Source organism: Colossoma macropomum, unplaced genomic scaffold (genome assembly GCF_904425465.1).
Source record: "Colossoma macropomum unplaced genomic scaffold, Colossoma_macropomum, whole genome shotgun sequence".
Taxonomy (NCBI): Eukaryota; Metazoa; Chordata; class Actinopteri; order Characiformes; family Serrasalmidae; genus Colossoma; species Colossoma macropomum.
This window is the reverse complement of record NW_023494785.1, coordinates 33637132-33708789: the sequence shown is the minus strand read 5'-3', so window position 1 is coordinate 33708789 and position 71658 is coordinate 33637132. Positions and strand designations below refer to the sequence as shown.

At 39.1% G+C, this 71658-nt stretch overlaps 4 protein-coding genes across 10 annotated transcripts in view; 3 read left to right on the top strand and 1 right to left on the bottom strand.

Annotated features, from left to right (window-relative positions):
• The window catches only part of LOC118822605 (myosin light chain kinase, smooth muscle-like), a 15354-nt gene extending 4874 nt beyond the window's left edge, over positions 1–10480 (bottom strand). Inside the window, exons 1-9 of the mRNA XM_036591765.1 lie at positions 10087–10480; positions 9114–9230; positions 5730–5765; positions 4565–4692; positions 4011–4167; positions 3565–3876; positions 2236–2332; positions 1674–1877; positions 1–170 (exon numbers count right to left, since the gene is read on the bottom strand). The exon at positions 1–170 is cut by the window's left edge and continues 48 nt beyond it. Of these exons, the coding sequence (XP_036447658.1) occupies positions 1–170; positions 1674–1877; positions 2236–2332; positions 3565–3876; positions 4011–4167; positions 4565–4692; positions 5730–5765; positions 9114–9230; positions 10087–10249 (1384 nt within the window). The 5' untranslated portion in view covers positions 10250–10480. The remainder of the gene's footprint in view (positions 171–1673; positions 1878–2235; positions 2333–3564; positions 3877–4010; positions 4168–4564; positions 4693–5729; positions 5766–9113; positions 9231–10086) is intronic.
• Positions 10481–22526: 12046 nt separating this feature from the next.
• Positions 22527–31193, top strand: pus3 (pseudouridylate synthase 3). The gene is given in 8 exon segments (XM_036591752.1): positions 22527–22666; positions 23275–23710; positions 25101–25369; positions 25476–25659; positions 26702–26811; positions 27457–27635; positions 28926–29008; positions 29010–31193. Coding segments are annotated over 7 exon segments (1440 nt in total). The 5' UTR covers positions 22527–22666; positions 23275–23293; the 3' UTR covers positions 29208–31193.
• Positions 31194–31819: 626 nt separating this feature from the next.
• grnb (granulin b) lies at positions 31820–49924 on the top strand. Of its 3 annotated transcripts, none has more exons than XM_036591712.1 (15): positions 31820–31938; positions 33349–33417; positions 36161–36301; positions 36450–36587; positions 37089–37184; positions 37629–37779; positions 38733–38824; positions 38906–39044; positions 39436–39533; positions 40439–40681; positions 42054–42296; positions 44453–44740; positions 46082–46330; positions 47515–47739; positions 48431–49924. In XM_036591712.1, the coding sequence occupies exons 3-15, from the start codon at positions 36161–36163 to the stop codon at positions 48542–48544; spliced, it is 2217 nt and encodes a 738-aa protein (XP_036447605.1). In that variant the 5' UTR covers positions 31820–31938; positions 33349–33417; the 3' UTR covers positions 48545–49924. The 3 variants fall into 3 exon arrangements, with proteins under 3 accessions (XP_036447605.1, XP_036447596.1, XP_036447614.1); XM_036591703.1 differs by having other exon boundaries at positions 33344–33417; XM_036591721.1 differs by lacking the exon at positions 36450–36587 and having other exon boundaries at positions 33344–33417.
• Positions 49925–50323: 399 nt separating this feature from the next.
• Positions 50324–71223, top strand: LOC118822540. 5 transcript variants are annotated; one of them, XM_036591673.1, is made up of 16 exons: positions 50324–50816; positions 50921–50929; positions 52139–52344; positions 53479–53548; positions 57145–58453; positions 58575–58709; positions 62955–63084; positions 63901–64029; positions 64287–64391; positions 65375–65538; positions 65979–66129; positions 67427–68248; positions 68906–68997; positions 69581–69707; positions 69812–69918; positions 70687–71223. In XM_036591673.1, exons 3-16 carry the CDS (start codon positions 52152–52154, stop codon positions 70891–70893), a joined length of 3741 nt encoding a protein of 1246 aa, XP_036447566.1. In that variant the 5' UTR covers positions 50324–50816; positions 50921–50929; positions 52139–52151; the 3' UTR covers positions 70894–71223. The 5 variants fall into 5 exon arrangements, with proteins under 5 accessions (XP_036447566.1, XP_036447558.1, XP_036447574.1 ...); XM_036591665.1 differs by having other exon boundaries at positions 50921–51298; XM_036591681.1 differs by lacking the exon at positions 50921–50929 and having other exon boundaries at positions 50324–50741.
• The last annotated feature ends 435 nt before the right edge of the window (positions 71224–71658 follow it).

Genomic DNA, 71658 nt, shown 5'->3' with positions numbered 1-71658 from the left:
TAGAGTTGACACAGACTATGTTCTCTGGTTTGAGATCGAGGTGGACAATGCTTTTGCGATGAATGTACTGGACGCCCTCCAGTATCTGACGCATGTACTGCATGCTGTTGGGCTCTGTGTGCTCAAAATTTTCATCCACGATGCGCTCAAACAGCTCACCACCAGCAACACTGCAGCACAGAGACCACGGTATGTCAAGTAAGCGAGCTCATGTAATTTCAAACCTGACAAAGTGCTGCTGTATGAGAACATGAACTTTATTTTTAAGAGCTTGTGGTTTCCTGAAGTTTCCTTTAGTGATGAAGGGATTCAACATACAGTTTCTGTCATAGTTCCATTAATCTATGCTCCAAGACTTTTAACCTGTATCTATGAGAATCACTGGAGCTGGAATCCTCAGGCATGACATTGGTCCATCAAGATCAGCACTTAGAGCTCACTAGAGTTGGGCAAAATACCCTGAAAAAGTAGTGATGGCTGACTACTGAACACACTAGCATAAATGTATTCAGTAACATATTAGTCCAGTATAATACTGATGCTAAGCTTATCACTTTCTAACATGTCCACTACTGAGACTGTTAGTTTGATCATCTCTCAGAAGAGCTCAGTAATGCTGAGATTAATAACTGATCATCACATTGATTTATCAGTCTACTCAGGCTTTAGCTGGAAATTCAGTGTTTGTAAAGAAGCCATTAAATGAGGTCCTCTTTAGAGCTGGTCTAACAGGCATGTTTGCTACATGCTGTGCACTCATTTCAAAAATAGTATTTTAAAAAAGTTCAAAAAAGTTATTTTTTTGTTTAGTTGGAAGTATTCTAAAAGTTATCTCCTAAAAATGTGAAAAGTAACTGTATTCCCCATATAGCCTTTATAAAATGTAACTTGGACTGAAACTTAATTTCTATATTCTGAATACATATTCAATACTTGTATTGTTACATTCCAGCCATGTAGCTCACTCATTCAACAAAAAAGCAAAAATAGCAAATTTGACTTTGCAGTTGGGTTCCCTTGAATGTAAGCTGTACCACAGAGTTTGCAAAGATTAAAGGGAGAGAGAGGAAGAGAGGGGAGGAAAAAAAGAAAAGGCCAGCTTTCCAAGCCAGAAAATGCTGGTCGAGCCAAATTCATCATGCACTCAGATTACAACCAGGACACAGATGGATCATTTGACATGTAATTATAAATTTCGAGTGGGCCAATAAATCCTAACTTCCTTACCCAGGAAATCTGCTCAGCATAGTTTTCAAGCAAGCCTAGCATGAACAGATGTTACGTTGTGAACTTAAACTGGCAATTCTTTGCTGAAGCTTTGTCTGTCATTTTATTTATTTTTCTTTGGTAGCTGGTTCAGTAATGGTTGCTTTGATTTGTTCTGTGATTATTACAGCTAGTTATTCAGTGAGAAAACACAGATGATTTTGTGAATACGAACAATGGGAAGGCAAAAGCAAAGGAAATGCAATTATAGTGCCTCTTCCTGCTTAAAGCTGTGGTTCAATTATGTTCCTGCTATTGTTCAATTTTAAAGCATTTAGCTGTGAATGAAAGATAACCGAATGCCACACACTGCACCATTAAAAACATTTGCACTGAATTCCGTTAAACAAGCCCTCTCAAATCAATGCAACAAAAGATGACATTGAGAAAGACTTTAAAACACTTACTACTCCATGATCATGGTGATCTCGGAGCGGCTGTCATAAGCCCCCAGACACTGCACCAGCTTAGGGTGGTGCAATTGCTTCATCAGCTCAATCTCCTTCCGTGCAGCTTCTTTGTCTTTAGACACAACGGCACGGTAGAACTTCCCAGCACACACCCGACCAGTCTCCTTATGGGTCAGTCTGAACACCTGCCCAAACTTCCCTCTGTGCAGAGATGCAGATAATGACAACAGATGCTACTCACAGTCATGTCAAAATCTTGTAAATCTACATATGCTCTTTTTTTTAACTTTGAAAATGCTGGCTGCCCTTTAGTTTGTATAAACATGTCAAAAATGACAGACCAATGGAAATGGTCAGAAATGACTTGCAATAAAATCTTGTTCCACTAACATACATTAGAAGTTACAAATGTTTTCTCCTACAAAGTTACCAATGTTGAGATATGAAAGTGATGATACACACTTCACACCATCATCTCAGTATTATACTTGGTTTAGCTATGATCATGTTTTAAAGCCGGAACAGAAGTTGCCGAGTCAATGACAGATCAGGTACTCACACTCCTAATTTTTCATGGATGTTGTAGTGATCTTTGACTGTGTGTGTTGTGTCAATGACAACGTCGACAGATGACGGAGTCTCTTCTTGTGGCTCCCCTATGAAATACAATCATAGCTGGTGATAGCAATTTATCCATATCAAATCAATTTAAGTCAATGTAACTACGTTTATAGTCAACACTGTACATATACACTGAGTTGACAGTTAATTGGGTGTCTGTTGCTGCAGAATTTATCAGCCCCCTCTACCCTGTCCAACAATAGAAAGGGACCGCCATAGGACCACCACTGGCTAGAAATTATTAGGGTGTTTTTAAAACATTGTACTTTCAGTGGCACTTTTTAGACACTTCATCATTGTTGGTGATGGGCCTGTCACAATTCTTACATAATCGCCTGATCCCAATTATTTAAGCTCATTGCAATCATTTTTCACAGTCATTAGATTTTACAATCATATAATACTGCAACACGTAGATCACAAATTGGATGCGCTGGGCAAGTAAATAAAATAAAGCTGTAAATGCTTTCACACATGAGACAACTCATGAAAATATCTATTGGGGCTGTAACCTGTTTAGAGGGCAGTGCAAGTAATATAGGTTCATTTGTTAGCCGTGAAGCTAATTCTAATTCTGCTAGCATTATTTTTGTTTACATTTTCAATCTCAAGAAAAAATGCAGCTTTGCTTGGCCCCACACATGATTCTGTGTAACTGTAGACATTTGAGGAAATATATCTTGGAATCAAGATGGCTAATTAGTTAATTAATTAAGGCTTTAGCTAAGTACTTTATTAGCTGCATACAATGAACAACAAAATAAGACATTAAATCGTTAATCGCAATTATTTGACAATTAATCATTAGCTACAATTTCATGACTGTGACAGCCTTAGTAAATGAGATCTCTTTTCATTTACAGTTTTTGTTAGTCATATCAGTGGTCAGCTTCTGACCAGCACTGCTGGCTGAGTGTTTTCAGTTGGTGGACCGCTCTCAACAGTGACACTGACAAGTGTAAGAATTCCACAAACTGTGCCTGATACACTCATAGCAGCACCACATACACTACCATGTTAGTGTCACTTCTAGATGGTAGTCCACTCAAATATTATTTGGTTAGCCATGGTTCTCTGGTGGTCCTTTCCTACTGATGGATGGGGTAGAGGGTGACTGATGTAAAGCAACCGATGGGCTAGTCAGTAACTGTATATGGTAGGTGAATAAATCTCAGAAAATTGCCAATAACTGTAGGTACAGTGTAGATGTATGTAATAAACTTGCAACTCTGTAGTTCAATTTGGATCTGAAGCAGCCAAGCTCTACCTGCAGTGTCCATCTTGATGCAGTCTGACTCTTCGCTGGGGTCACTGATCCCTATGGCATTGCAGGCCCGTACACGGAACCGGTACTCGCCCTGAGGGTGAAGGCCTGAACAGACCCGATAGGTGGTGTCCTTACACTTGCTAGTGAGCTCTGTCCATTCTCCGGAGTCAGATGGACCTAGGCTTTGAATTTCTACCACATAGTTTGTGACAGCGGAGCCACCGTCGTAGCTTGGGCCACACCAAGACAGCACTAAAGAACTAGGGGTCAACTGAGACACGAATGGACATGAGGCAGGGCGCTCAGGCCGATCTACAAGGGAAAACAAGAAGAGGAAGTTATAAGACTTGATGTGACAATGCAGTTGACAAGTATTTTAACAACAGTATGACCAACATTAAAACTAGTGTGAGGTCTAAGAGCAGAATAGAACAGAGTTTTCTCACCTCTGATGTTGAGAATTATTGTGTGCTGAGCTGTGCCTCGTTGATTTCGCACGAACAGTGAATAGCTTCCTGCATCGGCAGGAAACACCTCAGAGATGGTCAAGATGCTGCCGTTACTGCTGCTCTCTATATGGGTGCGTTCTCCATCCACTACAAGCTAGATGAAGAGGCAAAGAGGCAGAGAAGAAACTGTCAAGCACTGTTGATGTGTCCTCCTCTAATAACTCTGTTGAAATGTCCTTTACTTAATAGCTTCATAGACGGGCTGTTTCTGTAAATATCTGTGAGACAGATGGAGTTTGGAGCAGCTTATCCAGAGGCCCTTACAATTGCAGAGGTAGGCAAACATAGCATTAGTAGTAATGCTGATTCTGAATCATATTAAACATCTGAGCAACATGAATCAATTGACCCAATCCAATACAAAGTTTTAAAAACCAGCATTTTAAAACTTAAATATCGTTATCAAACAATGCTATAGGGTTCAGTATCAGTATGGAAAATAAACATGGTATTGTGCCGTTAGTAAGCAGAACAAAAGTATTAATCCACACCTTTTTTCTGTTGTGGATCCAACAGGAAGCTGTAGGCCCTAAGCTTCTGAAGGAGCAGTGCAGTTGAACACATTCACCCACACAGACCTGGACCTTTTCCAGAGGATCCAAGAACTCCACCAGAGGTCCTGACAGAGGAAGACAGGCAGATGTCAGTTCATGCCAAATGACCAAAGCTTGGCACCACTTTGTACATGTTTAGAGGCTGATCCTGGACATGTACTTCTGTTTGTACAGCTGAGAAAATCCCATTGCTAATGGCTAAAGCTAAGGCTAATGCAGTCATATAATACCTTCATGCATCAAAAGATACAAAATGGTAACAAACACACCATTTTAGAACTGCTTTGGGAAATGGTATTTGTAAATTGTAAAAGCCATTTACTACCTATAAATAATTAGCTTCAGTTAGGACCAAACTTGTTTAGGAATATGAAAAGGTGGGAGGAATCAAGATCAACTTATGAAAATAAACCCAAATCCAACCCAAAAACAGTTATTGAACATTAAACTGCAGAGCTTGTGATCACCTCCCTGCCACCAAAATGTCAGTGAAAGTTGTAATCTTCACCATTTATATCTTCATAAGCAGTAACACCAAGAGGTACGATGGGTAGTTCAACCAAAGGACCCAAAACCAGGTTTCAAGATTTAAGGCAAAAAACAAAACTTTACTGCTGATTGAGATAATTGAGAACCTGCATTAACCCAGCAGCCGGAAACCAAAGTGCTATGGCCTCCCCACTTTCTGTTGCTAACCACAACCTTCTCACATGACTGTAAATACAAGGCTCCTTTTTTGCAAAGTCAGGTCAACACCAACTTTGAAACCTTAGTACAGACAAGCACGTCTACACCATCTTTTACCACCACCGAAAAGAATGAAAGAGATGAAAGAGTTCCTATTTACACGTTTACTTGAGATTTTGTGGAGATTTCCTGTCACAGCTAAATCTAAAGCTTCAGCTATGCAGCTTATCATCAAGCTTGGCTTGTTTGGTTTCACCATAGTGTTTTATTGGATAGCGGGTGATCAAAGAAGTGCATTCTTTGATCACCCGCTATCCAATAAAACACTATGGTGAAACCAAACAAGCCAAGCAGAATTTAAGCTGGCCAAAATATGTATTCATCATGGAGAACACTCAGTACCAAACACACTTACCTGAGCTACAGTAGACTCTTCTCCTAGGTGTGACTGCTGGAGTGAGACACAAACCAAACAAGTTAGAAAGACAAGGCAGGAACATATTGACAAATAGGACAGGCTCAAACAGTCATGTGACCACCTAGGAGGAGATAATCGCTAGGTATGGCCTAATTGCTAATCTGAAAGGCTAATTTTACTATTGGCCAGTCCTTCCAAATGCCAGTTCTGTGGTTCACAATTAAAAACACACCGGAAAGTCCTAAGAAAGACCTGGCAGCAGAGCAGATGGGCAGACATTTCATGTTGTGCTTGTTTTGGCCAATACGGGGCTGAATGCTGCTATTTACTAACTTCTACCACTTGCCTAGTTTTAGAGAATACTGCTGTGTAAAACCTGACCAGAAGCTAGCCATTGTCATGTGAGTCCACAACATCAACACAAACATCTTTTGAAGACACACGGTAACCCAGGGATTAAAAGCATGTGTGGGGTTACGGGACCAAATCGTGCTACCAGGTAATAAGTAGGGTGATTTGTATAGGCATACAATTTACTGGAATGTAGGCTACCATGCGATATACAAATAGTGCATCAGTTTTTAAAACTGTGTTCCTTTTTTTAGCCATTCATGACGTATGGCATATGTTGATTGCAGCCATGTCTGTCTCTCCAGAACTGGAGCTAGCCCAGGGGAATGTTTAAGGTCTGCTATAGTGGGTCTATAACAGGTCTCTTTTAACTGCATCAGTTTTTAATATGAATATGAATTATGAGCTCATAAAATCACTGAACGTTTTGTGGTAAACGCATCCCTGCCTCTCATGCCCTGGCCGGGCAACTGGGGTCCTTTCTGTGTGGAGATTGCATTGGTTTCCTCTGGGTGCTCTGCTTTCCTCCCACAGTAAAGACAATGTAGTCAGGCCCATTGGAGATGCTAAAATGCCCCTAGGTCTGAATGTGAATGTGTGTGTGTGTGTGTGTGTGTGTGTGTGTGTGTGTGTGAACATATATGTCTGTGTGTCTTCCCTGTGGTGAAGGATCCAGCACCCCCTGTGACCCAGGAGGATATTAGGCTTAGATATTGTGTGTGCGTTCCCTGTTTCATCCTTGCCAAAGCTGCTAGACTTAATGTCTTTTGAGACCCATTTAATATAGCGACTTTATTTCTAAAAAGTGACAAGCAACAAATCTTGCGAGGGGGGAAAGCAATAAATATAACTCATTTTCTTTATTGAGTGTTCCATAGTTTTAATTAGCTTAACTCACCATGGTTGTCTACTGTATGATTATATGATTTTCTGACATGGTGTGCAAAATTACTTAGTTAGTGCCCAATTTCATCAGTCAGCCTTCATCATAGTTTATTACAGTACAGCAGTGCTCATAATACATGAAACAGGAACTCTCCTCTGTTTTTATTACATGGATAACAATATATTGCTGGCCAAACTGGAATTGTGGTTTTCATTTTAGAAATCTGGCCACCTTAATTTTTCAAATTAAATGCAGAGTTTAAGGAGCAAAACCACATGAAATGGTTGCTAATTAGCAAGTATACTAGCTAGCTAGTGTAATAGCTAATCCATCTGAAGTTTTAATAAGTTTGAAAGTATTATGATTGTGATCTGCAACTTAATAAAACATCCAAATTGTCAACTTCAGTAAATTAGCTGTTGCACCAGCTAGCATTTGCTATGTGTAAGATTGGAAAAGTTTCATTGAAATGTTATTATGACTCCTGAATGCTGTACAAAATCAATAGGTTTGTCCTTAAAAACATTTTTGGTTTTCTTTTGGCTGTCCCTTGTAGGCCAGTTGCTTGCACATGAAGCCCACCCTCTGCAAGACCACATCAGGGTTCTGTTTAGGGAAGTCAGAATGCTTTCAGGATAAAAACAGAATTCAAATAAACATCCTTTTGTTAAGTGTGTTATTCTGGAGGCTGATGAACCTTCATGTCCTGTACAAGAGTTTTTAAATAACATACCATTCAAAACACTGCAAAGTGGAGATGCATCCTACATCTCAGACTGGAAGCACAGGAATCCGGGGGGAGCGGAAATGGCCTCTTTCCCAGGACAGGGAATGGAAAGGGTACATTTACCCAATATAAGCCTTGTTTTTAGTCATAATCACTTTTTCACTCATGAAATCTTACTATTTGGAACTTTTCTCTAGACTCTAAGCTGACTTGTTTTATACTACTATTACAGTAGTATTATGCTGCTGTACTGTTTGCATTGCGGCACTGTCTGTCTCTTTATTTGCACCACTTAGCTTAATTTCATGATACATTTTAGTTCTTAATAGTGCACACTATTTAAAGTTCTTAGTTAGTACATCGTACTTTCTGCCATTGTCCACTGCTGTTGTAGTGGTTCTACTATTGTATCTTCTATTGTTTGTTTTGTCTTGCCTACTGTTGAAATGTGCACTATGACACTAGTAGAAAAGTCTATTGTTACCCTGTACACTTGGGTATGTACAATAACAAACACAATCAAATGCAGTTGAATGCAGTCAGTGAATCTGCTGGGCGTGGAATAAGGGTTTATGAAAAGATGCACGCTTCAGTGCTGAGTTCTGTAGGATCTCAGGCTCTGGGATAGTAATGAATAAGAGTAGCTTGCAAAACTTTTCTGAAACTATCAAGCCAGTGTCATTGTTTTGCAAATAAAACTAGGAAGATACCAATGTAAAGGGGAAGTACATACAGGATTAATTGCATTGCACATTTGATCATCTTTTCTCGATGACTTGGAGATGTTAATTCATCAATGTTATAAAATTTCAGCATAGTGAAATGGTTACAATGTGAACAGAGTCATTCACACAGATTATGAAATGCGTCATTCTAGAGAATTGGTCACAGCAGTCGTGATAGGAAGCAGACATCCAAAACGTTTAATGCCTCTAAAAGCTGTATCACATAAAGTTGTTATAAGGAAAATTATAATTAATACATTGCCTAATGTCCAAGACATGTCTTGTAATAGTTTTGCAATAAAGTTTTGGCCTAGAATGTCATTTTAAAAATACATGTAGTCAGGGGAGGCACATACAGGGCAAAATACCCTAAGGTATCTTATTTTTCAGATTTGTCACTATTTTACTAATCAACATAACATATAAAACCTCAGAAGACACATGGTTGTTTTGGATAATAAATAAAATGAAAGTATTTGCATTGTAGATATCACAACTCCTGGGTCCTATCAGCATCACTGTGAAGAAACCCAAGTCTAAGTTTCTCTACAGTGCACAATTTCACATCAAACCTCTCGGAATTACTTTGTTTACATCTGAGCAATTGAATTATGCACAGTTTTTGACAAATCGGTGGTATTTCCCTTTAAGTGTAGCATTATGGTTATGTGTGGCTTGTGAGGTGCTCATACCTTTTCTCTCCTTTTCTCTGTTATCCACACTCTTCTGAAGCGGCTCACTCTGGGGTTTAGGAGTTGACACATTCTCCATGTTCCCTGAACCCTGTTGTTTTGTTGTCTGGTTTGTTTCTGTAAGAAACATAATGATGCAGACTGTAGCTCTACCTTGTGGGTGTACAGCTAGAGACTGTGACCCTTTTGTTGTTTGTGAGTCATCTTCTAGTCAGTGTCACTACCATGACACTACCATGTTAGTATTACTGCTGTGCTGAGAATGCTCCGCCACCCAAATAATACCTGTGATCAGTCCGGCTGATAAATTGTCCCACACATAGGCTATAGTCTGTAATTGTACACTTACATACTGGGCATAAAAGCTAGGTAGAGCTCAGTGAGTGGTAGGTGTTTCTAATTGGGTGTCCAGTCAGTGTTTAGTAGGGGCCATTCCATGCCAACTCACATACGGCCTTTTTGATCACATCATGGATTTTTCATGAAAATAATTCAAGAATTCAAGCAAAAACTACCCTCAAACAGAGAAAAATTTAAAATGGGCGCAAAAGTTAGGTTTTTAGTCATGAGTATTTGCCCCATTTGATTCTAAATGGCATCTTAAATACTGAGTTAAAATGCTTAAAATGATGAACCGAGCTGAAATATAAACTGGGTACAAACATTAAGATTGATATTTCACTCTATATCAACTGGTTTCATGTTAATAAATAGCAACAGGTTAAGACGGATGTACTTTTTATGTCAGATTAAGCAAAGTTCTATATTTGAAATGTAATCTTTCAGTCAGTTTTCAAAATTATTTTTACAAAATGTGTCTGATTTAGGACTCACTTCTGTCATGAATGATTCATTTCTGCATGCGGTGTGTAAAGTTACACCATGACTTTTAAATAGCTTAACAGCTAAACATCCATTTTATCAGACATTTGGACATAATGTATCCATAAAAGTAGCTTGGACAGATCTTTACCTTTGTCCAGACCTATCTTTTCTTTGTCCTGCAATGGTGTAATTGTCCCGTTCTCTGTCCACCTTCTACTTTCTGCTGCAGTGTGTGGTCCTGCTGATGGCTTCAGCTGCAGGCTAATCGTGGACACATAGGTCTCCTTCTGACCGCCTTTGTCACAAGCCATCACAAACAAGTCTGTCAAAGTTCAGCACCTTGAAAAGCAGGGATTATAAAGCCATTGTAAGGTTTTGGTAGCTGAAAATTCTGTGCTCGTCTCTCGCGTTTCCTCCTCAGGTCTGTTTCATTTTCACACTAGATGTTTTTAACGCAAGCTCTCATCGATGTGACCGCATTATTTCACACAGTCCTCTAGACTCAATGGCAGGAAACAGAGACTGCTATTAGAGCTGAGTGCAACAGAATGAGACAGAAAGAGAGAGAAAGAAAGAGGCATGTTCAAGTTCCTCAAACACACCCTCTGCTCTCATTAGGCAGGAAACTGAGGCTATTGGTCCATTACTAGAGTGCTGAGGAGCCGGTCTGACTGCATCACTTTAGTCTTGTACAATACAGGCTAAAAAATTGCCTCAGGAAGTCATGTTATCCTCTATTGTGTGATACTATCCTGGTCTGACTAGTCATCTTTAAATCCCATGAGTATCTACAGTCATGTCCATAAATATTTGGATGTTGGCAAAGTTAGTGAGCTCAAAGTGCAAACGTTCAGCCTTAATTTGAGTGTATTTACTCCAAATCGAGGGAACAGTGTAGTTTACAACCATTGTCATAGTCGCCCATTTTAAGTGCTCAAAAGTAACTGAACAAACTAACAGTCATAAATTTAATTAGCACTTTTAATACTTGGTGTCAAATCCTTTGCAGTCAATCACTGCCTAAAGTCTAGAATCCATAGACATCACCACACACTGGATTTCTTCTGTGATGATGGTCTGCGAGGTCTTTACTGCTGCTGTCTTCCATTCCTGCTTGTTCTTGAGGTGTTGCAGAGCATTCCACTTCTTTCCCTTAAAAACATCTTACATTGCTTTCATAGTATCTTTCAGGTCACTGCTCTAAGAAACGCTGTCCAATGAGTCTTGAAGCATTTGGCTGCATCTAGGCAGATAATATAGCTCTGTACACTTTGGATTCCATCCTTCTGCTTTTGCCCGGTGTCACCAATAAATACAAGAGAATCATGCTGTAACACTACCTCCACCATGCTTGACAGATTTGGTGGTATGCTTTGGCTCATGAGCAATTCCTTACCTACTCCATACTCTGCTCTTCCGATCATTTGGGGTCAGGTTGATCTTTGGCTAATTTGTCTTAATTTCAACTTGGACACTGCTCATGATCTAGATAACTATTGAGAAAGAGTTTTTCTTCACCAGGGAAAGACTTCTTCTGTCATCCACCACAGTTGTTTTCCATGGTCTTCTGGGCCTTTTTTGAGCTCATCAGTGTGTTCTTTCTTTTTAAGAATGTACCAAATAGTTGATCCGCCCACATATCATCTCTCTGATGGTTTGTTTAGATTTTTCAGCCTGATTATGATTGCCTCACTTTGTTCCTCATATTGAGAGTAACAACAGATTCCCAAGGGAAAAGCCCCACTTGAAATCAACTCTAGATCTTTTATCTGCTTATGGAAGCATGAAATAGCTGAGCAGCCAATTGTCCAATTACCAAATATTTATTGACATGACTGTACTGCATTTTGTGATTAAACAACCCAATATTAATGGGCATATTATGTTATCAGCTGAAATTATGCTCTAAAAATACTTTCATAAAAAGGTACAACCAATGTGGTAAATACGACATGCAGAGGTAGGTAGTGAATTGACACAGTTCCAAATACTTAATTTGACCCATTTGTCATGAAACGTGTTTAATTTTAAAGTTGGGAACAGCACCTGGACAGCTTTGCTATTTATCACACATCAAGGGTCCATCAATTACACTTTGTGTCCTTGTTAACAGTGTGTTGTTGTGATAGCGTTTGGTTGTTAAATTTGGCAAAAAAAGATTTATGTACACATTCATTTATTTTAAATTAGAACATTTTTAATGTGGCTTAAATCCATAGGCACTTTCCAGCCCATCTTTGTGTCCTTACACACAATGGATGCATGGGAAATGCAGTCTGTACATTTAGCAACATCTTTCCTATGCCTTTACTGTAGCAGACTGTGCATGCTCCACTTTTCCAATGTTGGAAAATGACAAGGATGTTTAAAAGTGAGGTAAACTGAGTCTCCATGATGATGTAAGACGCAACCAGCTCTAGCCATCCCTCAGAAAAAAGACAGTAGCTGTAGTGATAGCTAGCAAAAGAAGTTATAGCAGATTTCTTGTGTAACTTACTATACAGTATTATATTTATTACAGTTATGTGATACTATATAATTATATGATTTGTTTTCAAGGTTATATTGTATTTGCATGTATATAATCATAAAGACAGTCTTAGTGTAACATATTCTAACATTGATATTTTGCATTAAATACTAATCATATGATGGGGTGGTTGGTATGAGTAGTGTCCCCCCCTAAAGTTAAAATCTAATGGCACTGGGTAACCAGCATGAGAAGAGAGTCTAATTTTGTTGTTGCCTTCAGCTGCATGAGCCTTTCGTCCTACGGGAGGCACCAGTGACGTTATAAATGAGCACACACTAATGATGCTTAATAGAGGGGAAATTGCACACACATGCTCATGCTTATCTTGTAAAGCTATCTTTGTAGGGTATTTCCATAGACCCCTGAAAGTGTGTCATCATTTTGTAGTCACTGTCATTTTTAGCTCTAAACTGGTCTTCTCTATGAGAAAAATGAACAGCGTATTCGAAGGTCAATAATATCAGGACCTGTGGTAAACAAAAATGTTCCAAAGCAGATCTCCATTAGCGTATCAAAACCAGACAGTCAGACAGTTTCAGGGAACTGTTAGTCTACTTGTGCACAGGACAAATGAAACAGCCTGAATCCATCACATTTATTTTGTTTGCACCAAATAAAAAAAAGTGATTTTAAAAAAGTAGAGAAACGCACCCATGAATTACAGAAAATCTGCGCATGGGTAAAAGAAAATCTGAGAACGAATTGTTAATTGTGGGAACAAATTAAGAAATCGTGACCACAAATAAAAGAAAATGTGCATACAAATTGCAAAACCCCCCTCATGGGGTCCAGCCAAATGTCCCAACATCGTCGCACATGTTTATCATTATCATCATGGGGATATTTCCTCAAAGACCTAAATACAAACACACAGAAACACTCATAAACACACATGTACATACACATGAACACACTTCTGAGAAATTCTTGGGAAATGAAGTGGGAATTTGGGTGTGATGTTTTCATTCCTCATTGGCATTTCAACTAATTGTCCGACATCCTGTTCCCACGGATTTCAGTCCACAAACGATTTTTTTCTCAGAGAGGACAAGACAGAGACCTTCTGATACTAGTGCTGCACAGACTCAAACTGTTTAATCACAGACATTGTTTCAACTGCCTCACAATACACTGAGCTCTTCTGGTATTCATACTAACAGATCATAATGACAGGCTTCTCACAGTAGTCACTGAGGTTCATGGATTTAACTCTCATTTTCACTGTGATACACTCCACACAGTAGTCATCATTGTTATCATTGCTTACTATCATCTAAGTACTTCTGTCCAATGACAGACTAATCCTGTTATCACAAACAACAATATAAACTGTTGATGCAGCAGTATTCTTGGAACAAGTATGATAGATTACATGAGTTTATTCGATTTTTCATCAAAGAAAAGGGATGGAAGACAGCTGAACCTATGCTGAAAATATGAGGTAATCCTGCAGTGGTGGATAATGCAGAATTATTTACAATGTGACTGTTTTACAGGCTTTATACTGCTTTTTAATAATCGTTTTTTAATTAACCTCTAAAATGGCAGCTTAAAATTCTTCATGATTTCATGAAATAAAACGACATTCTTCACAAGGAATTCCAAATCAGGTTTACTGGGCATCTAGAATGTTAAAGTGCACACAAGTGAAGGCAGTCCATTAAAAAAAATCGTGCCAGCTGTGTAACATACACCGATCAGGCATAACATTATGACCACCTCCTTGTTTCTACGCTCATTGTCCATTTTATCAGCTCTACTTACTATATAGGTGCACTTTGTAGTTCTACAATTACAGACTGTAGTCCATCTGTTTCTCTGCATACTTTGTTAGCCCCCATGGTCCCTCACAGAGCAGGTGCTATTTGGGTGGTGGATCATTCTCAGCACTGCAGTAACACTGACGTGGTAGTGGTGTGTTAGAGTGTGTTGTGCTGGTACGAGTCACAGAGATACAGATGGACTACAGTCTGTAATTGTAGAAATACAAAGTGCACCTATAAAGTAAGTGGAGCTGATAAAATGGACAATGAGCATAGAAACAAGGAGGTGTCATAATTTTATGCCTGATCGGTGTAGGTACAGGGTATTTTCTCACTTCTCCAGCTGAGGTATTGTTAATGTATCCCTACATCTGCTCTAGCTTCAGTTGTAGGTGGTGAAGATAAAAAAAACAAGCTCCTGCAGCTATGAAGCCCACTGCAAGAGAAGCCCAAGAGTTCATTGTGTCTCGCTGCTTCAGAGTGGCCATGTACAAGTCCACAACCTCCTTAGCACTCCTTAGCCAGAGCTCAACGATAGGAGTCCATTAAGTTCTTAAAAGACCGTGAAGATCATGTTTACCACACAGAGTACTGCTCTCCTTACACTTTTCAAAAGGCTTATTCATAAACCAAATAAAGCACCTGTTACCACCTGTTATGCTGTTCACATGCTGATCACACGTTATATTATTGGTCAATATAGCCAGATTCTTCAATGGGTTAAGCACTATCTTCATGTGCATTTGTATAATGTCCACATCAGGCACATAAACAAACCACACATCTTATCAATTTTTAGAATTTGCAGTGTCATGCCTTTGCCACACTGTATAGCCAATTCATTTGCAGTTTAAAATATTCCCATTTCTGAGTTAAAAAGGTTTTGAACATACTAACTGAAATTTATTTATTACTTGGTGGAGAAGTATTTTACTACTCAGGCAGTCTTTAAGAGTCAAAACTAACCAGACGTCTCATGCTTTTAACACAAGGAATACCAGATAGAAGATTGTATTCTGTCATACATCAGTAACACTCCACTGAGCAGTTCAACCATTGTCTGCTCAGGAAATACTCTGTTTCTTATAGCTGTCTACCCGTTTTACCAGATATCTACTGGTAAAACGTTTGCCCATTCGTCTATGCAGAATTCTTTCACCTGGGCAATGTTTGAGGGGTTTCTTGCATGTACAGCCTGTTTCAAATCTCCCCACAGCATTTTAATGAAATTCAAACCTGGGCTTTGCCTACGCCAATCCATAACCCTCCATTTCTTGGCCTCAAAAGGCCTCGAATTCTCCTCAAGAACTATCTGGTATGAAAGAGAATTTATAATCGATTCTATGAGTGCAAGTTGACCAGGCCCTAGGCAGCAGAACAGCCATGGGCCATAACGTTTCCACCACCATACTTTTCAGCTGGCCTGGACAAGAGGGCAGTGGCTTGAAATCTTCTCTATTTGTAGCTGATTTTCCAGACAGTGGAATGATTGATTTCCAATACTTTCTTCTTAAACCCCATCTGAGATTCATAGGCATCTACAACTTTCATTCAGCCTCAGCTCTTTTGATATAGACATGATGATACCACACACTCTAATAACAAAGAGCAAACCAGACCAGATATCTGAGGTTTAAACAAGACAGGTTCCTCCAAGATATTCTCTAATGGCATTCTAATCGACCTGATCGGGTGCACCTAATTTCAGTTTGACACATTTGACACTTTTTCCACTTTTTGGTGTCCCTTGTTAAATGATATCACCTCTATCTGTCAACACTGTTTAAATGAAGACCAGATATCCGTATGTCCAAATGTGTTGAAAAAGTCTTTCATGGGGTGTGCATTGGGTGTGCTTAACTCTTCACAGATTTACTTTACTTCTGTAGATTGGGCCTGTAGTGACCACAGGGCTGAGAGAGATTGACGGTAAGACCACCATGCAAGTGACGTCTAGATGCAGCCTTGCAGACCAAGCCCCAGGCTGGACAAGGCCTCAGCTTGAGCAGAAGAAGCCCTACTTTGGATAGAGGTAAGCCAATTAGCTAGTCAGTTACCTAAGTTAGCTAGCTAATGTGCTGGTGATGTAGCTCTCATGAACTCTAGATAAAAGTTTTTCTTATCTATCTAACTAGCTGACATGTTTGAGAGTGTAGCTAACCTTATCTTATCCTTAACCTAACCTTATTTTGAAGGAATAAAACAATAGCTAACATGGTTAGTGGACTTAACTAACCATATCCCTAACCTGAACCATTTTACTTGACAGTAATATGAGCTACATTACCCACAGCCAGATAGCTAGTTGACTAACATTCCCCTGAGTTCGGGCTTCATCTGCCCAAGCTGCGTCCTTGGCTTAGTCTGTGAGGCGGCAACTGGACACTATGTGAGGAAATGTAGAGGATCAATTTTTTTCTTAAAAATGATCTGCAAAACAAAAACATAATGAAATGTAATTTCTCTGCTTATTTCAAAGAGTTATGAGTGAGAAATAGTTATAAAATTACAACAAATATAACTGCAAATTCTAAGAAGTGAAGATGTAGATATTAGTGGTGGACAGTAATGAAGTAAATGTAATTCGTTACTGTACTTAAGTAGTTTTTTTTCGTGTATCTGTACTTTACTGAAGTATTTCCATTTTGGGTGACTTTTTACTTTTACTCCACTACATTTTCTTAATTTTTGCTCCACTATATTATGCAAAATCTGTCATTCCTTTTGGCTTATGTGGACATACAAACGCAACATGTCAAAGACATCAAGGACGCGTGAAGCAAGCACACCAATCAGGGTACAGCGCGCACTTTGTTTTGAGCTTGTTTTTGACCTGTTGGACGTACCTACTCAGTGCAAGCATACGGTTCAATGTCAGTGCAGCAGTGTGAAAGTTTGGGAGTGCCTATTCCTACATAAATGATGGAACTAACCTAACTTTGTGTAAATAGACCACAATATAGAAATATGTACACGTATGTAGTTGGGACTGGCATGTGCCCTTTTTCAGAATTTATACAAACACTATTTCATTTTATAGTAAATTTGTTTTTGCTAGTTTATGTTTATGAACAGAGACCTACAGATGCAATATAGTAAAGGAAACACATTTGTGAGCCTGTGTTTAAAGCAAGTTTTTATTAAACTTGTAACTAAGTTGCAAATAAAACTTTGCTTGTTTTCAAAAAGTTATTTCATAGCCACTTGGTTCTATCTAATGGAAATTGTTTGCATTCAGTGTTTTGTGCTTATGATAATTTTAATAGACATCAGTGACAGAATAAATCATGACATTCTATTAAAAGATTGGTTTACCAAGGGTGACACGAGAGTATTTTCACCTAAAATTAGTTAATGAAGCAGGAGTCTTGTTACAAAAATGGTAATAGGACATTAGAGTCATAATTAATCTTTTAATACTTTTACTTTCAATACTTAAGTACATTTGAAGGCAAATACTTTTGTACTTTTACTCAAGTGGAGGTCAAATGGGAGGACTTCTGCTTTTACTGGAGTAATATTTTACCCTGGGTATCTCTACTTTAACTCAAGTACATGATTTGTGTACTTCAGCCACTATTGGTTAATATACATAGGGCTTAACATCAGTCAGCTTATTCCCACCAAACCTGTTTGGCTTGTAAAAAAATCCAGTCATATGCTGACTAGTATTATTCATGTTGTTGAAGGCAGCTTTATGACAAACTGTCTTTCATTCTGCTACACTCTTTTCTTTTGTGGCAATAAAGGGAAATGTCTTAACCTGTTGTTGTGACATGTTGTCACTGAAATGTTGGGCCAGTTAACTCTCAGGAAGTGCTGCTGTTGGTTTGGTAGAGGACAAGACAAGTATCAGCTGCTCACATGTAATGACGTTTCAATATCATGCTATTATTCTGCTTCATCTACACAATAGCTGAACAAACATTACAGTTGGTGTGGTAGTTTTTGTGTGCTGGAATGGTAATGTACTGTCTTTATGCTGTTGAATCTGCACTATTGTAAATACAGTATTGTATTGTGTATTATACTCTATTATGTTTTACTGCAAGCACTGGTTGCATCTAACTATAGCATTATATAGTGTATTCCACACAGGGCTGGTGTCCCAGAAATTGATTAAGCATGGTCTTTGACTAAATTGCAGTGCCAGTGGTGGAAATTATTTTCAGTCCAGATGTAGGATTAAATCAGGATCTGAAAAACTGCCCAATAATGTTTTATATGTATTGCAGTCTGTGGTTTGAAACTACGGAATATTTTGTATAGTCCCATTAGGAACTTTCTGTTGACAGGTTAAAAAGTTTTAATATAGCTTTGACTTTAATGTAGTTCTTCCCTTTTCATTGTTCTTTCTTGTTTTTTTCCAATAAAACCAGGACCACTTAAAAGCATCATAACTGTACTATGATCAAGATTATATGACGACTGCATATCTGATTATATGATGAGTGCATTCTGATTCTACACTGGAGACAAACTTTGTGACTCAGCGAATGCAACAACTTCGACTTCACTGCTGTAAGATTTATGGCCTAGTCTGTACACAGGTCATAGCCTAGTGGTCAGAGAACTTTGCCTCTAGGTGTTAATACCCAGGATGTCTGAGCCACTTTAAAGGAACAGTTTGGCAAAAAGTCAAATTCACACTTGCCCTTTATTCGAAAAGTAGTTGATGTTTGTTGCATGAAGCTTGCTTCCCTGTTTTTTTTTTGTGGAGCTATTGGTAAAATAAGCTGTGTTCCCAAAAGCTATACTGTAGTCTACTATGGGCTGCATTCCTAGTCTGCTATGTTATTCAAGACTGTTCCAATCAGAAGGATCCTTTGAATATATCTGCAAAATATGGCCTACGTTCTACAGGTTTTGAGAACACTGCTGGAGTATCCTTCATGGTCTTCTGTTGCCCATAATCCTTCAAGAATAATGCTGGAAGACCAAAAATTGCATCAGAATTTATGTTCAGATGTAAGTTATTCATTCCAAAAGCTTGTAAGTATTTAAATTAGTTTAGTTTGTGTCAGCTTTTTATAGTGTGTAATGATGGATTTGCAAAAATGTGTATTATGTAATACAAATGAGGAGCATCCATAAGGCAGTGCTACAGAGGATCCACCTGTCTTGGCTGCAGCCTAAGTTTAATTTGTTTATGAGGCCAAACAATTCAATTTGAAATTGCTTTTTTCACTCTAATGCCTTCCGTTTTTATTGAAAAACCTGAAAAGCAAGTATGTCTTCCCTGTCAGCAAGACTGCTGTTGTTTGTAGAATATTTTAACTCTTGTATAAAGGCAGCTTCACTTTATTACTTAACCTTAGCCTTCCACCATAAAAGCCTGCATGTAGGTCCACACTTTAGTTCTTCACTCTCAAAACTACATAACTTACATACAGCCTTATAGTCAGTGTGCGGAATACCCCCTGGTATTCAGGGGTCCCATGTTGGCTGACTAACTGCTAACATTGACTAACGTTGACTAACTGCTAACTCGCTTGCCATAGCACTGCTGATGCTGGCTTTAATGGCACCAAAATGTTTGGTTTAACAATTCTTCTTTTGGAAATGCTCTTTTCTAGTTTGGTAATGTGGTCCTCCTCTCATTAATTGGAATCTTAAACATCTACTCTGTTGTCTTCAGTTTGGGAAATAAACAACAATTCACTCTTTTCATCAGTCTCTTAAGAAATTGGGCAAATTTTTTTAGATTTGCAAATATGCTTTGGCATATTGTAAAGTTTTTCAGACCAACTGAGTGAACCAGTTTGCTACAGCGCCACCCTGAGACAGACCAGTGCTGCAGCTGTAATTAGTTAAGAATATTAAACACTGTTTCCTATCAACAGCTGAAGTGTCTATTTTTCACTAATGGACGGCATAACATCATAATAAGTTTATTTTCAGGGGCCTCCCAGGACTTTGATTTTGAGACCATGAGATCAATTAGGAGATCCCAGACCCGCCTGGACCCTTCGCACCTTGTTTATAGTAGTTGCTAAATAGAGCCTGGCCATCTCATTTTGTAGACATGTAGTACTTTGAATCTGACCTTGAGTGACAGAGAGTTTCAAAACAAGGCCTGAAGGGTAAAGTTAGGTAAAGATAAAGTGTCTTCTAAAAGTGCAGTTGAGTCTTGTTTTGAAACTGTTTCTCAAGGTCAGATCAGATGAAGTATCAGGAGCATCCTGGCATTCACAGAACACAGCTGCTGTTGTTAAAAACACATTCAGAGAAGCATTCAGCTGGAGCTGCTAAAGCTTTGCTGAAGAATGTATTACTTTGCCATGCTGTAACAAGCTGTACCCAAACAGCAACAAATAATATAATACACAGTGACATATTCTGAATCACACCTTGTTACATTCCACCAATCTCTGTTCATCACACGTTTAGTTAAAATACACTTTATTTCTAACTAGGATTATTGTGACATTTACCCATAACATACCGGCCACTTCATTAAGTACACCTCCTTGTGTCGACACTCATTGTCCATTTAATCCACTCCACTTAACATATAGGTGCACTTTGTAGTTTTACAATTGCAGATTTTGTCCATCTGTTTCTCTGGATACTTTGTTAGTCTCTTGTTCTTCAATGGTCAGGAGCCCCACAGGAGGCTAACAAAGTATGCAGAGAAACAGATGGACCACAGTCCATAATTGTAGAGCGACAAAGTGGAATTTAAAGTCAGAGACAGTAGCTCATCTGTTGCTACACAGTTTGTCTTGGTCATCCTCTAGTTCTTCATTAGTGGTCACAGGACACTGTTGGCTGGATGTTTTTGGTTGGTGGGCTATTCTCAGTCCAGCAGTGACACTGAGGTATTTAAAACTCTAGCAGCACTGCTGTGTCTGATCTACTGGCACCACTGCTAGACAAATTCTTCTTCTTCTTCTTCTTCTTCTTCTTATTATTATTATTAAAGTTATATAATTTATTAATAATATTAATTTCATCACTGTTTACAGCAAGATTAACAAAAATGACAATACTACTACTAATAATGTTGCTGTTTTGTTGTTTGTTTTTTGGTTTGTTTGTTTTTGAATATCGGAACACACTGTAATTAAGAAATAACTTGAATTCCTGATTCCAGCTGAGCAGCTCACCACTGACACCCACTGCACAGTTTATGTCCTGCAGTTCACTACATTGACTAGAACATTACATCACAGGCTGACTTCACTACGAAATAATAATGAAATAGTTAAAAAGATTCAGTTCTGGAGGTTTCAGTCATTGCAGTAACTAATCAGAATCATTTCTGAGCTTCCCATGATGCATTGTTGCCCTGGCTTTGAATCATAACCAGAATTTAGTCATGATTATTTTTTAATGACAGTTTAAAATGTCTTTTTTGTCTTTTATATTACATAAACAGATTAATACTTGGTGACAGTCTTTAACCAGATCCTTATGCTCTGAATGCAGTTCTTTCACTTATGCACTTTAAAACCTTAAAAAGGCAGAGGTCATTACAGTCATGCTTAACTGTGAACAGATATTAGAGTCACCCAGTAGCAGAATCAGAAACAGAATACTTTTATTGACCATATACATTTCTACGTTTTGTGTTTGGTCTCATAAACAACACATACACAGCTTACAATAACTCCATTCAAGTATAGCTAATACCTCTACATCAGTCCAAACACTATTTATTTATTTATTTATTGGATATTTATAATATAGAGTTTAACAGCTTGTTTAAAAGGATTAATAATGTCAAACAACAGATTAATAATGTCAGAATAATTACTGGTGGCTAAACAATTAAAGTATATAATGTTCAATATACAGAACCACAGTCTATTGTCAAAAACTAATTTCTTCAGTTATGAAAAATCATTAATTCTTTATTGGGTTATTTTTCAAACAAGAAGACACCTTTCTTCAAAATAGTTTTTCAAAATGTCTTTATTTGGTATATCCATTATTTGTTACTACTTACTAATCGCTAACTGAGTCAATATCAGGTGCCAGTTTAGGACTTGGCATGTGTTATTATTTAAATATGAATATTAAAATTTTTGATTGCTAGCAAAAAAGGTACATGAGCAGGACATTCAGATTTATTTTGTTTGTTCTATTATTTCCCCCCAAAATGACTTTTTTTTATACTGAGTATCAAATTGGTAATTTTGTATGTGATTGGTAATGGACGTCTTTTGCACCCTATTTATGCATTAAATAAATCGACGTATTTAGTACTTCTTAGGACTATTTACATGAAAATATAATTCACATTAATCATATAGTTCAAGAGGTACTTTTATTTTGGTGTTTGGCCAGGACGAGCATGCCGTCGTTTTCGGATTCACTTTAGTTTGTGTGTTCAGACAACGTGTTATTCTCTTCGGTTAAATGTTCTTATGATTTTACTAGTGGTACGAGATCGAAGATAGTCCAGTCCACTGTTTATGCGTTTTAAGGTAAGAACTTTTAATCGAGACAGAGTGAAGGGCAGAATAAAAGTTACCCTGGTCCGGCAGCAGCTGCATGCTTCTCTGTTAGCTTGGTAACTTGGTAACTGCAGTCTGTGGCGAAAGCTGCACGTTTGTAGAGCCTCGTTTCCTATAAAATTGTAGGTTAGCTAGTTACATGGTGTAGCTTTACTACAGAGACGACACATGAGCAGAGAGATTTCTGGAATTTCTGTTCTCAAGTCGCTCACTCACGGACTAATTTCGCCTTGAATTTTGACTGTACTGGAGTGAAATAAAGTCCGCTGCCATGTCATTATGTCTGTATAATTCAGTGATTTAAGATGTGAACAAAATCATTGAGTGGTTTAATGTAAAATGGTTAATTGTAGACAAACTTACCGACTTAGATTTCTTCACAGTGGTAGTGATAGGAGCCAGGAGTCACGTTGTCCACAGCTAAAATCACCAGTGAACTTACATGCGTCTTCTGAGTTTCTATATGTAATGTTGATGATGGTAAAATAGTGAAAAGATAGAAAATTCAGGGAAAATAGAAAAATGTAAGCTTTTTGTGATACGGGCCCTTTAAGACTGCACTGTACATTTCTGGACAGGTGTTTTTTCTGCTGTGCCATGAGCCTATCTGAGGAGGCTTTGCTGGCCCGTGTGAAGGCGCTGGAGGAAGAAGTGGAGAGACTGAAGGCTCACCTGAAGGAAAAGAGTGATGGAGCAGTGGAGGAGAGGACCACAGTGTCCCCTGATCCCATTGCTGCTGAAATAAAGAATCAGGAGAATGGAAGAGCCAGAAAGAAAGGAAAGAAAGCAGAGCGGGTGTTTGATTTCTCTGTACACCCTCGGCGGCATGTGGCGCTGCGTCTGGCCTACCTGGGATGGAATTACCAAGGCTTTGCTGTGCAGGAGAACACGGAGAACACAGTGGAGGCACGGCTGTTTGAGGCGCTCCTGAAGACCAGGCTGATCCAGGACAGACAGAGCTCTAACTACCATCGCTGCGGCCGCACAGACAAAGGAGTGAGCGCTTTCTCACAGGTATAGCAGGATGGATGTGTGGGTTGTGTTTAGTGGACTATACTCAGTCGCCAGTTTATTAGATGCCTTTTACCTACCTCCAGCCACTTTATTGGGTACATGTAATATATAGGTACTTTTTGTTGGTTTTCAAGTACTGACTGTAGCCCATCTGTCACTACAGAATTTATTAATTCTGCTCTTTCTGTCCAGCAAAAGAACCACTGCTGACCAGAAATGATGTGGGTGGTGGACCATTCTCAGCACAACACTGACACCACAACTGTAGTGAGATGATAGTACGCGTTGCACTGGTACAAATGTGTCAGGCCAGCCATTAATGGTCACTTTAATATATTTTAAACATCTACTTTGGTTATACCTAGCACATGTGTTAGTCAATCTCTAGCCCTTTGTCAGTTGTAAGTATTAGCTTAACACATAAATCTAACATTTATTTCTCCAGGGTTACAAATGTTAATGTTATGTTAGCTCATGCTAGCTGATGTTATTAGCCTAGCCACATTGTATTTTATGTCAAAACCAATGAGTTTGTGAAGAGTTAGTTAGCTGATACCAAACATGATAAATTCATTATATGATGCTGGAAGTCTTATTTCACTAAATCTATTGAGTCGCGTGTTAAATGAGCTCAAGCTTGTTTATGGGCACTTTTCAGCAATGCTTCCTATGTGCTATAGCTGTGTTCTGTACTATCTGCTACCTGGCACCAGAGACCCTGGTGGTGCGTGTCTTCTTGTCCAGCGTGCAGTACAGTTTAGACAGCTTTAATAGTCTTCATATACCTTCTTCTTTGGAGTAAACAGAAATGTAAGACGCATGCTCTGTTCTGCCTTCTGGACTTTTGTGGAGTATAGACTTCGGACATCTCATGATTCTTATGAGACTGTGTAACGTTGGAAACAAGCTCATTTGTGTATCTTAAACCCTAATTTAGTATTTCATTTTTTTCAAACTTTCATGACTGAATATTCAAACATTATGACTCATTCTCAATATTATCATGCATCCCCTTTTAATAACATGCATGCGGAATGTAATTCAGACAGCCAGTCAGCAGTCTAGATTTTGGCACAGGCATGGTTAAGACCATAAAAGTATGGAGTTTCGATACCCAACCAAGCACTGACACTGACTTTTTTGTCAGGTCCTCGCACCAGCACCACACGTACTACCATGTCACTGCAGTGCTGTGAATGGTCCACCGCTCAAATAATATCTGGTCAGTCATGGTCCCATGGTTGTCCCTTTGCATTGATGAATGGGGTGGAGGGTAAATTGTGAAGCAGCAGATAGACTACACTGAGTAAAAGTAAATGTGTGGTAAAATTATTACAATGATAATCTCTCTCTCTCTCTCTCTCTCTCTCTCTCTCTCTCTCTCTCTCAGGTAGTATCCATTGACCTCCGCTCGTGTCAGTACAGTGGTTTGGGTGTGACAGTTCCTGATGGTGTTGAGCCTAAAGGTAGTGCTCCCACAGCTGAGCTCCCGTACGTAAAGATGTTGAACAGGGTTCTGCCTCTGGATATCAGGGTGCTATGCTGGGCACCAGTGCAAACTGGTTTCAGTGCACGCTTTGATTGCCAGTACCGAACCTACCGGTACTACTTTCCCCGTGGAGACCTGGATGTGGAGCTCATGGCTGTGGCAGCCAGGCGGTCAGTAAAAGAATACATTGGGGGACAAAAATCATCTCAGTCAGTAATTGTTAGCCTCTCTTGACTACATTGTTTATTCATGCAGTTGTGAATGTGTGCTGTACAGGTATGAGGGAACTCATGACTTCAGGAACCTGTGTAAGATGGATGTGGGTAACGGAGTTCTGCAATTCCAGAGGACAATCCTGTCTGCGACCGTGAAGCCAGTTCAGCCCGGCCACCCCTCCCCTTCTGACCCCCAGCAGCTTTACCTGTTCGAGGTCAAAGGACTTGCTTTCCTCTACCACCAGGTCAGCTCGCAAACACACAGCCTTTACTGATTGCTGGTTTTAACAAGTGGCTTTACGACTGATGTAAGCCTGAGAACTCTAGAGTAATGAACGTTGTTACATTTGAACAGTATAGCAATTACATAACTACAATTACATTTGCATAATTTAATGATTACATATAGTACTGTGCAGTTTCTTTTCTTGAATTTCCAGTCACAACGGCAATTAATTAGATATTTCTGAGGAGGTTCGATCCACTTGTATAAGGTAGGAGAAAGTCAAAGGAAAATTGGTGAAAAAACTGGAGTTTTAACGAGGGTTAAAAAAGGTAGTAAAAGATACAGAGAATATGCAGGACCTTGTAGACAAAACTGTCACTGTCAGAGACAGTATGTAAAGCATCTTTGAGTAATAGGAAAAAAGCTCCTCTCTTTCTTCAGATCTGAAAAAAAATCAAGAAGCCATTACAGAGCAGTACATATTGGCTTGATACGTGTAGCTGTCAAGAAGCCATTACTGAGGAAAAACAAGAAAATTTGCAAACCAAGCAAAAAAAGCTGTTGTTGGTCTCAAAACAATGGACTGACCGTCCCAGAGTCCAGACTTCAACATCACTGAATGTGTTTGGGATTACTTGGATCATGAGAAGCAGAAAATTCAACCAGCCAAGACTGAACTTTAGAGCGAAGCAAAAATATCCCTGCAGTTTTCTGAAAAACTGAAAGCAAGTGTCAAAAACAGTTGAAAACTAATAAAGCAAATGGGTGGATACCCTAAATACTGAAAAAATTATATTATGTTTGGTTATTTAGAGGCTTCTGTATAATTTTCTGTCAAATATGTTTTCTGCTGTTTTCTTGAAGCTGAACTTGTACTTTATGGCAGTTTTGACTGGTTATTAAAGAATGAAAAGGTGGTCTCTGGCTTTTGTACAGTGCTGTAATTAATTACAAATAAACAGTAACTGTCCAGATAAACAGCTTTTTAAATCTGATTTTCTCAGTTGCCTAAGACTTTTACGCAGTACTGTAATGTGGTGGTGCTGAATCATTGTGTGCAGGTTCGCTGTATGATGGCTGTACTGCTTCTGATTGGCCAGAAGCTGGAAGCTCCAGAGATCATTGATAAGCTGGTGGATGTTGAGAACAATCCTAGGAAGCCTCAGTACAGGTGGGCTGCACTACTGATTTGATAAGTAGTACAGTATGCTTAGTGCCACTGAGACCTTATTGGCTGAACAGTGTCCTGTGTCTTTGATATGTTGTACTTTCAGCAAGCGGCATGATAGTGAGATTTTTGACTAGATTATTGAAGTGTGCGGTCTGAGTGAAGTAGACAATCTTCTGGTACTATCTTACCCCCTGGTGCTATCGTATGGCTTGTTGATTGTACTGGTCAGTTTGTCAATAATAATAGTGGCCAGGAAACAATGAGCAACCACAGAGTCTGGTGTGAAAAACAGCATTAGTGTTTATGTACATTTTCAAAGCTTGCTTTTTGCTTTTTTTTCAGTCTGTAGTTAAAAAAAGAATTTTAGGCTTTGTCGCCCTCCTCTGGTACATATGGTAACTGTTTCAGATATGTTGAATGTTCCTTTAAATACGTGTGGTTTTAAACAATAAAAATATCATTATCAGTAATTTTGTCTTGATTTATTGATTTCTTTAAATCACTTATTGTCCCTAAATACATTTCAATTGAATTGATTTGAACTGAATGTATTGTAAGTGTAGCAGCGCTGGGCCAGGGGGTGCTGTGTGATTATGTGATGAATATATATCAGTATTATTAATTCATTGTGTGGTGTTTGTGCAGTATGGCAGTGGACTACCCGCTGGTGTTGTATGAGTGCCATTTTGAAGGCTTGAGCTGGAACAATGAAGATGAAGAGGGGAGTCATGTGCTCAGTTCCCTCAACCAGCACTGGACTCAGACTGCAGTCAAGGCCCAGGTTCTACACGGCATGATCCAAGGCCTGCAAAGCTCAGCTACAGGTGTGTTTGTATGTGTGAATATGTGCTGCCTTGTTGTATGGCACCCACTGAGATCATTTTAACATTACTGTATTTTTATCAGACGTGATAGTTATATATCCAGTGTCGAGCCCTCAGGTCCTTCTAGGCCTTTCGACAAAGCCCTAATGACTTATGTGGGAAAAAGAAGTAATTTTTGTTTAAAATAACCATCATGCTTGTTTTTGAACTAAAGAAGTAGTTTAAAGCTGTAGTTTTTCTCTTATTTCATTGTTAAGTTTAATTTGAAACAAAAGGCTTTAACACTCAACACATCATCATATCAGGATAAGGATGCAGAAAGTAGCATTATCATAGAGGTCTTGTTTTTGACTGTGTTTTGGCATTTATGGCCTGCACTATAGGCCTAGCTCTAATAGTCATGATTGGCCCCTGTATGGGATATGGGAACTTTGTCCTGATGTCAATGTCTAATATTTTTTAGGTACCATTTAAAAGTTTGGAATCTCTTGTCATATTAGCAGTTGTTATTCAAAAATAACTTGACATAGATTGAAATGTTATAAACTACTGTTGGTTTATTCACAAATTAATGATTCACAAATGATTTTAGTTATTAACAGCTATTTGATCAGCGAGATTTGGTCTCTACTTTTCAAATATGAGGAACTCTAGATATTACTTTCATTCTACTGTAATTCTGGAAGCAGCTTTGGATTGACAGCATTCTCCATTATTATAGAAGAATCAACAACTTTGTCTTCCTATAAACTGTTTGAAACGTTTAGATTGTTAGCATCCTTTTAGAATCATTTTATTAAAATTGTTTTTATGTTATTAAAAAAACAATGATTTTAAACTTTTGAATGCTAGTGTACATGTCTGCCATCACATACATATTTATAAAATGTAGAAACAGGGACCACATCTGCCTGGATTAGCAATATAGACAAATATGTTTATTTCTGCAGGGGTAACAAATGTAAAATGAATTAAATGCTAACATTTTAGTGCATCACCTAAACATTCTGCTCTTCTAGAGGACAAAAAAATACATCATCAAAATCAGTTTGAAATATCAATAAAATCTTAACGTCTGTCCAATAACAATAATTTTTTTAAGCAATCTTTTAAGGCCAATGTGATTCCTATATCAGTGCCCATCTCTACTAATAGGAGTGTAAAATGATTGTTGCTTCTGAAAATTACAGTGAACACAACTTCACATTGTTAATATCTGTTCATTGATGAAAAATCTTCTGTTAATCCAAATTCAGGAAAATCTAATGTGTGCATGTGTCTGAACTTTAGACAAGGCGTCTTCTTCTATGGAGTGCTGGCTCATGGAGGGTTCCAGACAGCGGAACTACCGCCCCCTGCTGGAGCGTCCCACGCTGTGAGAGTCTGGAGTCTCGGATTCAACATTTTGTGAAGAGAGGGAGGTTGGAGAGAGAAGAGGGAGAGAATGGGGAGGAGACCACTGTCTTCAGGGGCAAGAGGTCAAAGCACTCGCACCAGGCGACCTCCTCACAACAGCAAGGCGAGGACAGTGCTGTGACCAGCATGGAAGCCCCATTACAACCCACACTATAAACTTGGACTTTTTGGTATCCCAGAACTCTATTGGGATGTATAGACATATAAAACATTTGGATATAGTCTATTTTCAAAAAGCATCCTTTTTCTGCATCATAACTGATTTCAGTAGAGCTATCCATTTCTGAAGACCACTTCATCAACATCATGCAGAACTCTGTTAAAGAGCGAGATAAGCCAAAGATTGACCCTGGCTTCCTGAGACTGTGGAGACATTTGCCAATGTTTTTTAAAGTGAGCTGAATTTTTTTGTTTCCTTATTAATATTGGAACGGATGAATATTAGAGGACTGTAAGTTCTTTTTTTGGAAAAGTATTTTCAGTTGCTTTGTTAGCTTGATGTACTGTAATTTTCTTATTCAGCTGTAAGTTTGCTAAAAAAAAGTGCACTGACATTATTTGATTCAAACTTGTACATGTAGGTATCACAGGAATCAAATGTTTTATATCAATGCAAGTTGTTCTTTCAGTTTACTCAGTTTTGGCAAGAATTGAGTTAATATTACATTATATAATTATATTATAGAATTATGTAACGTATACAATTATTTATATTATAATATAGAATTGAGGTAATATAATTTGTTCATGTGGAACCAAAGTACGGATATAAATCAAGTAAAGTCAGCACATTTTTTTCAGTGCATTTTTGGTTTTAAATATGTGCTGTTAACACTCATAGGCTTGTGATAAGACCCCATTCTTTTATAAAATTAGTAAGCTGGATAAGCATTTTTTTTTTTAAGATCATTGAACATTTTAACCTTTTAAACTCCTTGGAACCAAAGGTCGTTCCAAAACGCACTTTGTCATATTCTTCATAACTTTCAAATGGAAAAACCAAAATATACCCACAAGCATAAGAGGTTAAACTGTAACCTTATGAGGGCTTCTTGTGTCTTGGTGGAAGCAAGAGCTGGTCTTCACTCTATTGGCTTCCAAATGCATTTTAATCATAAGACCTGTAAAAATATCTAAGTCTATTAAAATGCAAGAAAGTGACAAAATCCTAAAGTGAGGTTTGCATGATATGATATCAAAGTAACGCTGACTGACCTCTTGCTCGCCTTTGTAGCAACATGATTCTACCAGCACTCAATAGCAAATCTACAGATTTAAAACTGACAAGTATACACTGACTGACCACTTAATCAGGGGCACCTAACTTGTGTCTACATTCATTGTATGTACACTAATTTTATCATTCGTACTACTAGATACTATAAGTGCACTTTGTAATTCAGCGATTACAGATCTGTGTCCCTGCAGAGTTTGTTAGCCATTCTTTATCTTATTCATCAATGGACAGGACCCTCATAGGACTGTTGAACAGGTATATTATCAGTGTCTCTGCTGGGCTGAGAGGTATAATTCACCAACCTACAGTGTCCTGTGGCCAGAAATTGAACACTGATGAAGGACTAGAGGATGACCAAGGAAGCTATTAGCTGCCTTCTCTTACTTTACATCTACAAGGCAGAGTTAAGCGGACACAGTGTTTAAAAAGTCCAGGAGCACTGTTCTGGCTGATCCACTTGTACCAGTGCAACACACACTAACACATCACCATTGTCAGTGTCACTGCAGTGCTGAGAATGACCCACCACCCAAATAATACCTACTCTGTGGTGGTCCTGTGAAGGTCCTGACCATTGCTTAACAAGGTAAAGAGGGGGCTAACAAATCATGCAGAGGAACAGATGGACCACAGACTAATTGCAGAACTACAAAACTGCACCTATATAATAAGTGGACCAGATAAAATAAACACTGGCCCTTATTCTCCGAAGTTAAAAATAAAAGGAGTGCATATTTGACTGCTTGTAATGAGGTATGAACCACTTTGAGTCTGACTCACGACACTTATGTAGGACGTGCGCAGATTCGAGCACAATCAGCTTCAGTGCGTGAAATCAAGCCTACCAGCACCTCATTTACATATCATTTACATGAAGCACACCCTAAACCATACAGAGCCAATAAACTTGACAGCATTCAGCAGCTCGTGATCCAATGGCTGCGCTCGGAGGACGAGTTTGAGGTTGAGCAGAGGCTGCACTGCTTTACCTACTGACCAAACTTTATAGTGTTAAAATTACGACGACTGGAAAGAATAAAACGTGAAATAAACAAAACGTCTTACTTTTTTAGGCGGTAAAATGATGCGATTGTGTAGTGTGATTATTTTCCTAATATAACACGGATAATTCTGTATTATTGCAGTGTATGAGATACTTCTGCACTGGCTGTGATTTGTATTGCTTCATTTTCAGTAATGTAAAACAAAAGTACAGTGTAATATGTCTTTAAATGGGACATGAAATACTTTATTTCAACACTTGTTGATACCAATGTGCATGTAAAATTAGTACATCCACTTTACGCAGCTTTGGTGAATAAAGGTCATTGAGCAACATACACGTGAATCTTATTAAGATAAATTTTAAAAAACCTTAATAACACTGGCAAAAGAAACCAATCCATGGCTATTAACAATTAAATATGTAAAGTAAAATATCACATTAGTGTTGTGATATATCACGGACACAAATTACAAAAAATTGTTTTAAATGTGTAACACATCATATCACATGACATAAGCTGAGTCACGTGAGCTGAGTCACGTGATAGGTCGTCTGACTGGGTTCTTCTGTTATTCAGCACTTCAGCTCTTTAGACTTTTTAGAAAGTAATAATCTGTGAGGCTTTTTATTCACCATCCGACCAGGTAAGTGGTCATTTTAAGTGATTTGTATATTACCAGTGCTTTTATAGAGCGTTTGTTGGTTAACAGCCATTTAGCTAGCTTTGAACTGGCTAACGCTGCAGTTTGTGCTCCACAATGAAAAACAATGAAACCTAGCTGACGTCAGTTAGCCTGTTATAGTGGTGAATATTAACAGAGAGAATATGAGGAGTTATTTGTTTTTCAAAGGGACTCTTTAAAATGATATAATAATTTAAAAGTAGTGTTTAACATTAGTCCATAGAGTTGCACAGTAGTATTGCTCTTCAGTGCGACACAAAATAATTGACGTTTGAGCTCATGTTGAGATACTGAGACTCGAACGGTGTCAAACTGGCAAAGGTGTTTTAAAAAGTCATAACTAACATACCTACTACTATTGGTGATCCACTGGTTTTAAATGTCTTCCGTTTCACCCTGATAATAAAGTGATTTACTCGTTCATGAAGAATGTGGTGATACTACTACCGAATACTGACTTGGTTTCAAAAGCCCTCATCATTTATGTAGTAAATCCACCTGTAAAGTGCTGAGCCTCCTGTACCCCAAACCACAGACTCATCAGAGGTAGCTGGGTCCTTTTACTGGAGGACATTGGTTTCATTTTGTGTTAAGAAAGAGAAGAGGGTCACAGCAGTTTCCACGTATATTTTATATCTTTGCAATATTCAGTCGTTGATGTGTAAATAAAGTCATTCAGAGTTGTTTGATGTGACGTGGTTCATTGTAGGGACACTTACAGGTTACAGAACTCAACAGATTTCTTTACAGTGGTGGTGATAGGAACCAGGGGTCACAATGTCTACAATACAAATATTGCCATTTTATTTACTGTCCAGAATCACCAGTGAGTTTTTACATGTGATGTAAAATTGTGGTAAATCTGGAAAAATACATTTCTTTGGATGCTGTTTTGCCTGGCAATACCCTTCATGTACCTCTGTATCCTATAGTTTTTCACCACTTTTTGCAGCAAATTGTTCTTATATTATTAATCCTTTTATCTAGATTATTAGGAATTACCAAAAAAGTTGACTTTGACTTGATAGTCAGAATAATAAATAATATACGATGCTATGCGGTACAGCTGGCTGGCCATAAATTTGTCACAAGTTTAGAAATGTTTATCCTCTCTGTACTTTGGACTCAACTTCCTCACTGCCCATGGTTTCTAAAACCACAGTGAAACAGTAATATTTGTGTATTACTCATTCAAATACTTGTGGAAATGACTTAAAGGTGTTACCACACAGCAGCAACTTAAACTCTGATCTTATAGTGACTGAACCCCTTAGACAAAGAAATGAGAGAAATGAGCCATAACAAGTATTGTTACGCTATTGATGTATTAATGTGTTAATTTAATGTGTTTTTTTTTCATGGCAAGACAAGGCTTGTGTGAGTTTACATCTGAATGGGCCACAGTTTCTAGAAAGCTCAATCAAGTCAACACACACAACAGTAAGTTTGTACATTCACACAAAATATGAAATGCGTACAGTACTGTGTAAAGGTCAGAGACTAACTTTATTATTTATTTTCCAGTTAAAACAGCAATTAAGTACAAATTTCATTTGTCAGGAGATTTTTTTGAGGAGATCAGGTTAGAGTATGTGAGCAGTGTGGAGCTGAATGATGTGAATTTGCTTGGAGCTTGGAACGTATAACAAATGGAGTAGTTTGTAACTTAAACTGCGGCCAATCGAATTTTATGGTTTTGAAACGTTAAACATTTGATGTAGTTTACTGCTGTTGGTTATAAACAGCTCTGTCCACTATTATTTTGGAGTTGTCAGATCGCTGTGATTTCAGGTTGTGCTTCTGAAGTCGACGCTTGTGATCACTTGATCTCTCGCCTCTTTCAGGGCTTATCTAACACCCTTCATTTGCGCTAATATCAGAATCAGATTTTTTAACCAAGTATGTTGACACACACAAGAAATGTGATTCCAGCTGTTGGTGTCGCTCTAGTATAATATGTATAATACAGACAATGTACATATAATTTACAGACAATATACAATATCCAAGATACACACAGTAAACAAGCAATAAGCTGACATCATAACAATAATATACAGACTGTATATATAATTTACAGACAAATAAAACACAATATACAAGTAACATAAGATTATATAGGGACAAGCAGCATACATAAGTGTGTGTGGTAGTGCAAACCAACAGTAGTGTACATCATGTATGAGAATAAAATTGTGATGTACAACAGTGTGGATGTGAAGCAGGGTGTAATAACTATTTAGAGAAAACAGAAGTAGCTGTGGTCTAGCAGGTGATATTACTGGTCAGCGGTTTATAAGGGTGATGGCCTGAGGAAAGAAACTGCTCTTGTGTATAGTATTCTTAGTGTACATAGGTTCTGTAGCGCCTGCCAGATGGGAAGTCCAAAAAAGTTTGTGTCCAGTGTGAGAGGAATCTTTAATGATCGAACTTCCCTTAAGATGGTACTGGGGCTTCCGCCAAGGGGAAATAATGAGGCAAAGTTGACAAGGGCTTGAAACCAGTACTGAAACAAATGCAGATGATTTGGTATATATAAATTAGATATAAATGATGTATAACTTATCCATAAAGAGGCGGTATCCCACACCCAGATAGAGCCAAAGCCTTGACTAAAAATAATTTGCGATGATGATTCACCACTGGCACTGCAGTGTAGTCTGACTGTGCTTAACCAGGAAACCAGCCCAACTGTAGTTTTCGAAACAAACAAAAAAAAAGCCTTCTGCAGTTTGTATCCCATGAAAAGCTACTGCTCATCATTGTTTATATGACCCAAGCAAGAGAACTGAGACGCAAGCATAAAATTATTACAACACTGAGAATATTGCATAGCAAGCTGAGCATGGTTCCACATTTACAGCTTATCGATGGAGACAGTGACTCTGTAAACTAATCTACAAACAGTATTGTTCCTTTAAGTTGAGGATTGGTGCTTGCTCTCCCCTTTATACTTTACATTTGTTCTGTCCATAATATCAGCTGTTTTGTTTACATGTTTTGATTGCTTGGAGGATGGATTATTTGTTAATTAAACATTGTAGAATGATGGCATGTCTTGGTAGGGAATTTATAACAGACAGCTTTTCCAAAAAAAGAAAGAAATAAACAAAAGGATGCAGTTTGTTATTTTGATTTGATTACTTTGTTGAGTAGTAACAATGGGGATAAAGCTTCAACTCTGTTATGAGTAAGAAAAGCGTGCAAATAACCTACAGGAGTAAACATGACAATGTAGGCCTGACTGGTCAGCCTGTTGATTAATGCATCTACTACAAAACTTAGCTAAATTAATGAAGCATTAATATGCACGTTTACGTTTCCCCATGTTTGTTTTCTCTCGTCACTTAGGTAAATGTAGAGACACACATTCCTTCTCGTGTGGTGATCCAACACAAACATGTTCACAACCCATATTTAGGTCAGTTCAAAGGGCACATATCATGATAAACTGAATTCTCCTGACTGGTTTGTAAAGTTTGTTAAAATTTGTCAAAATGTACCATTCTCTCCCCGTCCATACAGCTCATATATGGAAAGTAGGCTGCAAAAAAAAAAAAAAGATTCAGCCCATTTTGAATGTGATATCACAAACAGTACATTTACATATTTCTGTCTACAGCAGTCTAGCCCTGCCCATTCAAGCTGAAGCTATAGGAAGTTTTTTAGTTCTTAAGTTCTTAGCATGTCTAAGGCTCGGTGTCTTTGAAAATTACTAACTGAAAGAGGGCGTGGTACTGGAAGTGGGTGTATTTGCTGACTGTAGCGGATTGCAGGCTAATCAAGAGGTATGCATATTACCTCACTGAGGCTAAAAAACATACTTGGGATATTTCAAACTTGGTACAGAATGACGGAACCTTTTAATATTTGGTAAGTGAAGTAGTTTGGTCTGTACCATAAATACACTTTGAATTTCAGCCCTAATTGTAATTCACTGTGATCCCTCTCTATGTGATCCCTCTCTATGCATGAAGGTATTGGGGCTAGGAAGAAATTGGGGGATTCTGGGCCTGGAGAAAATTTTACAAAAGGCTACAGCTTAACTCTGGACATAGTTCAGGGTGTGAAAGATGGGACGATGTGTCTGTATGTAAGGGTTTGAGGAAAAAAATAAACTTGGGAGCAGATGAATGTCACTGATCTCGCTCTCACTCTCTCTCTCTCTCTCTCTCTTTCTCAGATGCGTGAGGGAGTGTGGGTGTTGGTGTGTGTGTTAAGCGGGTGCAGTGCTCTCATCTGTCCTGATGGAAGAATGTGTGATGACGGAAACACCTGCTGCCAGACACCATCAGGAGGGTACGGCTGCTGCCCACTCCCTAATGTAAGTGTCGCTGCATTGCAAGTCTGTTTATCATTTCAAAATATTAAAAATACGTTTAGTAATTTATTAGTTATTAAGTATTATTAAGGACATGTCCATAGTTCTATAATTGGTAAAATAGCGGATGTGTGTGTATTTGTTTTTGCAGGCAGAGTGCTGTTCAGATCATCTGCATTGTTGTTATGAAGGCACATTGTGTGATCTAGCGCATTCCAAGTGTGTTAACAAGACACACACTCTAGACTGGGTGAAGAGAGTTGCCGTTAAGCAGTCCAGTCTACCTCAAGTAAAATACACATGCACACTTATCAGTCAGCCCGCTCTGATGAACAGTACATTGTGTCATACAATGACAGTGATTACATATCAGGCTTGAATGAATGGCATTTACCTGTTGGAATATGTTGAGATTTTTATATGTATGTATGTATGTATGTGTACGTATTTGTATGTATGCGTGTTAAGGACTCTTGTTACCCCAAGAGAATGGCGGTTCCTTCCATATATTTCTCTAACATTTGTTCCCTCAATAACAACCTGAACTAACATTAACTCAGGCTGTTACTGACTACACAGCGGGAGATAAATGTTTATGGCGGCAATACAAAAGACTGCAGAACTAGATCAGACCCAGGATATAAGAGGGATAAACGCACCAAACTATATGTGGCATATTATCAGAAAGCTCCGCTTCTTTAGTTTAATGTGGCAGTTTATTATACTTGTATAGTTATTTTGGTTTAGACATGTCATTTTACTCTCTAGTTTGTATTTGTTTGACTTGCAGGCAGTGGTGTGTCCAGACCAGGAATCTGAATGTCCTGATGATACCACCTGCTGCCAGTTACCTGATGGGAGCTGGGGTTGTTGCCCTATGCCTAATGTATGTATCATATTTGTTTATTAATTGTTAACACAACACTGACCTTTGCAATACTGATACCACAGAAGGCTGCCACATACAAATGAGCCTCTGACAGATGAAGTTTTTTTTTTATTGTGTACTGTGAACATCCTAACCAAACCTCAGTTGATCCAGATGAATTCATATGATCCAACAAATGTGAATAATTTTGGTGAAAATAATGCACTTCACTTGTTAGCCATGTTACATCAAAGACTTATCAGTGTGTTTTCAATGTATTGTAGATCAGAATTGTAGTATATAGGAATGTACTTGCAATATGGAATTTTGTTCATAGCCTGCAGGCCTTGTGTGCATGTGTTTGTCAGTGGTTGGTTGCAGTGTCTTTATAACATGATTTGTTTTTTTTTGTGTGTGTGTGTGTGTGTGTGTGTGTGTGTGTGTGTGTGTGTGTGTGTGTAGGCCGTGTGTTGTGAAGATAAAATGCACTGCTGTCCACAGGGCACTACCTGTGACATACCTCACTCTCGGTGTATGTCATCTATGCTTGGCTCCACCCCTCTGAGGGGAAAATTCCCTGCACACCGCAGAGCACAAGGGAAAAATAGAGCAGGTATGACATTGTTCTACAATTTTCAGATAAATTGAAAAGATTTAAATCAATTGTATCACCACATTTAAAATATGAGGCATTCTGGATGTTAAGCTGCGGTCATGCTGAAGGCGAGTGAAGTCTGCCTGCCAAAGCCAATTGATTTAAACGGGAAAGGACGCGAAAAATTAATTTGCTTCTGGTATCACTACATTTCACTTTGCGCCGAGTTCATCTAGGTAAACTTTAACCCTGCAAATTTGCCAAACTCGGAAAGTGTCAGCCAGTAGAAGACAAGAAGGCCAGCTGTCTTCTTTCTAAATAACACTAAATGGAGAAACGTTCCTCAGTCAAGATAATGCTGCTTGGCTCTTAGAGTTGCAAAAACAGACCAGTTAATTAGCTAATTTTAACTGTTTATAAACCACATGTTCCCTCCAAAACCATCTCTGATCAATACTACCCATACTCTAGGACTTTAGTTGTTTTATATCTTCCTCCTCAATGATCAATAGAGCTGTCAATGATTCCTTAAATGACTGGGAAAGCTCTATATCACCCTGGACACATCTAATATTTTTGTTTTTTGTTTTTTGTTTTTTTTCCACAGCTTTCTGCTACTTAGAGTTGGTAGTTGAAATCTTTAGAGTAGTTGCCCCATAAGAGAATCATTCTATACATTTTATTTTATTTAAAAAATAATGATGCAAAATATTTAAATAACAGTGTATATACACTTTTATCTTTTGCTTCATGTCAATTCATATGCAAGTACAAAGGAGCTGGCAGTAAAATTGACAGGCATTAATGATAGTAAGACATTGAGTACTTAAGTACACTTGCCAGGTAGAACCCTATATTAATATTTTTTCTTCATTTTGTTTATTTGCCAAGCTTTCACAAGACTGCAGTTTGTACATTATATGATAATGCACCACTTGACCTAAAGCGGATGTGTGTCTTTGTCTCTTTAGTGGATTGTCCGGATAAAGTTTCTGCATGCCCAGATGATACAACCTGCTGCCCACTAGGAAATGGGAGCTATGGTTGCTGCCCAATGCCAAAGGTATGCATTTTATGTGAATAAACGTTCTTGTTTCTCCAGTGTTTGCGCCTGTGTATAATTTTGTGTTCTTCCTTTCTGTAGGCAGTGTGTTGCTCTGATCATGTGCACTGTTGTCCAGAGGGCACATCCTGTGACCTTGTTCACAGTACCTGTGTCTCAGCCAATGGGCTCAAAGCAATAGCTACCAAGATTCCACCTCTCTTCCACTCGAGGGTGCCAGGTAAATGACCACCGCCTTCTTTATTAGTCTACTGGATGGTGACTGGGTACATGATGTAAACATAACCTATAATGCACGCTCCTGGCAAAAGCGCTGGATAGCTTTCATTACCATTGCTTCTTATTGCAGTTGTCATGATTAAACACTAGTTCATACTCATCTTAAAAGTTAACAAGAAAAATTGCTTTAGAGCATCAAACATCTTATGAGGCGCATAATTTTCCTGACTGATTTTGTATCCGTCCAGTATTTTACAGCAAAAACCGGATTTTTTTTTAAACAAAAATGTATAGATCAGGGTAAAAATTGCACAGTGATGAAACCCAGGGGCAAGTAGTTGGCTCATAAAAATATTATTATATATGACATTGTCTCCTTTCTGTGTGTGCAGTGGAGTCAGTACCCTGTAATGACTCGGTAGCGTGTGAGAGTGACACTACTTGCTGTAAGAAAAAAGATGGTGATTGGGCCTGCTGTCCACTGCCAGAGGTATCCATTGAAAACCTTGCACTAAGAATAATTTTGCACTCCCTTACACAGTGCTGGGCAAAAGTGAAAGACCACCAAGAGACAACTGTTTATACAATAATTTCCAGTCCACATGGCATTTAAGCATCAGAAAAAACAGGAATGCATATATAACAGAAAATCACACAAAATTATTATGCTAAAATATCAAATCTATAAATATTTAATTCATATTTGGGCATATTTATCACACAAAGAAGCTGCTGATGTTCTCAGAACAATGGACTGACCAACCCAGAGTCCAGACCTCAATGTCACTGAATATGTTTGAGATTAATTGGATCGGGAGAAGAAGAAAATGCAAAAAAACTCTAATCTTTGGATATGTGGAGAAAGATACCTGCAGATTTTTTGGAAGAACTGATAGCAAACCTCCTGAAAAGAATGGAAGCTGTGACAAAGGCAAAGGGTGGACACAACAGCTACTAAAAAATTGCTTCTAGATTTAGTTGTTGGCTTCTGTGTAAATTTCTGTTAAATATGCTTTCTACTTGATGCTAAAAATGGATGTTTCGACTGGAAATTAAACAAATGAAAAGGTGTTCGGTTGTATAGCATCACATAGGGGTGGGAATGAATACAGGTACTGGTCAATAACAGGGGACAGACCTTTTATAATTTTTCATCATCATAAGCCCCAAAGTAGCCCAAATTGGTTTGGCTTAATCGTTTCCAATCTTTGTGTTTACAAGTATTATTTTGACACATCATAATTGTCCACAAATTTAAAAATGTCATATAAATTTGAGTTCATATTTGCCACCCCTAGCAACACATTAGTTGCACATTATATTGTAGTACAGTAAGGCTTTGTGTGTACAGTTTGAGTTGGATGGCCATTAGTGAAGTCCATGTTTGTTTGCCAGGCGGTGTGTTGTAAGGACCACATCCATTGCTGTCCTCGGGGCACAGTGTGTGACCTTACAAAAGGGACATGTGATAACCCTGCTGGTACTTGGCCCTTCATTGGCTGGATGGAGAAAGTGCCAGCTGTCCAGAGGGCCCCACAATCCTTCGATCAAAAATGTGACCAGTCCACATCGTGCCCCAAGGGTACGACTTGCTGCAAAATGGAATCTGGGACCTGGGGATGTTGTCCTCTTCCACAGGTTCATACACTCCTGCACACATCCTCACAATTCAAATAAAAAACAAATGATTCCCCAGGTGTCAGAGGTATCGCACTCAGTCCGGGAGGGCCACAGTACTGCAGAGCTTGGTGTACTTTTTCATTAAAGGGGACCTATTACGCTCATTTTCAGTGTTTGTAACGTTATTTTTGGGGTCTACTAGAATAGATTTATATGCTTCAATGTTACTAAAACACATTATTTTTTTCATACTGTACATCTCTATTCACCCCTTGTCGCTCGGTTAGAGCGTGCAGTTCTTGAAAATAACTTAAGAAGTTCTCAAATATTCTCCAAAGATAATCGTAATTATTTTCTTAAGATTCGCTTAAGAAAATCTTCATTGTTTTCTCATGTATGCTACGTTGCATTCTACCCCGCACCATAACTGAGCAAGATACATTTTGACTTTCTATTAACAGATATTTCTGTTATTTAGTTTAATCTGCCCAGAGGAGCAAAATGGAGGAAAAATGTCAAACCAACTATTAAAAAAGATAGCAAACAAGATCTAGAGGTGATGGTGGAAGAAACAGCCAACAGGAAAAAAATCCTAAGTGGAAAACATGATAATGGTGGGTGGTGGATGAAGATGGGCAGGAGCAGCAAAGGCAGCGTCCATGACAAATTTAGATGCTGACCTTGTCAACTCTTACAGCTTAAGACAAGTGTGAAGCTATCGTAACGTCAAGAAAACATTTAAGAACCTAATATTTTCAAGAAGACCACTTGCTCTTAGAATTATTCTTAAGAAAATAGTTAAGACCAGAAAATAAGAGAATTCTTAAGACGTTATTTGAAGAGTAACAATTTCGCATAACTTTTTTCTTAAGAATGAAGTTAAGAAAAAAAACACACTTAAGAAGGTTCTATTTCTTAAGACACTTTTGTGAATCCAGCCCCAGGTCAGCATCTTCTCAACATAGCTACAAAACTGAATAAACTCTTCCCAGTTTCCAGAAGTTGCTGCGTGTTATATGAGGGTGTGCCAAGCTTGCCAGGAGATGGGCATTAAAGACTGCATTAAAGATTGCATCATCTTCTAACAAATGCAGAGGGCTGGAATTCCTACCAGGCATTTCTGGCAGCTATGAAAAGTGGTTTCTGTGGGAGAGGGTCACTCCCTCTGGCATGTACTTTGAGCTTTGTAAAACTGCAGACTGTTAACATGCACAAAAAGATTTAAAACACACTAAAGGAAGGCAAAAAAACCGGAAAAAGCATAATAGGTCCTGTTTAAACACATCTAATTCAACTCCTCAGTTAATTAAAAAGCACTAATCTCTGCAGAGCTGTGGCCCCTATTATGTTTTTGTTATACCTGTACATACACTTCATCTTCTCTCTGTAGGCTGTGTGCTGTGAGGACCACCTCCACTGCTGTCCCCACAATACAGTGTGTAACGTGGCTGCCGGCACGTGTGACAGCGTCAGTGGTGATGGTGTGCGTTTGGCAGTGCCCTGGGTGAGCAAGACACCTGCTGTAGCCCCACCACCTGAAAATGACCGGTGTGATGAGACTTCAGCCTGTCCAGCTGGCACTACCTGCTGTCGGCAGAAGTCGGGGGCCTGGGCCTGCTGTCCCCTGCCACAGGTACACACATTTGCTTAAAAAAAAAAAAAAGTCTAAAGGGGCATAGTGGGTTCAAATGACCAGTGATGAACTGACAGTTAAATATGAATTGTTGCTATACTTACTTTTTTACTATACTAACATTTTTATGCAGGAAACTAATTCTTTTTGATCTCTTGCTATACTTTTTGAGCCTATTGCCTTGCACGTCCCTTCAAATCAAGACTTTGGTAGACATACAGGTGACTTCTTTAATGGCTATTTTTTCTACTCACTGACTGAAATTTATGAGCATTTCATACATATACGAGGTTTGGGTTTGTTGTGTTTTTGCATTAGTTTAGTTTTGGTAGCGGTTTCCTGTTGTTTAATGCATTTTTTTTTTACCTTTTTATGGTTAGTTTGTCATTGGTCACAATAAGCTCAATCCATTGTGTCAAATTGTTTTGGTGTATTCTTTGTTCAAAGCATGTTGAGTTTTGCCCGTCTCTGTAAATTCCTTAATGTTTCATTGTGTCACAGTGTTCCAGGAGCAGGAAAAAATTATACTAACCAGTAATATCTTGTTTTCACTCCCTCTCCCACCACCCTGACCTATCATCGCGTAAAAACACCCAACACCTCCACTCCCAGCTGTACAGTATGTCAGCAGAAAACCTCCTTTCTTCTCGTCACTTTACTCTCTCACTTTGGTTTTTGGACCAGTTGTAAAATAATTACTTATGAATAATCTCAGTTTGTTTGTGCTGGTAACTCATGTTCATGTTAACATGTGAGGTAGTTCAAAAATCCTTTTAAATTATCTTTAAAACAGTCCCTGTAGAAAACTACTCTCGGCAGTGCTTGTGGGAGAGCTATGGATAAATCAACTAGCAGCAATCTAATTGCAGTAGTAAAGTGGAAAGTTACATTTGCCCTCGAGAACCTTTATCATAACAAGAATTCACAAGCTGTATGAATGAGTGAGAGACTACAGTCACAGAGAAGTTGTCCATGCAGTACTGTGCAAAACTCCATAATTGATTTAATTTCCTGTGAAAATGGCAATCACATACAAGTTAACCATTTTCTGACCAGATTAGATGTGGATTTGTGTTTTTAGCAAGATTAGATGTGTAGAAGTGGATTAAAGGGGAAAGTTAATATAGTTTTAAAAATAGTTGAAAAATAGCATTAAAAGATATAAAAGATTGGACTCTTAACACAGTGAAAGACCTGGAAGACCATCTAAACTATCACCAGCAGATAAACAGTGTTTAAAGCTTTCATCTTTGACAGACAGGAGAAAATCAAGCTCCACTTTTGCTTCAGATCTTGAGCCATTTTTCCACTGTGAAAAGACAACTCAGCGCTAGTCTGAAAGGATGTGTAGCTGTCAAGAAGCTGTTAAAGAAAAAGGAGATAGATAAAAGTGCAGACCTCAGCATTACTGAATGTGTTTGGGATTAAATGGATTGTGAGAAGTAGAAACTCCAGCTAACTGCTAAAACTGAACTTCAGAGGTGTGGAAAAAAAATCCCTGCAGATTTCTTTGAAAAACTGAAAGAAAGTCTCCTGAAAAGTATGGACGCTGTAATAAAGACAAAGGGTGGACACATTAAATGCTAAAAAGGTTGATGCTATATTCAGTTGTTGAGGCTTCTGTATCATTCTCTGTTAAATGCATGTTTTCTGCTTTTTCTCCTGACCCTGAAAAATGAATAACTTGTGCTTAGTGGTTGGGTTGACTGCAAATTAAATACATGAAGGTCTCTGACTTTTGCACAGTGTTGTGCATGATATTGACACTCACTGATTACAATATGCAGGCATTGTTGCTCTTACTGGATGTTCATGATGAAAATGGGAAGCTGCATTCACATGATTTTCATGCACAAGTTTATATGATCATGCATTCACATGATGAGAATATTGTTAGTCAATATGAACAATATGGTTAGTCACAGTTCTTGTAAGTGCTTGACACCCTTTAGAGCAATCTTGTGTTGATTTAAGGGGTAAAAATGTTAAACTTGGGGACATTTTCCAAAGCTGCTGTGTAATCATGTGTGTGTACTGGTTAGAAGTTTCAAGGAGAATGTAAAGGGTAGTGGGTAAGTATGCCTGTGAGGTGCTTTTCTGATGAAATGTATATTTTAGCTATTTTTATTTTATTCTATTTTTTGCTCTCACTTTAGGCTGTTTGCTGTGATGATCACGAGCATTGCTGTCCTCAGGGCTACAAATGTGATGTCGCTCACGAATCCTGTGAGCACCCCTCCCTCCCCCATATGCTGTGGTTCAGGAAGCAGCCTGCAGTGCTGAGCATAACTCAGCACTTTGATGCTAAGGCTGATGCTAATGCTGATTCAGCAGCGGCAGGCTCTGAGCACAGACAGTGTGATGCACAAACCAGCTGCCCGAGAGACAATACCTGCTGCTACATGAGAAAACTCGACAAATGGGGCTGCTGTCCACTGCCTCAGGTTAGAAACACTGTGTACAGGCACGCATAGCCCAGTACACCATACATACAATCAGACACAAACATGCTACATAAACCGTTACAATGCACAAAGAGAAGAAGGTTAGAGGAAGGCGTGATAACACCATTGTATCTCTGTGTATATAAGAAGGGTTTTGGTCCATTATTGACCACTTTCAAAGATTTTCTTTTATTAATTATATACATTGTTGAGTAGGATTTACACAAACAAGAAATATTAATGCTTTGTTATGATTAGTAACCATCTTTATTAAAGAAGTTATGTTTTTATTTTAACAAATCGTCTACAGGGAACGCACTTAAATGTGGCAATTTTCCTCAAAATCTAGTGTAAAATTTCTGTTTATTTGCTGCTTTTAACATTTTGAAAAAAATAAAACCTTGAATATTAAATTTAAATATTAATAACTTTTGCAGAGGCCAAACATTTTTTTTTGTCCCCCAAAACATTAAATTCAGCAAATAAACAGTAATTGCACAGTAAAATGTGTGGAATTGTCTGTAGATGTCTTTATCACTTATTTTCACTTAGAAAATCAATGAAACATGTAATCTGACCAGGGGTGCCCAAACAATGTGACTATAGCTGCGTTTCAAAGCCTAGGCTGCAACTGAGGTAGGGCATGTCCTCGGTAGGACTGTCCTATGAAGACTCCTCCTTAATAGCGAAAACGAATTCTAGGACGTGATCAACTTACATTTTAAAACAAGCTCTGCTCCAACGACTTTGTTTTTTTGCCATTTTCATGATGCTGTTTTTTTTTTTTTTCCCCCCCTTCATGTCATTTGTGAGCACAGAACTGTTGGTAACCAAAGGCCTGGAAGCATACATCAGTTATGTCCCTGAAATCACTCCGAACGTAGGCTTCAGCCTAGACTTTGGAACGCAGCTTATGTCAGCTGTTATTTATTTATTTATTTTAAAAAAAAACTTATTTACAAAATTGTTGTTGTTGTTGTTGTTGTTGTTATTATTATGGAATGAAACTCTTCATACACAAATTTAGAAGGATGTGCACATGGTTTGTTTAATTAAAACCATCTGCCCATCCTTAGAGGTGAGCAATAAATTATGAAAATATGGTACTTGGACATTTTCACAATACACAATATGTATCAGAATATTTTGTTTTTAAATACTATGAATAGTTTATCCCTCCCACAAAAAATTACTTTAACGTAATGTTAAAGTAACGAGTTATCAATCCTGATAATTCTGGCCAACTTCTTTGGTTCTTTGACCATGAACATAGGGCAAATGGTGTGTAAATAAAAAATAAATAAAAATTGCATAATTTGTCTCCCCTCTCTCTCTGTGCAGGCTGTGTGCTGTGGGGATGGCGATCACTGTTGTCCTAATGGCTACACCTGCGATACAAAGAAGTCCACCTGCATTAAAGGCCACCTTGAGTTTCCATGGTTCCGTAAGAAGGAGGCCAAAGTTACTGTTGGCTCAGAGTTCATGAATGAAGTCGCGAATGTGAAGTGTGACTCCACTATCAGCTGCCCAACAGGTAGCACGTGCTGCAGATTATCTACAGGGCGGTGGGGCTGCTGCCCACATGTCAAGGTATGTGTTTGTTACATTTTTCACTTGTCAGGTGCTTGTTTGTGCATATAACTGTCTCTCTTGAAAGGGGTATTTTGGATTTTTTCTAAACGTATTCATGATGGAGAGTAGGAACGTGCATTCCGATTCCTAATTTTGATATATATGTATCTGTATAAATTAATGCGCTGAAATGGACTGGCAACCTGTCCAGGGTGTATCCTGCCTTCCACCCAGTGACTGCTGGGATAGACTCCAGCACCGCCCCCCCCGTGACCCAGAAGGATAAGCGGTTTAGATGGGGTGTGTGTGTGTGTGTGTATAAGTTTATGAATGGATATCCAATTAACTGCAGGCAAAGATCAATAGTGCCAAAAAAAAAAGTCTTAACATATTTTATTATTCAACAACAACGGAGTGATGGAGGCTGCTTTTTTTATTTATTTTTTTTTAAATAGGCCAATGCGCTATCAAAGCTAACAGGGGTCACGCTGGATGCTGATCAGGACTGGTCTTATTCTCAGCGGATGATGTGCCAACATGTCAGAGAAATTTATTTTCATTGTTTGTAGACCTAGCTATCTTTAGCTAGAGTGCTAGCCTACTTAGTGGTACAGCCGCACTACATCTGTCTACATACTTCTCAATCTCGTCCTTAACGCTGCATCCTTGGCAAAACACTCATGTTCTGGCACTTGTTTTATAGTAGTAAGGTGTAACATAAACTTGCTTGCAAATAACAGTGAAACGCCACGGTTTTGCGCGTATTGTTAACCTGTATATGTCTGTCTTTCTGTGACGAAACGTAACTAATACCAGAATATTGATTTTCAATATTCAAATATTGGCATCTCAAATTGTAGATTTACAACTATTTTACCATTATCAATGTTACATATAAAAACACATAGGTGATTTTGGAGAGCAAATAAAATGGTTTTATTTGCATTGTAGACATTGTGACCACCGTTCTTTCTCACAACCACTGTAAAGAAGAACAACCGTTTCACATCAAACAATTCTGAATGTTTCAATGATCGAATTATGCAGAAATAAAAAAGAAATTCCCCTTTAAACTTTGTTTCCTGTGTTTGTGTGAGCATGTGTATCAGTAAATGTCAGTGGTCTACATTTTATTTGTTACAGCTGCAGCCAAATGTAAGTATGTGTGTAGAGATGCATTAACAGTTTCTCTCTTTGTCTAGGCGGTGTGTTGTGAGGACCATGTGCACTGCTGTCCCGAGGGCTACACCTGTGACATTCAGGCTGGAACCTGCATCAAACTGTCCACAACGCATACCATTGAACTCACACTCGTACACACACACTCCAGAGACGAGCTGACCTGTGATGCAACAAGTCAGTGCTCCAAGACTCAAACCTGCTGTAAAATGTCTGACACGGAATGGGCCTGCTGTCCATTTAAGCAGGTATTATATAATATTTTAATATCTACTGTGAAACTACTGTGACGGTAAAATTTCCAGCTGTACTGGCTCCAGCATTGTTTCTAGACACCCTTTCTAATTAGAGAATTCAGCCTTAAGGTGCACCCATTACTGAAAAAGGTGTTGAATTGCATATGCAGCTTGTATACTGTCTTCAGAAAAGCATTGTCAATAGAACAGGGTGCTCTAGAGCAGCCACACATGAGCCTAAGGTCAGCATTCCCAATGGCAGTTATCACCTATGGGTGTTTTCTGGAGTGATGGAACCATTTTGGGATGAGTTGGAGTGACGTTTGTGATCCAGAATTCATCATCCAACACTAGTACCTGACCTCACTAATGCTCTTGTGGCTGAATGAAATCTTCACAGCAATACTACAATATCTAGTGTAAATCCTTCCCAGAGGAGTGGAGGTGGTTACCGCAACAAAAGGGGGGAAAACTCCCTATTAATACCCTTGATTTCAGAAGAAACACTGGGTGATCACTGAAATTCTTTTTAGTCTATGATTAGCCTTAATCTGGGTGTGGGAAGCCAGCCCTTAGTTTGTTTCTGCATATTGCAGTGACATCATCACAAGTAGATTGTCTCTGTCTCTGTTGAATATGACACTTCAAGCTTCTGAGTGATTTTTCTTATTTGTTCATATCTCTCCCTTTCTCTCTTCTCTAGGCAGTGTGTTGTAAGGACATGAAGCACTGTTGCCCTATGGGATATGTCTGTGACCCCAAGACCAAAGGTTGCACTAGAGTGTCTTCTCTCACTTGGTGGGGCGGTTCTCTTTAGGGCAGCAGGACCCTCACCATATTGTGCTTGGTACCCATAACACTGTTCAGTTAAAATGTCACTCAAACTTAGACAAGGGACTATGCATTCACTTACTTCCACTTAGATTTTGTTGTTTTTTTTTCAGTTCCACAGAAATTGTTTAAGGAATAGATTTGTTTGTTTATATCAGTTTGAAAAGAAACTGACATGTGATCGTATTTTTACTTTGTTTATGCAAACAGAAACACTCAAGTTCTAGAAATCAACATTGCACTCCTGAGTCTGAAATGCTGTGTAGAAGAATTTTAGTTTATTATGGACTAGAAGCAGCTTTTGGCTGATTATCTGCTGCCTGTGTAAGTCACAAACATTTCTAAAACTTTATCATGCTGTTTGTCAGTACCTTTACCTTATTAGGGTAAAGGAATAATTTGGATCTTTTTCTTGGCCTGTTTTTTTTCTTTATACTTTTCCATGCCGAAATCACTTGTATGTAGGTGCAAACTTGTAGATGGCCATAGACGCAACTCTTGATGGACAAAGACCACCATGAAGGCTAGACATTTGTGATTGGCTTAAAAATTCAGACTTATCAGATGTCCAAACTCCAAACTTGCTCTGTGAGTCAGAGACACAACTGAATGTATTGTGCACTTAAACCCAGCACAGTGTGTGGCCTTTTGGATTCCCAACTCTAAAAAGCAAGAGTTGAGCAGAGTGAAGGAACAACTTTAAAAATGCTCATATTATTAGCTATGACGTTCTGACTTTGAAGTTAGTGGGGTCAATTAACATTGACACTACCTGTCTTTTAGTCATTGTTAGCTGTGCTAGTGTTTTTCAGTGAGATCCCTGTAACAAAGGATGTCTGTAATGTAAACCAATTGATTGGAGGCACGTTTTAGTAATTTATTTGTTGAAGAGTTTAGCTTTAGGTATAATTAATAAGGAGACAAGTATATTTAGGCTGTTCCTGCTTTAAGTTTGTTCTACATCATGTAGTTTTTAATAGAAGTCTAGATAGAAAGTATAGTTCAAACTCTAGAAGGCCTCTTTCTCTTTATTGATGAAAGAAAGCTCATTTAAAATACTGATTCCAGCTGTCCTATCCTGGGTTTGCTGGTTATCCAAATTGTGATGTCACCAAATCCCAGCATGACTATGCTATTTGGATTTATTTGGGTATTGGGGAGTTTTTACATTAGTGATTCTAGATTTGCTTAGTATTGTTTGTCTTTTTAGCTCACTAATCCATTTCCAATCACATCCCTCAAATGAAGAAAAATATAGCCTAATTCATTTCATTCTACTGTTTCATGTCTTTGAAGGCATATATAATACAACCTGTCTTTTAGAACATTTCAAATATTAAAGAAATGGCACTGATTCCACCAGACTTGAGGATGGGACAGTTTTACTGATGTCTTGACTCCAATTGACATTTTCCTTTTTTTTCCTCAGAAACTGCAATTTTCTTAATTAACGATAAAGGCACATCTACCGTTACGGTAGAGTCTGTTGTTTTTAAGAAAATTGTGACTAGATGAAATGTTGATTGAATGTATTTTCTTGGCTGTGGAGCCATTTTGAAATTATTTTAATTGGTTGATGAGCTTATATTTTAACTGTCCCTTTTTTCCTTTTTATGTTTATTAATAGATTGATTGCACCAGAAAAGGTGAAAATAAATCCTTCAAAACCATTTACCTGATGACTCACTGATTTCATTTACGACTGTTTTGGTAAACAAAGACCCCGATTGGTTGCTATGGCACGTGTTGTGCAGTGATTGGTGAGTGAGTCAGGGGTATGTGAGTTATGTTTGTGAGGATAGATGGAATATCTGGGGGCGACTTTTACAAGGCCTTGGGGAGAAGGCTGTATTAGCCATCTGTCGTATGACGGATAGATAAAAACAGATGCTTAAAAGAGGCGAATAAGAAAGTAAAATAGTGAAAAGGCTGTCATTTTTATTAATGTTTTGAAATTATTTTGAGCACTTGGCAACTAGGAGCTCAGTTGGCCACTCAGGTCGTCTGACACACATATTCCTGGTTGGCCAGGAGCCAGTGGGATTAGGTTCCATCAAGAGAGCGTGGGTGCATGTGTGGGCTTCTTGCTTGTACCGGCTAAAGCGCAATCAGATGCACTGTTAAGAGCTGGAGTGAATGAACCACGAGAAGAGCAGAGGTTCTGTTTTGTCTTCCAAGTTTGCGTAAGCTGAGAAGAACCACCATCTTAACAGTTGACGTTGCGAGGCTGGACTGAACTTATTGGCTGTTTTCCTCTGGTTTGTCCGTAGTATATGTAACCAACTTTTATAACCATAATTTTGTCTGCAGTTTTTATGGGTGGGTTATGTCTGCTTATGTTGTGTGTTTTTATGTGTTTCAGGTGAGAGAGGTCAGAATATGTGTGAGACTAAATAGTGTAGAGCATGAGGAATAGTGCTATGCTATCTGTAGAACAAAATGTCCACTCTAATATGCCTTGTCTGGTCTAACTGCATGTAACCATCATTTGACAAAAGAGTGGACAGTGAGTGGATACAGTGAGTGTTTGAAAACTCCAGCAGCACTGCTGTGTCTGATCTACTCATACCAGCACAACACACACTAAAACCACCACGTCAGTATCACCGCAGTGCTAATGATGATACACCACCTGCTCTGTGGGGGTCCTGACCATTGAAGAACAGGGTAAAAACAAAGTATGCAGAGAAACAGATGGACTATAGCCCGTAACTGTAGGAGTACAAACTGCACCTATATGGTAAGTGGAATATGATAAAATGGACAATGAATTTAGAAACAAGGTGGTTTTAATGGTATAGCTGATCAGTGTATGTACAAATGAGCACATGCATATTCTTTTGACTTTTACAGAATTTAAACATGCCAGTTGTCCTGTTCATTGTGTGCAAAGGAAATGGTCTAACTTTAGGAAAAAGTTTTTTTGCCTTCTCCTGTAAAATTCTGAGGTTTTGCATTTGCAATGTCTTTAAGTTGGACCGTCTGTCATGTCTTAGGGCTTTAGAGAAATGTCTCTTTAGAGAGTGTCTCTTTAAGAGCAGACAGAGTGCATTGAAGAAGTGAAGGCATAGTTATGGTGCATTGCCCTGATGGAAAAATGGCAGAGGAGGAGAAGGACGAGGGTTACAGGGGGCGAAAGAGAAAGCTGAACGGAAAGGGGAGAGCAGACTAGAAGAAAGGATAAAAAAAAAGAGAGAGTGGGAGTGAGACAGCTGACTGGACCTGGCAAGAGAGGGACAGGGGAGTGTATGTGTTAGGAAAAGAAAGAGTGACTAAAACAGCTGAGGGATTAGAGAGGCATGCAGTGCTGCGTATGCCAAAACCTCTTGGTGCTATTAATACACGCCTGCCCGCGTCGCCCCCACCACTGACCCCCTCATTCACACACAGCTCTGTGTGGAGGAGACACAATGTGAAGAAGTGAATGAGAGAGAGCGCAGTCCATTTGTCATCGTCAACATTCCATGCTAATGGCTCACTATGTTGTTAACTGAGTGGAAATTTGTATGACTCACTAATTGACGTTTCCTATTTTACCTTTGTATCTCTCCATCTCATGGTCTGGCTGTCTTTTTATCAGTTAGAGCAGAGGAATGGCCATACCCACCATGTTCCACTCGAGCAGCAGTATTGAGGCCTCAGCCATGGCCTACCTTGCTGAGGACACGTCCAACTCAGTCACAGATATGGGTCATGACCCCATGATCCAGACAGAAACCGCGACTCTAATGCAGGAGACCGGCACAGAGGAGACTGGCATAACAGCTGTTGCTGCCCAGACAGAGGGTAAGAACATCATAACAATAATTTGGTCTTCTTGCAGCAGTGATGTGATTGTTCTGAGTGAGCTTTGCATAAATAGTAACACCATGGAGAACAGGAGGCTCTTGGCATTTGAGAGAAGGAAAATAAATCACATATATGACAAGATGTGTCAGAGAAGGATGAGTGTGAGTTTACCATTAACTTCACTGTCTGGTGGTTTTCCTCTTTGAGTCTTGGTTTTTGTCTCTGTTTCTTCCTTATGCACTAGTTTTTCCTGCCAGTATATTGCTTAGCTTGCTCATACTTTTTGGCGGTGCTTATTATACAAATCCCAATTCCAAAAAATGGGACAGTATGTAAAATAATACTAATAAAAAATACACAAGTTATTATTTTTGAACTGTATTACATTGAAAACAGTAAGAATTGGCCTGCCATGTTGAAAGAAGCATGGATGTCTCTGAAAAAGACACTCTGTAGAAGGCAGCATACATTGCTCCAAAATGTGTATAAATGGTGCCTATTCTGTGCAAGTTACCCATGCCATGTGTACTAATACACCACTATAACACATCTTCGCTTTTGACCTTTATGCTGGTAACAATCTAGAAGGTCCTTTTCTTCTTTGGTACAGAGAATATACCATTTATTATTTTCTATAAATTGAAAAGTTAACTTGTCAGACCCCAGTACACGTTTACACTGCATCAGCCAAATTTCAGATGAGCTTGAGAAGTCGGCTACATTTCTGGACGTTGCTAACATATGGCTTCCACTGTGCGCAGTACAATCTTAATTTGCATCTGTGGATGCAGGGACTGTGTTTATTGATAAGTCTTTCAAGGTAATCCCAAACTCATGTGGTCATATCCAGTGGCGAATCTCAAGCATGACTGCATAACCTGTTTTAAGATGCTTCTGAACATTGTAAAATGTTCCTAGTCTTAAATTGCTACTGCCTCAACTTTTTTGGAACATGTTGCAGGCTAGAGACAATGAAGTTAATGAGATAAAACATTTAAATATCTTGTCTTTGTATTCTTTTGTTTAAATACAGGTTAAATGGATTTACAAATCACTTCTTTCTGTTTTTGTTTCCATTTCACATACTTTCCCAACTTTTTTTTTTTGATGTTTGTATTTTGTCTGTTTCAGGTGGGCGGTGGCAAGAATTTAGCCCATCCCTTGTGGAACACAACTTGTTTCAATCTCAATTCAGAAGCAGGTATACTCATACATTCATAAGGGTGTTTCCAAAATAGTGAGACTGCACTGCTATTTAAAGGGGAACTTTACCGATTTTGCAAAATGACTTAATCATTCAATGGTTTAGATGTAAACAAAATCATTCAGAGTCATTCAGTGTGAAACTTTCCAGAGAAATTCAGTCAGAATTGTTCACCATTATAGCACTAGGAACCAGACGTCCGAAGCATTCCCGTTATTACACAAAATGGTTATAAATGCATTGCTTTGATAGCTGAGACATTGTTTTGTGATAGTTTTATTATAAAGTTTTGGCCTATAACGTATTTTTAATATAAATTATTACTCCAGGATTACTTGTGTGTTTCCTGTCAAAACCGCATTCTCAACTGAGATCAATGCCCGCCAGCTAACGTGCTTTTGTAGTTAGTAGTCTGTGGCTACAGCCATTCAACACGGCTAACACTGGTGTTGTTTCCAATTAAGTTCCCTCAAATTCACGTTCCCTTTGACAAGTCAGGTCCTTGGGCGCGTACATTTACCGAACAGTGAATTTATATTGGGGATCGGGTGAGAACACCTTTCGATCGTTTTTTGAACTTTTTTGCTTTCTGTAGTTCCAGTGTTGCTTGTCGTTTTTTGTTCAGTGAGTGCGCGCGCCCGAGGGCGTGATTTATCAAAGGGAACGTGAATTTGAGGGGGAGCTGAATCAGATACAGTGCCGGCAGCAGCTTTGTTTAGTTCATTTTTACAGTTTTCTTACCTTTTTTAGAAGATGGCAAAGTGTGTGGAGGACTTCGACTAGATCTGTTTCCAAAATGTCGTAGAGCTATATTGATTTGAACCAGAACTCACAAATGACTTGTAGTGGCTTGAAGAAGGGAGAGCAAACGAGGGAGAGAGGGAGGTAGACAGATAGATAGATAGATCGATAGATAGACAGACAGACAGACAGACAGATAATGAAAACCTGCCAGCGCCGAAGCAGAAGAACCCAGGGCGAATGAAAATTGACGGTGTCACAAACAAACTACTTGCTACTCTGCTCACCAATTTATGGGGTAGGACAGCGAGGTGCAACTGTAATCTATCGCAGCTCCTCTGATGAATAACGTTACTCACATAAGCTCTTGAGTTTTGGTCACACCGAGTGACGCAACACCGCCAAACCCAAACAACACAAAAGGCGTGCAGGGAAGAGAGGTACATGCAGGGCGTTGTAAGGAAAAAATAGTACCCCAAAACGTATTTTTTCGAATTTACCACTACTTTACTATTATCAGCGTGACATATAAAACCTTGTAAGACACATACAAGTTCACTGGTCATTTTGGATAGCAGATAAAATGGTGATATTTGTAGTGTAGACATACGGACGTCTGGTTCCTAGTACTATAATGGTGAACAATTTTGACTTGGTAAATTTCTCTAGAAAGGCGCACTTCACACCAAACCACTCCGAATGATTTTGTTTACATCTAAACGGTTGAATGATTAAGTAATTTTGCAAAATCGGTGGAGTTCCCCTTTAACAAACTATTTCTGTTGGTCATTATATTAAAGGTATAATCTGGCCAAAAGTCAAGCTTATAACATTATAAAAAAAAACTGTATACTTAAATCGTCATACACTTGCCTCAAACTAAGGTTTTTTTTGTTCGCCCAATTTATTCTTCATTTAAGTCATTGCCAAGTCCACCCACTAGCTCCTTCTTCCTTTTATCTCGCAATGGTACCAAGAGTGGAGGGCTAGCCATCACATATTTTCAAACTGCTGCTTATGCAATGTCAGTGATTTTTTTTTGGAGGTGAGCACTAACTTCCCAACTATGTATATGCGAGCTGCTTCCGCTGGCAAGCATTTCCACCCAGAGAGCTGAACATAAATAGAAGAAATAGAAGGAGATGAAGCAACTAGAGGAGCACACAGAATGATCAGATTGGGGGGAGAGAAACAAACAGCACAACACTGAACAACAGCATGAAAGAAAACACCAAGAGAGCAGCTCACTGAATGATATAGGGAGAGGAAACACCCAGAGAGCCGCACAAACCCTTAAGACAGTCGCTTCACTTGAGAGCCAAGGCACAGAGTTGTGACATGACAGCAAACAAACTTACTTATGTGGTTTTAGACGCTGTATGATATTATTTTGTCTATTCAAATAAACAAAAGTATGTACAGCGTTCAGGCTTTAAGATGATTTAAGCTGATATTGCTGTCTTTTTAGTGTTATGTTTAGCAAGTTATTTTTGTGCATTTTTAGGTAACAATATGTCAGAAACTACATGCTTTTAAACATCTCACGCTAATGCAGCATGCTTTCAGGCAAGTATTTGATGATATTGGTATGCTGTTTGTGACGTTAATTGGCGGCTGTATAGTGAGGGGAAACAAGTATTCAGACACTTTTGCTTTTGTTAACACACTTCCATTTTAAATTTATGCACACAGTGTCAATGTACCTTTAGAATTAAAGCCAGACTTCAATGTAGTTGAAATGTCTCATGCAAATTGCACCTGCTTTCATTATTGAAAGACCTTGCCACTGCTTGGGAAGATTTTGGGCAACAAGTAGCAATCATGGTGAAGTTGAATGAGATTCCTAAAGTTCTCAGGGACAAGATTACGCATCCCTTAAACATCGCTTTTAATACAACTGGTGTAATACAATTTCACAACATTCTCTATCTACAGAGAGTACAGTAGGCAATTTATTGCCCTCCAGTTATCTTCATTCCTACACCACACGCAAAGCTTTTCTGCTGAAAGAAGAAGCACACAGATGCATATATAAAATTTTCACATGAGCATTTAGACCACAAATATCCAATCTTATCCGCAAAGGTCAGTGGGGCTGCAGGTTTTGATTCCAACAAAAGAGCACACCTGATCAGTTGTTTGAGACCAACTGATTTTACACAGAGATTTAGGTGTGCTCCACTTTGTTTGGAATGAAAACCTGAAGCCACACCAGCAGTTTGCGAATAAGACTGGACACCCCTGATTTAGATCATTTAGAGCTCTTTTGGAACATTGAACTCTTTGGAGCTCTTTGACGGTAATTCAGCTCGACGTTGAGTTGTACGTTTGGAGAAAGAAGGTCTTTGCGTATCATCCCGCAGTTTAGTATGGAGGAGGGCACAACACAATATGGTGCTGTTTCTCTGCCAGTGGTACTGGAGCATTACATGTCACTGAAGGAAACAGTAACAGAGCGATGTGCCAGGAGGTATTAGAGGAAAATTTCCTCAGCCAAGAAACATAATCTGGAGAGGAGATGATGTTTCCACACATACAGCCAAACTACTGGTTTCTAAAAAAGAAGGTGAAGGTGCTTGCATTGGTTAGCTTCTCCTGACTCCCACTGAAAGTTTGTGTGTAAATTTAAAGCAGAAATATGTTCCAGGAGTATATTAAATAACAATAGAGTGTCAGAATACTTGTTTCCCCACACTGTGTACTCCTAGTACTTGTTAGTTACCTTTGCCTTGTATATCCAGTGCAAAATTCACAAAGCAAACATCTTGCATTTCGACACATTTAAATCTGGCTTTAATTCTAAAGGTCTGTTGCCATGTTTAATGGTTTTGTCTCATTACGCTAATGCGAAGCTCATCGGAGACTGTGGCATTACTTATGCATCCGAGAGACACCCACAGTGTGACTCCCTCCCTCAGAATACACAACAAAGAGCACAGAGAGGGAACTGGCGATGGAAGGGAGAGACATAAAGAGGCTGATGGACAAGGACAACAACGCTGGAGGGACAGAATAGTGAAGAAATCACTAAATGGGGAAGAGGAGAAGAGAGCACCTCCTCTGATATTCCCTGAGCAGGAGGACAATCACTCCAGCCCCCACAGTACTGTCAAAGTTTGCTCTAGGCCAGAGTATGAATCTCGGGAACATTGTGCCACTTTAGCCTCAGCTTTTCCTCACCACAGGAGCCAATATTTGGAGTGTCCTTTGTCCAGTGCAGTAGGGCTTTGCCTCCACAGACTTAAAGTGGGCTGCTGTTCAGACATTTACTCTAGTAATGGAGGAGGGTCAGGCTGTGCTGAACTAAATTCTGACCCTGAATCTGTGTACATTTACGCTGAGAGCATCAAGGGCTGTGACTCCATCTGTTGCAGTTTGCTGCGAGAATGTGACTCCGATTGTCTCTATACAGAGGTTCCACAAAGAGAAGATGGCTCTTACAACACAATGGAAAGAAAGAAAGGTGGGGCTTGTAAAATAAAGAAAAGACTGAACTCTTTTAACAGTGACACTGAAGCATTGTGTATGTATACCGAGGACAGCTCATGTTTTGACATGCCAGACTACAGCATAGAAGCCGTTGTAGGATCGGATAATTCCTGTGAATCCTTCAGATGCGACTGTGACTCGGATTCTCCCTCTGCCTATGCAGACTGGGAGAGCAGCTTTGACTCAAACGGAGCTGAGGCTAGCGTGGACTCTCTAGACAGCCTGGCCGAGGCCCAGTGGGGTTCTGTCTCGTCCAGGTTAAGTTCCGGCTCAGATGCTTCTTGCTACACTGCGGATTGTGGCTCGGAATCCTCCTATGGCACTGTGGAACGAAGCAGCAGCTTGGACTCTGAAGGTCCTTTTGCCGCAGGCCAATACGACTCACCTATCAGTTATATTCAAGAAGACTCCTACGATTTGTACAATGCTTGGACTGAGAGCAGTGACGTGGATAAAAACCTTTACCGAAGTCAAACAATGGATGGTGGAACAGGCTTTCCTTGCCTTAAGGATGACTCTGAGTTAACCCTGAATGAACTCCGGGGTGTTGTGACTCACACTGATTGCTGCCGCTTCTCCCTGTTCTTCCGGGAGATGGTGAAAGAGGCTGCACAGGACCGAGATCAGGAAAAGCTAAATGTCAGTGAAGGCTTTCTCTTCCATCCACAAAAGGTATGAAATTAAAACTGATGGAAAAGAATGCTTTATAATATACTGTTTTCCTCCAATGTCATTACTTTCTTTAAGTCTGTTCAGAGAAGTTACTCAGAATGGCACAATGCTTATCTTTTAGTTTTTACAGGCAAAGAACTCGGAATATCGGGAAGGACGGGAATATTCCTTGCTTCGAAACATACAGAATGGCTCATATGGTGATGTGTTCAGCATCCGAGACAAACAAACAGGATTTACGTGTGCTGCGAAAAGGGTAAAATGATTTTACTTTGCAAAACTGTGCTGTTTTTAAACAGACTTTACCAGAATGCAGTGTAGTTACGCATTAATTCTATCTTAAAGTCTTCAGTGGAAGTGAATGCGAGAACATGAAAAATGAAGTAGTAGTGGTAGTAGTGTTAAATTTCGACAGAGACCCTCCACCAGAGGAAGACAGCAACGCTTGGTCTAAAAAGCGTAACTGGGTGAGTGAATGGTAGTAAATGGCGAATGCCTGATAATCTTAAAATCTTTAATCTTTAAACAACTCATGACTCTCAAAGATTTAACTTAGCTAGCCAAAGTGGGCTTATTCATGTCAAATCTGCTTTACTGATAGCAGTTCCATTGTTTTATACTAGAGTAACAAAGTAGCGCATATTTAACTAACTGGCAAGTCAGCAAACATCCAAACGGTGTTCCTTTCTCATTAATTTACTTTAAGAATCTTCAGATGATTTCAGATTCTTCAGATGATTAACGGCATGTTCTTGTTACACAACAGCTTGTAACAGACAATATCAGAGGCAGTAACCCATAAAAATGTCTCTAACAGCGACTCTGAATGGTATTAAGGTTAACTATAGCAGTAACACTCCACTGAAGTGCAAGTATATGCAGGACTAAACAGCTGCAGTTTGTAACCATCAGTATTTCATGTTATCAGTATTTCAGTATATTATGACAGCAGTGATAAGTAATGATCAAAACTAAGTTTTGTGAAGCACTAACATTAATAACTTTGTGCTACCAGAGCTGGTTTAAGGGGAACCTGGCCACTTCCTATTTCTCACGTTATAGCAAAACCATGACTAATGCCATAGTGCGCCCACAAGCAAATCCTAAATGAATGGGGGTAAATGAAGGTAAACGGCTAAAAAACAAAAAGTTAAAATAGTTTCAAAGCATTTTCCCAAACCCTCCTTTAATTTTGGAAAGTAGAAGAACGTATTTCACTAAAAAAGGCAAAAACATTCCTGTGTATTTTTTTATTTTTTTTTATAGCAAACATGTTTTGAGCAGAAGGATGCTACTGCTACTCAATGAGCTGATCAGCTCGCTAACCAGCTGATTGGTTAGCGAGCTGATCAGCTCATTGGCTGAGTCAAGCAGTTTGCGCTCACCAACGTCGTAAATGTACGAGGCACTGTTATAAAGTCTTCATAACTTGAGTTCAAAAATATAACAGCGTTGTTAATGTTTTATGCTCCTGTGTTCAGGAATTGAATGCATTCTTCTTTTTAAAAATGCTGACGCATTAACAAACTGTGTTTGTTGAATGTTTGTACAAAATCCCATCTGCTGAGGTTTCTCTGTTCAGCCATTTTTGAATGCAGCATAGATGTATCTGTCGCTGCCTTACATATCCCAAAATCCTCTCTGTCAGTACCGATGCGGTTTGGAAAAATTATGAGAAGACACTAGCGGACAGCAGAGGAGAGAGACCAGTTTTTGTACAATACTTTTTATTTTAGTTAGAAAAAGTTTGACATGATAGCCTACTTAAAAGACACACATCTGGGTAAAAGATGTTAACGTCAAACGATAACAACTAGAAATTAGCTCTCTGTATCTTGGCAACAATTTGATGCCTTTGAAGCACATCTCAAAAGCGATTCAGTTGCAGGTACCTTCATCACAACACTGTCTAATAAGGCACTGGCTTATGAGACAGCTCCCTTTAGTTTCGGACACAACCATTCTCTGGTGAGAACTGTTGTAAAACTTGGAAGAGCTTCACAGACGTTAAGGTCAGATATGATTAGCTTATAATTTACGAGGTCTGATTTGATTGGCCAAGCTGGGTGTTATGCTTCTCCCCAATGCCAAACAGAAGAGGAGTGCCATCTTTACTTATATTTGAGATGAATGATGCCTCGCTTTGGCAGTTGGTTAAAGTAGCCAGTTGCTGTTGGGAAAGAGCGGAGAAAGAAGCGTCAGGCCAGAGGTTCACATTAGATATAACATTTCTTTAAGAATATAATTTCAAACAACAAATAACCACAAACCCAACACATTTTAATCAGCTACATGCTGTACTGAACACAGTCTGTGACCAAATGGTCGTTGCTTGAGCTTCTAGCCAACGAGGATTAAACTCTGTTGTCATCAAGCTGCCTCTCAGCTTGCGCAATTGGGTGGTGGACAACTGTGCTGCTTCACTCCCACAAGATTGTAATGCAACTGTCTTCGTGATGCGCCGGCTGTGCCGTTGCAAGTCAAACAAAAAAAACTAACTGGCATGCAACTTACCAAGTCAGGCACTGATCGGTCTCTGAACCTCTGATCAGTGAAGTTGAACAAACCTAATCTCTGATTTCACTTTGCGCTGAATTCAACTTTAAACCTGTGGTCACAAACCATGGAAGCGGCAAAGAGAAACAGGGCGAGCTGTGGTGTCTGAAAAATACTAAACAGAGAAGCAACATTATTACTTATTAGTATTCATCTAACCTTCATAATAAATAACTTCAAACTGTAATTTTTGTTGGGGGGGGTATTCATTGTTTTTTGCACTGAGGCCCATAATATCCTAGTTACGCCACCAACAGCAACATAAGTCAGCCTAACGTTACTTAGCGTTACTTACATAAATCATAAAATGACCAAGATATGTCATCAGAGATTAAGGAAACAGACTAAGATGAAATACTGGCTTCTGTGACAACAGTGCTATGGCCAGTATGTTCTCCTTTCAAATTTCTGTTGCCGGAGCGTAAAGATCCTGCCCACTGCCCATTTTCCAGTGCCATTTTGACACCCCGGGTTGCCAGATACGAAACGCACTGGCAGGCAAACATGGCATGCAGCAGCCATGGAAGCAAGCAAACGAACTGGATTCTGACCTAAAAAGCCTCTGCATCCTTCTAAAAAGCTCCATGACCAGAGACATAGTAAATATTGGCAATGCATTTGAAAGATGGAGACAGCTTAGACTTAAAGACGGATGCAGAGTTCGCAAATTTTCTCCTGAACAGGTAATCACATTCATACTCGGTGGTCCGTATGCAGGTGGGTTATCAAGGCAGACGAAGCTGAAGTTAGCTTCATATTTGCCAGCTTCTTGCTCGAATTTTCCCATTGCACCTTAAAAGTTGCAGCAGTTACATACTGGCACCTGAAGTGCTAGAATGTCAGTGCTGCATCATTTAAGGTGGAATGGGAAAATTCAGACAACTCTTTCCAATATTTTGAATTTGGACTGCAGTACCCATTTTAAACGCCTGCTGTCAGTAGCACATATTACTCCTAGAAAATATTAAATATTCAGATTTGTTGTGCAACATGGAGAAACTTAATGACTGTCAAATAATTCAGTCAAGTGAGTCCAACAACTTGGTAATTACAAATCATGTCATAGATTGGAGTGTTTTCCAATATTTTTCTTTTGTTAACAGAGCAATAATTATAAATACAGCTTTTTCTAAAACATCTAACTGATCACTGTGATATGCTAAAAGGCCTACTGTGGCTCATAAATCTTAATTGTAATAGAATAAACGCTAAGTGCGTTTTCCCCGCTGATCTTTACCTGCGTCTTTACTGTAATGTATTTTGACGGCCCTTTAGCTCTCGCGGAGGTCACTGCAGCCCGGAGAAAGCAACGTTTCCCGCGGTTTTCAAAAGGCAAACATTTCCGGCCCTTATGAACTTGTAACTGCGCGTCTTGGGTGTAAGCAACGATAATTTGCAAGTAGCAACATTTGCATGCGCCGTTCGAAGAAAGGAATCCGAATATGCGAATATGAAACCAACTTCATCGCAGTACATAACGTCGGTAGATCGCAGCTTGTAAGCTTTTTGTTATGGGACTAAGTTAGTTAGGTTACAAAGGCTAACCGTTGGTTAACGTTTGGAGGCTGTAGCTTAAGGCTTCACTCAAAAGAAGCAACATGACGTTCAAAAAAGTTAGCCGTAGCCTACCTTAGCACTCATGTAGCTAAATATCCTAGTTGGGACAGTGGTGTACACTAGATTTAGGATGGTTTAGTCTCTGTTACATTCCTTTATCAATGGCTCCGGCTTTCTGTTAAAATTGAGTGGAGTCGAGTCCAGAAAACCCGGATAAGTTGTGCTCTTGCGCCCTCATGCGTACAATTCAAAAACGGTTCTCAAGTTGATTAAAAAAAAAAAACTCGCTAAAATTAAAGTAACTTTTTAATCGAAAACACTGGTCAAACATTAGTTTATTTGGTCGGTTACCGTTTAATTCTAACACTGTACAATCTACCATCTACAGATTCCCCTGTGCAGTTTTAGCTGGGAGGAGGTGGGGACATGGAGCAGACTGGACTCCCCACATGTGCTCCAGCTATACGGGGCAGTGAGAGAGGGGCTCAATGTCGTCCTCTTCATGGACCTTAAAACAGGTGAATTCTGGTTGCTGTGAAAACACATTCATCAGCTTTATTTGAGACCCTACCTTGGCTCTACCTTGCTGGTGCTCATCATTTGCCATGCACAGTTTGTGTCAGCCATTCTCCAGCCCATCAACAATGACCAGTTTCTGACCACGCAGCTGCTCTTGGCTGGATGTGATGTTGGCATGTGTATATTTGCACCAGCACCACACACACTACTGTGCCACTACCATGTCACTGTCACTGCTGTGATCCACAACCCAGATAACATCTGGTCAGTTGTGGTCCTGTAGCCAAAATCTGACCATTGATGGATGCGTTGGAAGCTGACAAATTGTGCTTATTATTTATTATTAAGTGCCTGGTAACCATATGGATAGAATATTCTGGAGAAATGCTATCTTCTCTTTGGGTCTTCAGGGTTCTTTATGGCCTGTTCATGATTCCTCTGATTGTATCCATCCATCTTGTAATTGGTCATTCTTTTCCTCTTTTATCATCAGCTATTCCCAAGCATAATAGTCTAATTAACTGGTTTTCTAATTAACTAGTTCTTCTCAAAATATCCAAAATAAAAAGGTGAGGTGTCCATATAGTGGACCTGTAAGATAAAGACCTGTAAGATTAGCAGCATACATTCACCAGCCACTTTATGTGGCTGGTGAATGTATGCTGCTAATAAACATATTTAAATTAATCACTGTTACCTACAAAGTTAAAGTTATCAGTGTTACCTACAAGATATTAAGGGTAAAGCCAGCAGATGTACACCCATCTGTAATATTTCAGTCTCTCTCTCTCCCTCATTCTCTGTCGTTCTCTTAGGTTCACTAGCCCAGTTACTAAAAGCAAGAGGTAGCCTTCCTGAAGACATGGCTCTTTATTACCACAGTCAGGTGCTACAGGCTCTCGAACACCTACACAGCAGACAAGTCATACACCTGGATATTAAAGGTGAGCAAGAAGGTCTTTTTTCTGTGATTTACTAATAAGCAGAAGTTTGCACAGTATTCTAACTATATTACACCATGTCTTTATTAAGTTTGTTTGCAAATCAACAGTGATGAAACAGCACCCACATATGGTACAGAATGAGTACTGCACATTAGTAGCAGTGATGAGGACAAACTTTTATGAGTGTCCATTTTTTCTCCATCTTCCACTGTAAGCTCAATAAACATTTGTTTGTATATATGTGTGTGTGCTTGCAGTGGATAATGTTTTGCTTTCAAAGGACCGGAGGGAGTGTTTCCTGTGTGATTTTGGGTTGTCTGAGATGTTGGACAAAACTGGATGCAGCACCAAGACATTCAGAGGTAAGATTTCCACAAACATGTGTGCACTGTTCCAATGAGATTTGTTGAGTGGCACATGCACACCCATATAGATGCATCCTAGACCCTGACTGTTTTGGCTCTTGGGTATTTTCTTCCGGAATAATTGAGCAAGTGAGGTGTAAATTTAATGTGACTAACTTAGGACTGTACAATAAATCGTATTTTAATCGTTATTGGGATATGAGTCTCTGCGATAAACACATTGCTAGAGGTGTGATGACAGGACATATCAAATTATTTCACACATGCAGCACCAGAGAGACATCACAAACCATTCGAAGCCTAATGAGTACTTGACATACCGTATTAAAGGGGCACTCTGGCCAAAATGGAACATTTAATAATCACTACATGTAATGTAAACTTTGGTGCAGTTCAGAGTGGACATTTTTCTAATTTCCAATTTAAAGACCAGGAAAACCCCCCTCTGATGACATGCCTTGTAGGTAGAAGTAGCTTTTAAAAAAAAACTACAAGTTCTTTGGTTCTTCATCTCAGTGGTAATGACAGTAGTGAACAGTGTTGCTCTGTGCAAGACTTATGATGTAAAAGCTAAGAGACAAGAATTTTTTTAAGCTTTATACAAAACAAATGATGAAATAGAAGTAATTTTGAATGAATGTCTATGGAGAAACATGATTTTTGGCACCTGAAAGGATATAATGGTTATACTGTTTGAGTCAAGTATGCTCAAGCCAAAGTGAGACCCCATCCCATGTGCAAAAACACATGCATCCAAAGAAATAAGTAAGAGATGTGCATATTTGTAGCATTTTTTTACTTTTTTGTATAATTTGTACCCTTTGCATTCAGTTAAGATTTCATGATGATCGGACCAACAGAAAACATCCACAACTACTTGAAAAAAGTCATGTTATTAACTGAATGTTTTTTCCTTCAACTGTAAAGTTATTATTTAAGATACAAGGTTTCGTTCTGATTTGTGTACCTGTGTGTTTTAGGCAATGGTTTGCGTGGAACTGAGAGCCACATGGCTCCTGAGGTGGCGCGGGGAGATCCTCGCTCTGATAAAGCAGACGTGTGGAGCAGCTGTTGCATGCTCCTTCACATGCTCACTGGACATCAGCCCTGGACACGATACTACACTCACCCACTCTGCCTGAAAGTAAGGTGCACGTTACTGTAGATTGTAGTCAGTTCCTCTACAGTTATTTAAAGAAAATACAATCACTGACCACTTTGTTAGAGGCCACAGCTTTGTTGTTGAGATCATATTATATCTCTAATCATCACTGCTCAGTTTCTGAACACAGGACCAGTGTTGGTCAGATATTTTTTGGGTAGTGAACCATTCATAATATAGCAGTGACGCTGATGTGTGTAAACACTCATACACTCGTATCAGTACCGCAAACACTATCATTGCCAAGTCAGTCTCACTGCTGGGTTAAGAATGGTCCAGCACCTAAATAATTTCTGGCCAACAGGTGTCCTATAGTCAGAAACTGACCAGTGAAAAATGACATGAAGGGTGGCTGATAAATTGTATGTAAGATGTAGTTGTCTATGTAGTTATATGTGTTGATATGAATATATGTTGTGCAGATTGTGAGCGAGCCTGCACCTCTGTGGGAGATTCCTCCTGGCTGTGACCCCCTGACCTGTGAGGTCATCAGAGGGGGACTGGTAAAGGAGCCAAAGGAGAGAGACTCTGCAAGAAAACTGCTGGAGAAAGCCACCAAAGCTCTACGAGCAGGTTATTAGCATTCACTGATCACTTAAAGCAGGAAAACCACAACAAATGATGGATATTCCAACAAGACAATGCACAATGCCACACAGTTCATTAATTGAAATTCAAGCTGGAAAGTGGTTTAATACTCCATGAGGTCTTGTGAGTCTGTGCTGAGAAATATCAAATCCAGTTACAAAGTTCTACATGTGAGTGTTTGAGAGCCTTACTCTGTAGTTCGCATTATAATCGCCTACTGAGCTGGCTTTTAATATTACATCATTTACAATGATAACTATATTCTGCACAGACAGCATGTAACACTGTTTTCATTCACTTTCTGTGCATATAGCCAGCAGTAAAATAAAAATGCATAAAAAATTTACAATTTTTGGTTCCCTGGCTGCTTGTTTCCATCAGCCTGACTTGTAGCAACAAAATGCTTTACATAATAATCATCTCCTGCCAAAAATGCTGTTGCAAAAACTATTGCAAAAAACTATTGTTTATTTAAAAAAAAAGTGTTTAACATGTTTCCATCTTTAATTTCCAGTGTGTCGTAACATTCGGCCTCCCTGACTTACCCATAACCTACTGAGGGACACTACATTTATGTATGGATGTATTATTGCCCTCATCCTAATTCATAAAATATTATTGACAATTTCTGTTTACATAGCCTACATAGAAAAAAAAATTAAGCATTAAAACCTTTTTGCAGAAAAACCTTTACATAACTAATAACCAGTGTTAACAATTTGTGGTTCTACATGTTTGTTTGGTTGGAAAATATTGCCACACTGGCCCTTTTTCTAGACAAGCTAGTCCATTTTACTCTCTACCAAACAGCAAACCTCATGTATCTCAGTTTTTGTTTCATTTGTATGTTCCCCAGTATTCTAGTTATTCTGACATAGTGTTTTACTAAATTAATCATAGCAGCAGCAGCCATTAAACTTGACACAAATGTCTGTGAAATGAAGGTGATCGTTGGTTTGTGGTTTTTGTTCTATTTCTGTACTTTTAACAACAGCAGTGTTAAAATACAGTATATGTGTGGTTCATTTACATGCATTTAACTTTTATTTAAAGAAAAATGATGTTGACCATTAAATTTCACAGTACTTTGGCAGTGAATATATTTTTTTAAAGTGAGTAATTAAACGCTCACTGCCCAGATGAATAGCTTTTTAAATCTAACATGTATGTGAGCAATTGTTCCAACGTAAGTTGAGTGGATGAAAATGTATAACTAATACTGTCTGCTGCTACAATTAGCTAATAGACTTTTACATGTTTCTCTTTGGCTGTCCGTGTGTAGTGGGTGGGTTCTCTGATCCGGTGTTATCTCACCGCTCTCACACACTTGAGCTTCAGAACTGCCCACCAGTGAGCTTGCAGGAGATCCCTCCTCTCATCGCCCAAGCAACCCAGGAGACTCTGCCCCCTGTTTCTGCAATAGCAGCCCCAACGTCCACCAGTCAGCAGGACTTCTCTGCTCCTAGAATCCAGTGGGTTAGCACATGGAGAGAGAGAGCAGAAGAGGAGGACAAGACGGACTCAGAAGAAAGGGAATCTGATGAGGAGAGTGAGTGGGACCATGGGGGATGGATGGAGGAGCTGAAAAGAGATAAGATGAGAGTGTGGATGGAGAGGTACTGGGGAACAGAGCAATATTCATCCATAAGAAGAAACAAAAAACAAACACTTTTAGAAGATGAGAGAGAACCCCGACAAGAAAGAGGAGATGAGGACGACATTTACACAGAGCTGGAAAAAGTGTCAGATGAGCAGGAAGACCACGAATCAGGTGGAGGCCCAGGTGAGGCTGATTCAGAAGAGATGGATGATACTGATGCAGCGGCAGACTGTGTCCTGGATGAAGAGAGTCCCTATGAGGGAGAGACAAGAAGCCCAGTGGATGAAGCTGAAGGAGAGAGTGAAGTAGATGATGCTGAAGAGGAGGTAGAGAGTGATTTGGACAGTTTGAGAGAGCTGGGCAGCGATTGGGCAGAGGAAGAGTGGGAGCCGTTCCACCGCCTGCAGATCCTCTATGGGACGAAAGCACAAAATAAACCGTACCTGAAGAGCGAGGATGACCACTCTGACACAGAGGAAGAATCTGAAGCATCGACAACTGCAAGTGAGTGTGTATTTATGATATTTTAAGCTGCCTTGTCATTGTTCTGAGGTTAAAGGTGAATTCTACATAATGAAATCGTTCTAAAGAAAGAAAGTTAGTGTCATTAGTAAACTATTTTCTTTACTAAACCCTTTTTTAGAATTGTACAGTTTGTTTACAAGTTGTGTAGCGGTTCATGTGGCCTAAACATCTGTAACAGTCCTTTCAATTGTACACGGACTCAAGGTACATCTTTGTCTGACAACAAATGCAGCAAGAGACTGATCCCATGGTACCCGTCCGCCAGTCACGAAATCCAATCACCGAAGACGCGTTCAAGACATATAGAAATGCCAAGTGTGAACAGCTACACGTCCTGAAGTCCCCTTATGATCAGATCACTCAAGACGGATGTTAATACCAAGTGTGAACAGGGCCTGAATCATCTCACTGAGTGAAAGCGCTAAGCTGCCTCAGAGACCATCTGAGACTGTTTCACTCAGAAATATGTTGCTATACAGAAGGAAAAAGATTTGATTTTAAAAATGCTCTAAAAATCAAAATGCTTTAACGTATAGGTTTGTTAGAGCACCTTGAGTTGCTATAGTAATGTTTAGTCTGTGTGCTGTGTTCATAAATTCAAAAGTATTGATGCCCCCCTTCTCTCTCTCTTTGCAGGTGGAAAGATGACCTTACATGAACAAAACTCAAAATTAACTCTCACCTGTCACCGCAGCACCTGTGCTTCTGAACCAGATCTAACTGACAAGGTACATATACACTATACGGCCAAAAGTATGTGGACACCCCTCCTAATCATTGAGTTCAAGTGTTTCAGCCACACCCATTGCTAACAGGTGTATACAATCAAGCACTTGGCCAATCAGTCTTCATATACAAAGGTTGGCAGTGGCACTGTCAGAGGATGGCGACCTCTTTTGTGAAATGGAAGCATCTAGGAGCGAGAAAAGCTCAGCCACAAAGTGGTAGACCTCCAAACAGAGCGGGGACGTCAGGTGCTGAACCGCAATTGCTTTGCTTCCTATAGAGTTCCAAACTGCCTCTGGAAGCAACATGCCTGAGCAGCTTCACACAAGCCAAATATCACTATGTTCAGTGCCAAGCATCGGCTGAAGTACTGTAAAGCATGCCGGCGCTGTGTGGGGGGTGGGCATCAACTCCATATTGATACCCATGGTTCTGGAATGGGATGTCCAGCAGGCTCATATAGGTGTAGTGGTCAGGTGTCCACATACGTTTGGTCACATAGTGTAACACAAGCAAACTCAAGTATTGTATCATCCCTTATAATTAATCAACATATTAACTCATACTCTTCTTTATGCTTTACAGAATTCAGATTGGTCAGATGATCTGAGCTCTGGGGTGTTCTCTTCTTATAGTAGCCTTACAGATGGACAGAGCTTCAACGTAGACTGGTCAGTGTCCACACATCAGCCGCCTTCTTGCTGCTTTGAAGGTAATTTCACTGACGATTCCTACACTGTGTATGTGTCTACATTTAGGATGTGTTTGTAGATTGCTATGCTTACTGAAACTTCACACACTTATGTTTGTGTGAAGGTCTTGGTGTGGATATCTGGGTGGAGGATGTGAGTGGGGAGACTCTTAGGATCAGAGAGAGGCTGAAGGTGAAGCTGGGACATGTTGCTGTAGGAATAAGTGCACAGGTGAGAAGCTGGCAGTGTCTCACATTATCATAGGTAGTCTGATAGGTTGACCTCACTTTTAAACATCTTTAAGTCTTGAACATTAGATAGGTGGAGGGCTCTGCTTAAAGGGGAATTCCACCAAATGTTTTAAGATTTATACAAAATTCACTCATTAAGATCTAAGATAAGTGGTCTGATATGAAATGCACCTTTCTAGAGAAATATACAGTGTGTTGATAGGAACCAGATTGCCGAAGACTTTAATGCCTCTAAACACTGCCGCATGGAAAGCTATTATATGAAATGGTTACGAATACTCTGCCTGATGCCTACATCATTATTTTCTGATAGTTTTGCGTATTTTCATTTCATTTCATTTCATTACTATTATCAACATTACATATACAAACTCAGAGTACATGTATGAGTGTTATAATAAACATCTAGCAAAATTTGAATGGGAAAAGTGGGATAACACTGCTCAAAAACCAGCCGAATTCACTGATCTGAAGAGAGGACTGACTATTCAGGCACGACCTAATATTACGAAGAGCATGGTTAATTTTACGTTCAGTCGCATGTGCCTTTATACTGTGTTTAGTATAACCAACACTTGCCTTGTGGCAGAGCCAGAGCAGAAATATATTGTTATAAATAGAGATGTTAACCCAATTAAAAAGTAATCACAGATTTAGGCTTTAAACTTCCCTGGCTGAGATAACCAGGAAGTGCATGACTACTACTAAATCGCTGTTTGTCTTACGTATGTGTTGTCTTGAATCAAAGATCTCCATGAGGACCTTCAGCCTGGCCACCCTGGATGGGAAGCTGGTTTCCCCAGACACAGAGCTTTTGGAGTCGGGCATGTGGCTGCAGTGCGTCCCTGCTCCAGATGGCAGCACCAACTGGGATTGGAGAGTCAGAGACGGAAAACTGGAGAAGCAAGAACACGATGAAGGCGCATCAGACACCTGCTCCACGCTAGCAGCATAAACCTACACACGGACACATCTTCACTGACACAACATTCCCTTCTTTCTTTAACTTCCATCCACTTATACTTGTTTACTGAATTGTGAAACAATGTGATGTCTCTTCATTAAAATGATTTCTGCTTAACCTTTAACTTAGGTACATTTCTCACTTACAAAATCACAGCCACCAACTAGTGAGGCATCAGAGCAAAGAAGCTTCTTGGTAGGTTCTCCCAGTTTAAATGAGATGGTGGCTTTGTTTATATAGCTGTTGCCATAAAAATAGTCCTGTGCAGATTTTGGTAGAGGAAAGGTGCTGTGAAAAGAAGCTGTCCTTCCACATCATGAGGAAAAAAACAGTACCCCAAAGTAATTAGATAATTTTAAAGGGTCCATATCAGCCTTTCTCTCACTTTTCTAAAATGAATGAGTTTAAAGGAAAATGTAAATGTTGTTAAAGTTTGAAAACATACTGTTCACTGTCCAGTCCAAATATGGAAACTAAGCTGCAAAAATAGCCTGTTTTAAATTCATTGTTTCTGTGATATCTACCTATTCAGCCTACAGCAATGTAGCCCTGTCTATTTATATTATATATAAAATTCCAAAGAGTGTTTCCACTCTGCTTTTTTAATGATACAAATGTTATAAGTTGACCTTGAAGGAAAAGATAAAAAGATCAAATACAATAAAATGTAGGATATGGGCTCTTTAAAAACAGAAGTTTTCCTATAACTGGCCTACTTTGTCTCACCTTTTACCTTATGATACAGTAGGGTTAAAG

Excerpts from the sequence above, each read along its gene's own strand:
- grnb (XM_036591712.1), top strand. The coding sequence starts at position 36,161 with ATGCGTGAGGGAGTGTGGGTGTTGGTGTGTGTGTTAAGCGGGTGCAGT. Across the intron at positions 37,185-37,628 it reads GTTGTTGCCCTATGCCTAAT|GCCGTGTGTTGTGAAGATAA; the intron begins GTATGTATCATA and ends GTGTGTGTGTAG. Across the intron at positions 42,297-44,452 it reads CCTGCTGTCCCCTGCCACAG|GCTGTTTGCTGTGATGATCA; the intron begins GTACACACATTT and ends CTCTCACTTTAG.
- LOC118822540 (XM_036591681.1), top strand. The coding sequence starts at position 52,152 with ATGGCCATACCCACCATGTTCCACTCGAGCAGCAGTATTGAGGCCTCA. Across the intron at positions 63,085-63,900 it reads CTTCATGGACCTTAAAACAG|GTTCACTAGCCCAGTTACTA; the intron begins GTGAATTCTGGT and ends TCGTTCTCTTAG. Across the intron at positions 66,130-67,426 it reads CACCAAAGCTCTACGAGCAG|TGGGTGGGTTCTCTGATCCG; the intron begins GTTATTAGCATT and ends GTCCGTGTGTAG.